Genomic DNA, 72089 nt, shown 5'->3' with positions numbered 1-72089 from the left:
AGGAGGTGAAGACTAAAAAGTGAAGAGATATAGGGCTAATTCAGATATGTTATTCTCTTCACTACTACGCTTTCTTTATGCGGGTATCATCGTTGTGAAGTGATAAGTTAATCAGTCCTTCTATCACTGTTCTCTTTATCCATCTGTCTATCTATCTCTACGTCCATTTACCAAGCTATCTGTTTATCTGGTCTGTCTGTCTGTCCGTCTGTCCATCCATCGATATCTATCCATTCATCTGTCTGTCTCTTTATCTGTGTATCTTGCATTCGTTTCCACCATCACTGTCTACAAACACAATGAAAACCAAAATTCGTGTCATGGTTTTGTCCGAAGTGTAACATGAGAACCATGATAGTTTTACGTCTGTCATATATTCATGGTTGCCTAGCCCGCTGTTCCTCAAGTTTCATAGATGCTACAGACAAGATGACGGTATAAATGAACCCAGGAAATTCCAAAGCCTTAACATCTACCCCCGAGAACTACAGCTACCGCGAGACGAAATCTTATGCAAACGTTATTCAGAAAAGCGATGATCACCTGGCCGTCTCATCTTACACCTTGCCACAAAACGTCAGGCAGACCTAGTATATGCAGTGGTATGGAGAGGACAAACAATATGAATCCAATTACTAGGGAGATGAGAGGTGGCATGATTTACCTTGATTTAGGGGGAGTGGATTAGGAGATTTTGGGAAGAGAGAGAGAGAGAGAGAGAGAGAGAGAGTTATCAGTCCTTTTGGAAAACTCTTAAAACAATGAAGCGAGGAGTTCCAGGTCCTCCTCCTCTTATAAGCCAGTGTTCACATTCCCAACTTTTTTTACTTTCCTTGAAAATTTTGTATTATCTTTATTCTTTCATTTTCTTCTTTTCTGTTTTTGTTTTACTGGGTATGTCGACTTTACGTAACTATATTATCGTAAACTACTGTACTTCTCTGGTTCTTCGCTTAGCTCTTTGTATGATAATAATATTAATAATAATAACAATAATAATAATAACAATAATAATAATAATAATAATAATAATAATAATAACAGCGACAACAATATTAATCATAATAAGAATAAAAATATAAATAAAATAACTAACAATAATAAAGAAAAATGAGCCACAACATTTCACCAAATTTTACTCAAGATCCACAACAAAACACAACTCCCGCGGACGTTAGTAAAAGATGAAGGAGCTATCGGGGAATCGACCAATATCAGTTTTAGATTCCTCGTCACCGGGGGTAGTGACCTGTTACAGGATCGTCATGTCTTTTCATTTCCTTGAAAGCCACGGAGACGGTCATGCCCCTTTCCAAACCAGCGTTTCTCTCATAATGTATATTTTGAGAGGAGGTCAGATAAAAGCAGCCACGATTTTAGTGGGGGGAGAGGGGGTAGGGGACCGAGGATGAGATGGAGGAATTGAGTGGAGACATATATGACAGAGGGGTGAGGGATGGAGCGGAGAGGTATATGACAATGGGGTGTGTGAGCTGGGGGAAGGGCAGCGTAATGGGAGGGGACAGAGCGACATGGAGGCGATTTGTCTGTGGCCACCCATCACGGAATTAAGGAGTCTGGCTAAAGATGGATAAAATGAATGACTAATGAGAAAAAACTAGCACCAAGCCTACAGAGGCAATGTGGCACTAAGGCAGCAAAGAAAGAAGGACAATTTAATTACATGCACAACACGCAAAGCAGAAATAAAAACAGAAATGTTAGAAACAGAAAAAAGTAGGAGAATAACTAGGGAAATCAGTAAGCAACGAGGGGCGAGGTAATAATGAGAGGAAGGGAAAAGCAGAGCGACGAGAAAAAGGTGTTGGATAGTCAAGGGGCAATTACAGCGTGAACAAGTGGCAGGGGGTCACCATCCATTAAGTGACCGTAAGTGAGTCGGGTGTCCCAAGCTTAGGCGAGCAAGGACAGGCACCCATCGACGATTAGGATAATGGAAATAGACGAAGGAAGAACGGAAGGTTCAACAAGATGAAGCTTATTGGTGACCTGGGGGTCCCAGGAAGTTTGCCAAAGGTGGCGGAAGAGGCGAGTAAGAATAGGAAAACAATCAAGAGCAGGAACGGCTCGAGGAGAAAACGCGAGGGAGAGAGCAGCAGAACGAGCCAGCCAGTCTGCGCTTTCATTACCGTCAATTCCAACATGACCAGGGACCCAGCAAAATTGAATCGACATCTTAAGCCCAGAAAAACAAAAGAGCCACTCTTGAATTTGAGTGACATGGGAATGAGAAGAAGAGACCCGTATAAGAAGAAAGCGCACCGTGGGAATCGGAAGATAACAAAAGAGGAGGAAGAGGAACGAAACAGAGATTTCAGAGTGAAAAAAATAGCATGAAGTTCCGCCGTGAGAACCCCCACAAAAGAAGGAAGGGAACTGAAAAAAAAAAAAAAAAATCAGGGGAGACAATAGCAAAGCCAACTCCACGAAGAGATTTTGAACCATAGGTAAAGAGAGGAGTAGCAAAGGAGTGAGAAGACATGTGCTCAAGAAAAAGAGAGCGGAGAGCAACAGGAGAAAGAAGAGAGCTAGAACAGGGAGAAAAGAACGGACCACTGGAGGAAAGATAGATAGACAGACAGATTTTTTATTGCACAATTTCTGTTCTCCCTACGTATCAAGTGGGGTTGGTGGAGGATTAGTGCCCCTCCCTGTAAAGCAATTAACTTTAAGCCCTTGGCCACCCTGTTTGGGATACATGGCGTCTGGCAATGAATGAAAATGAATGAACAATTTCTTTCTGTCTTTCTGACTTGATAAAGATCTCTTACCCCATTTAGCTGAGTTGAAGGCCAAATGTGGTCAGACTGGAGGTTCGATTTAATTAGTAACAAAGTAGATTCTATCGTACGTTGTAACTAAGGCTCATTCACTTTCACACAGCCCACGACATAGGTGCATCAAGTTAAAAAAAAAATCACAACTAGTTTACGAAGCCATGAATTCCCTATCGTATTTATATATCTGTGCTTTCCAAGATGAACAATGAACACACGAAAAGACTCACGCATCTTTCCCTGTCATCCCTAGAAAAGCAAATTAAGATCCAGGCAGGGAATTCATTCTTAAGTTTGTTTATGAATCAAGTCAATGTCAGGGCAGGGAATTCAAGTCTTAAGTCAGTTTATGAATTCGGGGAGGAGGACGTTGAGAAAATCAATTAAACAACTAGGAAACAATGTAATTTCGCTTCACCTCGATGACACCGTTTCTCCCTAAAAAAAAAAAAAAAAAAAAAAAAAAAAAAAAAAAATTCCTCTTCACACCGAGGACGCAGTTTCTGTTATATTTCTTGCCATCTCTTGAAGGTTTTAAACAGGCTTACGATAGACTCTTTTTTGGGGTAATTAACACCTTTACTACATGAGGTTCTTGACGCCTTTACTACATGAGGTAATTAACACCTTTACTACATGAGGTAATTAACTCCTTTACTACATGAGGTACTTAACTCCTTTACTACATGAGGCAGTTAACCTTTACTACATGAGGTAATTAACACCTTTACTACATGAGGTAATTAACACCTTTACTACATGAGGTAATTAACTCCTTTACTACATGAGGCAGTTAACCTTTACTACATGAGGTAATTAGCACCTTTACTACATGAGGTAATTAACTCCTTTACTATCTATCTATCTATCTATCTATAGCCCGACGCCCTAATCCCGCAAAGGGTGGCCGCAGACAAAACGCCTCCAAGTCACTCTGTCACCCACCATTTGACTCCCCTCCCCCCAACTCACCCCCCCCTCCCTCATATACCTCTCAACTCCATCCCTCCACCTCATCCTCGGTCTACCCCTCCCTCTCCCTCCCTCCACCTCACCTACATACACCCTCTTAGTCAGTCTTTCATTCTCCATCCTCTCCACATGTCCAAACCACCTCAGTGTATTTCTCCTAATCTTTTCAACCACATCCACATCTACCCCACAACGTTCCTTCACTTCTTCATTCGTCAACCTGTCCCTCCATGTCACTCCACATGCTCCTCTCAAGTAACTCATTTCCACTGCTCTCACTCTTGACTTGTTCCCCTTTACTACATGAGGTAATTAACTCCTTTACAACACGAGGTAAAACTCCTTTACTTCATGGTATTTTATTCTGGTTTATTCGTATTTCCTCTTAACACTTCTATTCAGCGTAAGAAATATCTCACATGCTAAAAGTATTTTAAAAATCTATGAACGCGTCCATACCAAATACATGCTGGCGCGGGCGTGGGGTGTACATCACTATAATTCATAAACTCGTACCCGCCGGGTAAGGAAGCTCCTAGCACCTCTTTCTTAGCGATTTATTTTAGATATGGCCGGTTAAAATCCTTCTGTATATTTCCCATGAAGAGAATGGAGATATTAGAATAACTTACGTAACACTGAGAGGGACAGTAATGTGTAATAAGCAAAATAAGTCGCTTAAGGAAAGGCGTTAGGGGGCCATCTTAATTGAGTTGAACGGTATGTCTACTGAGGAAGGAGATGGCATGAGAGTACTTGCCATAGACTGAACGTGACCATTAACGCAGACAAGCCATTTTTCTGGGTCCTAATCAACCCCTAGAATAAGACCCGTAATAGTTGATCGCAAAAGCAGAGAGAGAGAGAGAGAGAGAGAGAGAGAGAGAGAGAGAGAGAGAGAGAGAGAATTCTGATGTAAAGGTCATATAAAAAAGAAAAAGTGATAAGGAAGTAAAGGACGAACCAAAGAATAAGTGGATACAGGATTAAAAGGAAAGTTCTCTCTTTCTCTCTCCACACACACACACACACACACACACACACACACACACACACACATATAAGTAATCAGCAGTAAAAGTGAAGCCAATATGGAGGCTGATAAGAAAGATGTAATAAAAATGAAAAGCACAATTCAATAAAAACTTCAGAAATAAAAATCAATTAAAGGCATAAGTAATTGGCAACGAGAAGAAATTTAACAAGAAATTTGAAGTAAAAGTCGGAATAAATAAATAAATAAATAAATAAATCAGAGGACAGATCAACCGAACAGAAAAAACTATGAAAACAGAATGGAACAAAGAAATTAAAATCGAAGATGGTACAGAGACGAGGGTTGGTAAAGAATGATGGAACTTAGAGAAAAAATCATAACAACAGAATAAAGCCACCAAAAGTAGAGGCCAGGCCAATAAAGTAGAGAAATGCGATAAATATAAAAAGTACACTGGAAAGAAGAAAATAAAAACAAAGATACTGCCAACATCAAAGGTGATAGGAAAAGTAAATAAAGAAATAATAAATATGGGTAAGAAATTAGAAGCAAAGGTCGACCAAAAGAATAAAGTTGAATAAATCTTAGGTGATGAAAAAAGAAGAAAATAAAGAAATAAAAATAAAACACTAAATGAAATTAGAGGCAAAAATCGATCAAAAGTTAAAAAAATTAATTAATCTCAGCTAATGGGAAAAGAAGAAAATAAAGACAAAAATAAAACAATAAAGGAAATTAGAAGCAATGGTCGGATGAAAAACAGAGTAGAAAAAAATCAATCACTCAGTACATAAAGAAATTAAAAGCAAAGTTGTTGGGAAGATAAGGGTTGATGAGAAAGGAAAGGGTCTGGGAAGCAATTAGTGAGACTCTGGTCGCCACCGCAGAGCCATCAAAGGAGAGGGAGAGAAGGGGGAAAGGAGGTGGATGGGAGGTGGAGGGGGAAGGGGAGAGGGAAAGAAAGGGAGAGGGAATAGAAGAAGAAGGGAGAGAGAAAGGGCGGAGTGGGACCAGAGAGAAGGGAAAATGGGAGGGGGGGGGGCAAGGCAGTGAAAGAGAGGAAGAGGGGGAAAGAGAGGCTGACTGGGAAAGAGAGGGGGAGAGTGGAAGATAGGGAAAGAGGAGAAAAGCGGTGGACAGGTGGGAGGATAAGAGAGGAGAGAGAAGGGGAGAGCGGGGAAAGAGGCAAGGGAAGAAGAGACAGAGGGACAGGAAGGGGGAAAGTCAGAAGGGAGAGGGAGGGGGATGCTGACCGGGGGCTATTTGGTCACTAGCAACCGCATTTATAAAAACTCTTATCCAATTTCTACCACAAACAAGTCACTCAGGTACTTAACAACTATCACAGATCGATTTGGTTTTCATACTTTGTCACTTAGAGAGATTCACTTCGATTAGACTATGGAGTACATGGTAGGTGTATCTGTGGAGCCAAACGTATATAGGGATATCACAAAGACCACTCAAGCATAAGAGTCTTTATGAATAAGGTTCCAGTTCAGACGGCTCTTGTCCACACTCAATTGTTTTAACTTAAGGACGAGGAAGACGTCTCTCTCTCTCTCTCTCTCTCTCTCTCTCTCTCTCTCTCTTATTTAACCCCTTCACCCCGTGACGATATTTTTTTAATTATTTCTGCCACCAGGGAACTTCATTCAGTTTCTGACAGACACCAAGTAGACAACGGGTTAATGAAGGCTGCATCTTAAGCCTCTTAGTTCGAAAAGTCTCCCCTAATCTTAAGAAAATCGTCTGGAGGGAGGAAGAACTTACACTTTCCATTCTGTGATGTTTGATTAATTTATTTATTTATGCCATCAATAGATAATTTAATTCAACTCTGGCAGAACTCTTGACGTGTATGAAATTAAATACAACTTTTTTTTTTTTATGCAAGGAAGAAGGAACCAAAAGCCAGGAGCACGCAAACCATTCCCTCCAAGAAAATAACAAAAATAAAACAACAGAGAGCCAAATTCAAGATCCATTCATTTCAGAGATGTCTGGACACAATGCGTTTGAAAGACTGGATTAAGAGAATGGCATGGCAGATACAGTGCACAGATGGTGATACAGAAAATAACGCAATAGACAGCGAGTAAGGTAGTCGGTGGATAGCGTACATAGAAGGTACAGACGGTGAAAGAGAAGACACTGTAACAGACCATGATGTGGTGTAGGTTAGGAAAGTGGGAGGATGTAAGGCTCAGGCGGTGAAAGAGGTGTTGGTAATAGGCAATGATGTGGTTTAGGTTAGGAGCGTAAGACAGATGTAAGGCACAAACGGTGAAAGAGAAGGTGCTGATAACAGTGTATGGTGCAAGTTAGGAAGCTAGGACAGATACAAGGCCATAAGTTGAATAAAATCCTCAAGTTAAAGAAAAACTTGCTCGTTAGATGGAATCAAGCATTTACAAGGCGTGAAAATCTCTGAATGAATGCATGATTCATTTCAGGTAATGTGCTGACAGTTCTATTTTTGTGCTTTCCTGTTACTGTTTCATGAGCCTTTCCGCCCTATGTATTGAAGAGAAATAGGGTTTGTATAGACGGACAATGCTATTTCTTGAGTATAGAAACAGTTCAGTACATATACCGGTATATGGGTCTAGATAATCTCAGATCTGCAGCCTCTGTGAGAACCATGTATTTAAGTAAGAGACACATTATAAATACATTAAATAAGGGTCACCATTCGCTTGACCAGTTCTCACAAAAAAATAATGTGCTGTTATTTATGACATCCATCATCCTCATGCAAATGGCTTGATGTAGGCAAAGAAAGTTATATCTAAGGATGTATTTAACAAAAATGACCAAATAGATCAGTTATAAACTTTTGTAATATATCTGTCGTTCTCAGTAGTTTCTATTGTTCCACTATATTTTTCTCCTGCGGCCAGTTGTACCCTGTGATTTGTAATTTCCTGTAGGACATGGCCACTGGACGGTGAGTGGCCTTGTAAAACTAGATCTTAGAAGACAAAGGGATGGGCTGACTCAAAGGAAACAGCCAATTTTTCAAGCTTTTCTCGAAAGATGGATGTAGAATTTTTTTTTGTTGGTCTCTGTTCTTATGCCATTTCATTTTCACGTTTTCCTTGGTTAGCGCTTGTCATCTGTTAATTCTGTTGTATCCTGTTACTTCTGAGGTGTCCCGCAGTCTTTAGTTGTCTCTTGTTTCCTGTGTGTTCTCCTGTTGCCTGTTCTTGTCTCTTGTCCCCTGTGTTTTCTCTTCTTTCTCCTGTTGAGCCCTCTCTTTGTAGTCATGTTTAGGGGCTCAGCTGGCCATACCAATACCTATGATTCGTGGTTCTCTGTACTTCCTTGTGGTGGATGGTTTTCTATAGTTTCCTGTGGTTTGTAGTCTTGTTATTATTCTTTGTGGTTTGTGGTGAATGGTCTTTGTGGTCTGTGGTGTGTTGCATGTGGCGTGTAGTGTTTGGCCTGGTCTCTATGGTGTCGTGTATGGCGAGTGGTGTTTGGTGAGGGCTCTGTGGTGTGCAGTGTGTCTCTGGGGATCGTGTGTGAGTGGCAGTGTAGGACGTGCTAACAGACGCCACCCCATCAATATCCGGCCACCTCACGCCCATTACCACTCCAGTAATGGGATATTGCCGGGCCGGGCGACGCTCCCTGAGGAATTATGAGCACTGAGGGGCGACCACCGTGACCTCGGGTAATTGAACGCTTGGTGAGGCGGCCCTGACCTGACTCCCTTTTATCTCCCAACAAGCCCTCGACTGCACTGGGTTTGTCTCTAAAGAATACACGTTATAAGCAGAAAATATTTTATGTTCCAGAAGCATTATATGACACTGACCTGACTCCTTCTATCCCTCTCAGCAACTCCTTAACTGCACTAGGCTTGTCTCTAATAAATACACATTATATATAGAAAATGTTATATGTACCAGAAGCATTTTACGGCCCCAATCTTACTCCCTTATTCCTACACTGGGTCTGTCCAAGGAATGCACAGTATACATATGGAATACCTTATATACGCAAGAAGCACTGTATGTGGGCGATATTTACTTGCGGGAAATGATAGAAGTGGGAAGGGATAGATACGAGAAATACTGTGTTTGAGAATTGCTAAACGTGAGATGTGTTAGGCTATTATGTGGGAAATATAGTACCTGGAAAATGTTTTATACGGCTTATGTTAACCTTGGGATATATAGAATGTGATATATGTTAAAGGTGACTAATTCTACTAGTGGGATGCTTTTTATGAGATTTTTTTTTTTTTTATGTGAGAAATATCTGGGGGGAAAAGTTACACCTGGTAAATTTTCACTGCAGGATGTGTTAAATGATAAATGTTAAAAGTCTGTTTATCTGTCTATCTATTGCCAAACGTCTCAATCTCGTAAGGAGTGGCCACAAAAAATTCGTCTCCACGTCTCCCTGTCCAATGCCACCTCACTACCTTGCTTCCGTCTCACACACCCGTCTCTCAAATACCTGTCCACTCCATCTCATCCTCGGCCTCCCCCTCACTGTACTCCCCTCCACCTCACTCACATACACTCTCCTCGTTAGTCTCTCGCTCTCCATCCTCTCCACATGGCCAAAAAATAGGTAAGGACAGGTAAAATGAGAAATGTTATAGGCCAGAAATTTTAGCTGTGAGAAATGTTACAGCCTCAGCGGTGAAAGCTAAATCAAAACCCACTAGTGAAGGGCTTGGGGGATGGAGGAAAGGGGGGTGGGGAGAAGGGAGGAGTGGGGGGAGGGGGGAGAGGAGTAGGTGGGGGTGGAGGGGTGCTGGGGGCTGGAGGGTGGGGGTGAAGGTGGTTGAGGAGTGGCAGGCAATACGTGTAGCAAATGATGTCATCGCTCTTGGTGCTGTAAATGACCACATAAACTTCGCCCAAGGAGGTACTCAGGACAGGTGGGTAGGGGGCTTATTCAGAAACCGTCTGAGTATGAGCATCGCATTCTAAGTGGCTCTGGAGATATCGTAAACTTCTCCCTTAGCGATTTATTATGGACATTACTCTTTAAGATCTCCTATATAGGTAAGAGTGGGATTTGAGTTGTAGGGAGGGCAGCGAAATAGCAGAGACTAGGGCAAAATAGAGACGTTTTTTGTGTGTGACTAAAGCTTATGGTTAAAGACACATAGATGTTATTAATGCAAACAGTTTCGATATTAAAACGATATTAAAGTATATTAGGGAATGTTAAGTTGTCATACGCAAAATAATTCGCTAACGAAGAGGTGTTACGAAGCCACCTTTGCCCCTAGAAAACGTACAGCCGCCAAACTTTTTTTTTTTTTTTTTTTTTAAGTAGAGTGAATAATGACGTGAAAAATACAGCACCAACATGATTTTCCACGATATATCCCTGCCGTCGAGATTTCATATAAGAACTAGTTGACCTCCTCAGTCCCATGATATACATTCGCCTACACTTATACGTACTACAGTGGCTGGTGTGTTTCGGGTCACGTGGCGTCAGAGTGTTATACTGTTTTTAAGGTAACTTGGCTCAGATTTTCGTCCTCTGCAGCTTATTTAACGAAGCTCCGTGAATGAAAAAGACAGTGCTACAGCTCTACATATTTTACACAGCACCTCTTGGGACTAACATCATAATCTAGCGTCATTCCTATTCCTGCGACTCAACACTAAAAATGAAAAGATGAGAGTTTTAGGCCAAGTTCAAGTGAAAGAGTACAGTTTCCAACCCATGTCTACTGTGGCCTGACCAATAGGACAGAATTGTTCCTACACAATGGACGTGAGATATAAAGAAAAATATTGATACCGATGCCACAGCAAATCACAAACACACAAAACCCTGTAGGACATGGAGGTGGAGCCGATTATATGGTTGAAAACACAACTCCCATCGCTTCTCCTGCTCTTCTATGGGCTTTGAACAATGATCTAGTGAATCCAAGGCAAACGACGCTGACAGCACTGAGTTATGGCCAAATAAATTAATCGGTATCGGTTGATGCAGATTTCTGATGCTGAGCTTCAAATTCCATGGAGAGAAACGCAACAGAGACGATAGGAGATTTACTGCCGGATACACATCCTTAAAAATATTTTGCACTTTTATTTTATGATACAGTATGACACCCAGACCAAGTATTCCGAATTACCAGCACTGACAAATGATCAGTGTTTCACGTCTGTCAGTTATTTCAAAGCTATCGGACTCAGGGGCCCCTGATAATTTTTGTTAGTGGATGTGTACCTTGCATTTTTTCCTACCGGTGCTGAGACTAATTTACTCAGACTGGGGAGACTTTTTTCATTGTGGGGATTATATAAAAATAGCCTTCATTAACTCACTGCATCACAAAATATCTCCTGAATAAAATCGCCTGGGAATACAGAGGGGTACAAGTGAGTACAAAGCAAAGCAAACAGGAACAGGCCTTGGAGTGCTTTCGTGGCTGTTTGTTCTAGGGAATTATACCAATAAAAAAAAAGAAAAACTTCTCTTAGAGTTAAACGCAAGAATAGAAAAGCAAGAAGAGCAGGACTAAGATAAAAAAAAAAAAAAAGTAACTGGACTGAAGGAGTTGAGATTCTTTCGTGAATAGGGGTTGTGGCTCCTCCCGTCCTCTTCCTCCCGCCTTCATCTCGCTGCTTCAACTACTGCTCTCATTTAGCACCTCTACTTTGGCGATTTATTACGGTATATTACTCCTTGATAACCTTTAATCTATCTGAATCGCTCTGCTATCAACATACAGTGAATCAGGAAAATACACGATATCAAAGTTGCCTATGCAGAAATTAATCGGTAAGGAAGAGATGGCCGTAATTCTCTTATCCCCAGAAAAATAGAGTACCTAAACGCTTCCTGGTAACCTGTCTCTCATTCTCTCCTGCTCCTAAACTCATTCCCACCCATTCTGCTCCTCAGTCTCATTTCACCCCTTCATTTCTTCTCTTCATCGATCTTTCCCTCTCTCAACTCTCCCTCCATCCTTCCATCAATCCCTCCTGCTCTTCAAAATCTTTCCATCCTTCCCCTCCTGTTCCTACGCCTTTCTCTCCCTCAGTCCCCGTTGCTACCTATTTCCTCTCAACCCTCCCTCCTTCCTTCAGTCAGTCCTTCTTGCTCCTCCTTCTCTTCCCATCCCTTCCCTCCTGTTCCTAAGTTTCATTTCTCCATCAATCCCTCCTGCTACCCCTTTCCCATTAACCCTCCCTGCTTCTTTTCCAAAACGTCCCCTGTTCCTAAACTCCTTCTCACCTCTCCTGCACCTCAGTTTCTTCCAACCTCTTCCCTTCTTCCTTCCATTAACTCTTCATTCTCCTTTCCTCGTTTAACTTCACCCTTTTTTCCAAAACCCTTTAACTTCCTCAGTCCTTTCTGTTACCTATTTACTCATTTCTTTCCCTCAATCCTTCCACCATCCTCCCCCTCTATCAACCCCTTTCTACCATCCATCCATTCCCCTTACAACCCTTTTCCTTGTTCCCTTATTCCCGTCTTTACACCCTTTTCTCCTTCCCCACTCCTTTCAGCTCTCCCTTCTTTCTCCTAGGTCCTCCTCTTCCGAAACTCCTTCCTTCCATTCCTCTCTTTCTTCTGCCACCCTTCATTCTCTCTATCCTCCCTCCTTCCCTCCCTTCGACCTTTTCCGTCCATCTTTCCCTCTCCTCCCCTCAACCTTCCCTTCTTTCCTCCCACCAACTCTTTCCATCCTTCCTTCCCTTTCCCAGCAGGGGTCCCTTCTTTAACCCCCTTTTTCCTTTCCTCCTCCCAGTCTCTCTCCGACCTTCTCTTGTCTCCTCTTCCTCCAAAACTCCTTCCTCCCATTCTTTCCCCTCTTCTGTCACTCTTACTTCCCTCAACCTTTCCATCCTTTCATCCCTCAACCCTCTCACTTTTCCTTCCTTCAACCCTTTTCATCATTCCTTCCCTCAATCCTCTCTCTTTTCCTCCCCTCAATCCTCTCTCCTTTCCTCCCTTCAACTCTCCCTTGTTTCCTTCCCTTGTCTCCCTCCTTTTCTCCCATCAACCTCTCCCATCCTTCCTTCCCTTTCCCAGCCAGGGCCCCAACAACCGCCTCTCCGCCTGGCTATCATCTCTCCCTGTAAATGAGCAAGAATTTTCTCCTTGTCCTTAATCCACGTCCTGGTCTGAAATTGCTCTCTTTTACCCCGAGATGCCGCCCCTTGCCCTGATAACACCATTACCATTCTACCTCACCCCTCTCAGCTCCTTTTCTTATCTCCCCAGCCCAGGAAAAAAAGAGGGAAAAAAAGAGGAATAGAAAAGAAACACAATCTCTTCCCTGCATTGGGTTCAGAAAAGACAGGAAGAAAAAGAGAGAAGAAGCGGGGAAACGAAAAGAAAGAAAATCGCATCCTCTTTCTGGGTACATGCATGGGAAAAGGAAGAAAAAGGAAAATGGCCCAAAATGCAGCCTCGTCCTTGCACTGGTTAAATGGTCAAGAAAAAAAAATAGGTAAAAAAGCAAAACAAAGGAAAGGAAAAGAAGTAAAATCTGATCCTTGCACTGGTTACTTGGCCAGAAAAAAAAGAGAAAAACAGAGAAGAGATAACTGAGGTAAGAAAAGAAAAGCTCTCCTCCATGAACTGGGTAGCGTAATCTGGTGTGCACTTTTACCCCCTCCTCCTCTCTTTCCCCTCCTTCCGGCAAGCGATACTCTCTCTTCACCATTCTCCCCTCGATCTTTAGACTCCCGTGCCCCTATGACTCGCCCTCTGCTGAATAAAATCGTCTGGTGTCGGCTGGAATGAACTACTAGAGACGTCCTGACTATGAGAGGGTTTGTTGTATCTTTATCAACACTCTCAGGCTTCCATAACCCACTCACTCTTAGGCTAAAGAGAACAGTAAGGCTTTAGCTGGAGGAGAGACTGGCAGAGTTATCCCCACCGTGAAGGGATTACTATACCCTAGAAGCGCACATAGGGAAAGAAATATGGACATTGTTCTTATTATGCCTTCCCAAATATCCACATAAAAAGAATGTCAGCTTTGTAAAATAAAGTCGCGATTTGTTTGGCACGATATCACAGCTTTATAAAAAAAAAAAACTTTATGAGGAAAGTAAAAAGGGGTGTCCAAAAATATCACAGCTTTATCCCTACATTATTGGTGCTGTAAAGTGGGCGAAGCGGGAAAATCTGCCTTATTAATAGCAGTGAGAGAGAGAGAGAGAGAGAGAGAGAGAGAGAGACGTCATAGTATCGTAGTGTAAGGGTAATATTCCATAACAACACAACTTCATTCTTATATTATTCGCTCTACCGTATATATTTACTGGGCAAAGCGGGGAAATCGGCTTTACAGGCAGCAAAGGAGGGCAGGAATGCGCTCATAAATTATCCATACCACTGGCACTGTAAATTAGAGACGACTGACAAATTAGCTTCCTGAGTAGCAATGGAACTAAAACCCAGGCAATTTTTCTGTAATGCATTGTGGATATAACAGTAAGAAAAGAGCATAAGAAGGATGATTTATGAGGAAGATATTGTGGGCATAACAGTAAAAAAGGAGCATAAGAAAGGCCATTTTAGAACAAGATATTGTGGACATAATGATAAGAAAAAAGCATAAGGAAGTCAGCTTAAGACGAGATATTGTGGATTTAACAGGAAAAAAAGGAGACCATAAGATAGGCGACTTAGAGCAAGATATTGTGGACATGAGAAGAGAGCATAAGAAAGGAGATTTAAAAGGAAAAAAGAGAGCATAAGAAAGGAGATTTAAATGGAAAAAAGAGTGCATAAGAAAGGAGATTTAAAAGCAAAAAAGAGAGCATAAGAAAGAAGATTTAAAAGGAAAAAAAGGAGCATAAGTAAGGAGATTTAAAAGCAAAAAAGAGAGCATAAGAAAGAAGATTTAAAAGGAAAAAAAGGAGCATAAGTAAGGAGATTTAAAAGCAAAAAAGAGAGCATAAGAAAGGAGATTTAAAAGGAAAAAAAAGAGCATAAGAAAGGATATTTAAAAGGAAAAAAGAGAACATAAGAAAGGAGATTTAAAAGGAAGAAAGAGAGCATAAGAAAGGAGATTTAAAAGGAAGAAAGAGAGCATAAGAAAGGAGATTTAAAATGAAAATAGGGAGCATAAGAAAGGAAATGTAAAAGGAAAAAAAGAGCATAAGAAAGGAGATTTAAAAGAAAAAAAAAAGAGAACATAAGAGAGCCAACTTCCAGCCAGGTCTGCCAGTATAACAAACATTGCTTTTAGCGGAACGGTCTAAGGAGTTTCTGACTGGCGATTACACTTGCCCAGGGAACGGTGTCAGCACTTACTTCCCAGACATTTCCCTGGCACTTCGACCACAGCACTTCCAAAAGTTTTTTACTTCGGGTAGGGCTCTGGTCTGCTCTTAACCCTAACATTAGTAAAAGAGGGGGACATTATTTTTTCATGGTCCTCATTTTTTCATGAATTTCCCAAAGACTTGGTGCTATAAAGTTAAAGACTTTTCTCAATGCATAGATAGGGGGAAACAGGAACGGTTAATAATTATAATAATGATGAAGATAATAATAATAATAATAATAATAATAATAATAATAATAATAATAATAATAATAATAACAATAATAATAATAATAATAATGAGTAGTAGTAGAAGTAGTAGTAGTGGTAGCAGTAGTAGTAGTAGTAGTAGTAGTAGCAGTAGCAGTAGTAGTAGTTTTAGTAGTAGTAGTATAAGAAAGTAGAAATAATAACCGAAATATAATTACAAGAGGTCAGGGGGACGAATATTATCAGCTTAAAAATGCGCGATGCAGTGATAAAGTAAAATCTGTTAAGTAGAATTAGTTCACGCTTTATTTGGTGATGTGTTTTTGGCAGAGAACAGCACTTTCCTAGTTCGATATACCGGAGAGAGAGAGAGAGAGAGAGAGAGAGAGAGAGAGAGAGAGAGAGAGAGAGAGAGAGTAGGGGTCATCATCTTTGCTGTCTTATTTTTTGTTTGAGAGCATAGTTCAGGGTCAAAAACTGGGCAGCTGGCATTTTGAATATGGAACTCACGCACACACACACACACACACACACACACACACACACACACAAACGTCAGTGGGCAGAATGTGTAAATCTTCTTTGGTAAACTTATATTTTTTGTCAGGAAGCATCGACGAGGCCAATGTTATGAATATTTGGCAGCAAACAGGGGAATAAAAATAAGTGGAGCAGAGCACGAGAGGAAAGTAAATAAAAAAAAAAAATGGAAATAGGAAAGTAAAATGTTAAGAGCCAGGTTTAAATCTTTGAGAAGTGTTATTTTTCAATTACTGTGGAAACATCAATGCAGCGGCTGTGTGAATATATAGCAAAGAAAATGTAAAAATGAATGGAAGCAGAAAACGGGAGATGAGTGAAAATAAATGGAAACGGAAGTAGGAAGAGATATAATAGTGTCCGTAGGAAGAAGGTGTACCTGTTTGGCAAGATTTCTTCCTTCCTTCCTTTCTTCCTGTCTTTCTGTCTGTCTTTCTTTCTTCCTTTACCACGAAATACCAATAAAGCCAGAGTTATGAATCTATCGGAAAGCAGGCGGTGAGGGTAAGATGTAACAAGCAAGAAGGTGTAAATATGTGTTTGAGTAGGCCTGATTTATATATTCATGCATTTATTTATATATTTATTTTTACCACGAAACACCAGTAAAGGCAGACGTTATGACTATCTAGCAGAAAACAGGAGGATAAAAATGAGTTGGAGGTGGTTCAGTGCAGGGCGGGAGAGAGTGAACCTAAAAGCGGTCCCAGTAAAAAGCAAAGATCCTCGTAGAGAAAAATGCTCTGGCATGCGAGAAGGAGAGGGGAGGGAGGAGGGCGGGAAGTGGAAGAGGAGGAGAGTAGAGGTGGATCTGAATGGGAGGGAGGAAGAGAGAAGAGGCAGACTGGGATGGGAAGGGGAAAGAGGGAAGAGAAAAAGGAAGGAGGGGAGAGAAAAGAAAGGGAGGGGAAGAGGAAGGTAAGGGAGGGGAAGAGGAAGGGGATGGGGAAGGGGAGGGGAGTGAAGGGGAAGAACAAGAGCAGTGGGGGATGAGGAAAGGCAGTGGGAAGAAATTGAGTAAATGAAGAGAAAAATTGGGACAGAGATGGAAGAGAGAACAGAAAAAAAGAGGAGGGGAAAGGAGGATGGCAATGAGTATACAGAAGAGAGGAGGAAGAGGGAAGAAGACAAGGTAAAGGAGGAGGAAAAAGGAAACACTGAAGAGAGGCTGGAAATGGAAAGGAGGAAGAGGGGAAAACGGAAGAGGGGGGAAGGAAATAGGAGACTGTAAGAAGAATTAGGAGTGAGAAAGAAGCAAGAGCGAGGAGAGGAGGAAAAATAGCAAGAGGGTTTTAGAGATAGGGATGAGGAAACATAAGGGAGGAGGGGGGAAGGTGGAGATAAAAATACACGGGGATGGAGAAAGGAAAGAGAAGAGGAGGAGACAGTGAAGAGATGAGGAGGAGGTAGGGAAGGAAGAGGGGACAGGGATGGAGGAGGGAAGGGGAGGGAAGAAGAGAAAAAAATTTGGGATGATCTTTGTGAGTTTTGAGGAAGCGAGTGGGATTCTGGAAAGCAAGATGAGATTAGTGGTGGTTTAGTGAAGGCTGTAGCGAAGAGAAGTAATTGGAGTTTGTGTGTGTGTGTGTGTGTGTGTGTGTGTGTGTGTGTGTGTGTGTGTGTGTGTGTGTGTGTGTGTGTGTGTGTGTGTGTGTGTGTGTGTGTGTGTGTGTGTGTGTGTGTGTGTGTGTGTGTGTGTGTGTGTGTGTGTGTGTATGTGTATGTGTGTGTGTGTGTGTGTGTGTGTGTGTGTGTGTGTGTGTGTGTGTGAGAGAGAGAGAGAGAGAGAGAGAGAGAGAGAGAGAGAGAGCAGCAACAGAAAAGAGAGTAAAGAAGGAATGTGACGGAGGTTGCGTAAAACACGGATAATGGTTCCAGGGCAAAGGAAGGTGTGTGTGTGTGTGTGTGTGTGTGTGTGTGTGTGTGTGTGTGTGTGAGGATCGTGCCAGACTGAAACAAAAACTAGGCCGTGAAGAAATGTGGACGCCGCGTGAATTTTGGATTAGGGTAATTCTTGTTCTTTTTCTGCGACCTCTTTCTTCACATCCCCTGGTGTTTTGCTTAATTATTAGAACACTCAGTATCTTCTGGTGTATCTTAACAGCTTCACTACTGTCTTGTTCCCCTGAGCTGAAGAAAATCACGTGTAGTCAGCCAGAATATGATGTGGTATTTTTAAGAAAGGAAAGGTTAAGTTAGGTATCGGGTAGTCCTTATCCGCCTTACTGTTCCTCTTCTTCCTGAGTCAGTAATACCAGGCGTCCGGTGGTACAGTGATTTAAGAAGTGATCTGCTGTCTGAAAGGATCGGAGTTCGTTCCCAGGCTGATTAAAAGAACATTCAGACGAACTTAATTTCGTTGAAGCAGACTGGACTAATTTTGCACAAGAGTCACAGAAAAGAGTTAAAATGGTGATGGTGTCCCCCAGATTCAGCCTTATCTCAGGCTCTCTACTTAGAATCTGGTACAAAGACATTCCCATGCAAGTCACAGATTACGGCAGCAGCGTAACGAGTTCTTAAAGCTGTAATAGGAGAAAATGTAAAAAAAAAAAAATGCATAAGACGGTGTTCTGAGGACACCCCTATGGCCTACACTAACCCGATTACGTGAAGGAGGTAAATGGCACTGGGGACTGCAAGGGAGAATTATCTGATTCACTTGTTGGTGGTTCAGTGGCAGTGCGTTGGATTAAGTCTGAAAGGACGGGAGATCATCCTAGGCAGGGGTCGACAACCATTTGGGGATTTAATTTCCCTAAAATGCTCTTAAAATACAAATCCCAAGTTCCATAGACATGTCATGCAGACGCTCCCTCGAATATCACCACACCTGCCCTGAATGAGACCGCCCTAGTATGTATTCAGGATGGACGGTGGACATTAGCTCCCTGGAGGTGATATGGGATGGTTTGTCGGGCCATCTTAGTACAATCACTGGGCCTCTAGAAAAGACCGATCTACCTAACTTCGACGAATAATAAAAGAAATTACAGTAAAGGCAAAGCACTGAAGAACCCCTGAATATGAATATCTATGCCATTCCCCCCCCTCCCCCCCACACATTACTAAGGTATGGCACTGCAACGGTGCGTCACCATACATCACTGGGAATGAAGCAGCGAGGACAAGAAGCTCCACATCAAGTGAACACATTATCACTCCTGGGCATAATATCCCTGTGAAGACTTACTTTTTACCGGGCATAAGCACAGTAACACAGATCTCGTAACCCAGGTGTGCAGTTGGAATAATTTATACTTAGAGTCGTCGAGGCGAAGGCCAGACCACTAAGGCAACAATTCTTTCCTTGCCATAGCTCATCTCAGACTCAGTTCGTATTTGTAAACTCTTATATCATTTTTTTTTTTTTACTTTTACAGCTACCTAGCACTTCACAACCAAACTTGTAATGACTGTTTAAGTGAAATATATGATCAAACAAAATTACTTACTGGTATAGATAAGTGTTTAGAGGAAAAATGAGCGAGGATCTTGTTTATGTGCGACCCCTGGCTCATCTAAGTTACCCACATTTCAGTCCTTTAAGTAGCTTGTGATATGAAACCAGCCCTCCCTCTTCACCACACCGCATGAGATTGTTGTGAGGGCAGTCATTAGTTCTTTGGCCTCGCAATGGAATCCCACCATAAGCAAACTGTCTGGACAATTCATATCTTCGAAACACTGGTACACTCCAGGAAAGGGACACACACACACACACACACACACACACACACACACACACACACACACACACACACACACACACACACACACACACACACATTTACAATATCAACTTTTTGCACCCAACACATTTATCTGTTATCCACTATCCCTACACAATACATGCATTTATTCCATCCTCATAACACCTGTACGTAATGGAAGTGCACCACATCGGGTTTGGCGTGGGTACATGTAAAACCATTACTGCTAGGAAATAATTCAAGCAGCCGAGCCTGGTTATTCTTGTACATGCGAATATTCTGTTTCCTCACTTGTCATTTCTATCACTTTCTATCTTTCCTCTGTCTTTGTATATTTATCCATTTTTGTCTGTCTGTCTATCTACCTATCTAGGCTATTAGCAGGGGTACCCGGCGCTGCCCAGTAAAACCCTATGATCGTGCATATCAGCATTGCCTGGGCTATGCCGATATTGCAAAAACGCATACCAGTACATGCGTGGTAGACAAGTCGTGTGAGGAAGATCGCTTCCAAGAAGCCACATTAATGACTGGAAAAACTTCAGTGGAGGCAAGAAGTATTTGAGAGAGGGAACCGCGTCGTGGGAGGAAAAGTCGTTCCTTAGCAGGGACAAAAATATCTGAGGAATATTTTTGGAGGTAATAGAATTGATGTGAGGGTCATGTGCGTGGGAGGAGGATTCTTTATTCACTGGGGATAGAAACTTCGGAGAAATTTCTGCTGAAGTTAGAGGCATTTAAGGGAGGAAGGCAAGTCGAGAGAGAAGGGATTGCGAGTGAGAAAGAACAGAATGCTGGGAGAACTTTTTGTGGTAGGTAATATCAATATAAATGAGAGAGAGAGTCATGTTGTGAGAGAAAGATATCGTTACGTAGGAGGAGAGGAAATATCTGAGGAACATTTTGGAAGGCGAGAGACTAAAATTATGCAGGAAGGAGTTGTGTCTAAGGGATAAAGGTTCGTTACTTAATCGGAACGGAAAGGTTTGGAGAAGTTTCCATAGAATCTGGAAGTATGTGAGGAAGGGAAACATGCTGTACAAGGAAGGCCCATTACATAATAAGAAAGAAGCGGTGCCAGGACACAGCAGACCCGTCCTCGGCAGTCCTTTTAGTTCTTACGTATAAACACAACAGTCAAAGATGTCACATATCAGATTTGGTGTAAATCGGATGAAAATTAACAATTTTATGTCTATTTGAAATTTTAGGCCTGACCCACTTGACACTGACCCCCCTACCTCTAACTGGGGGATGACCCCCCTGATGTAATGAGGCATGCTGTGGGATGCAGATTTGAAAGATGCACCCATAGGTTTTGTTTTCATATCAATATGACGAATTTGAAATGAGTTATGGCAAAAAAAAAAAAATTACCCGTCCCCGTGTCATTTTTTTTTTTTTTTGCCCTACAGCCTGGGCCTTGGCTCAATTTGGCCAAAAATTTAATCAGGTGATGAGAAGGTCATAGCCCATCATTCCTGTAATTTTAGTCAAAATCACACCAGTAGTTTTTGCTTAAAGTTGTTAACAGACAGGCACACAAACAAACAAACAAACACACAGACAGACAAACCGAGTGAAAAAAATACCCATCCTCGAGCCAATCTATGGCGGGGGGTAATGACTGAAGTAAATATGAGAAAGCAGGAGACTAAAATAAATAAACAAATAAATAAATAAACTAGAATGTCACTCAATAGAGAGCATACCTCCGCCAACGCCCTATCTCGCAATGTTAAAGAAAGTGAAAAAGAAAAAAAATCCTGGATCCCCACCTTTATTCAGATCCGCACCAAAATTTAATGGAGTATAATCTGGGCCAAGGCCCATTCTTCTACTAAGTTTCGTGGAAATCCGTTCAGTAGTTTTTGTGTAATCTTGCTTACAGACCAACCAACCAACAAATGGACATGGGTGAAAACATAACCTCCTTGGCGGAGGTAATAACAGACAGTAGGGTATTGAGAATGAATGAGATAATTAGGAATGAGGTCGAAGGGAATGAGATAGTTAGTAATGATGTCCTACGAAGTGTCCTACGCTACCCTAAATACGGCCTTATGGTGTATTAAAGTAATTATCTGTCCTAATGACCCCTGTACAGTCGATGGGCATTAGTCTGCTTTAACCAATTAATTATGTCAGGTGGAGTGATTATGGCAATTAAGGAATGAACTGCACATTAATAGACACATCATTCGGTGCCATCATTCTCTTGGTACACATCTATATTTACATCTAATAAAAATTTGCAGTTATAGTCAAGGCGGAATGGATAGACCTAACCATGCAAACCTTTTCAGCAAGGTCATTTATTTATTTACTTATTCATTTATATATTTAGTTATTTATACTACCTCCACACTACTTCCCTCTCCAGCACCAGTGAAAACTGCAAAATGTGTGTGATGGTGGAGTGAGTAGGAAAACAAAAGGTAAATCAAGAGGGACGTAGTAGATGTGTATATATTGGAGGGTCAATGGCGTATTAAAGATTGTATAGGGGGAGGGGGTCCTTGATAGAGAAAGGTGAATGGGAGGGGAGAAGGGGGGAAGGGAGGAGAGCTGAGATGAGGGGAGGGGAGGGGAAGGGAAGGGAGGAGAAGGGAGGAGAGAGGAGGGTGAGGGGAAAACACACACACAAACACACACACACACACACACACACACACACACACACACACACACACACACACACACACACACACACACACACACACACACACATACACACACAAAATGAGAGAAGGACCGTAAGCAAGATATGTGTCATTAGGGAAGCAGAGGAGTTCGACAAGTTTGGTCCAAGTTACAGACAGCTTGGGAAAACATATAGTTGCTGAGGTGTACAGATAGTCTGCTGATGGGTGTTACTGAGAACAATATTCTACATGGCATTGTTGGCTTCGTACCGTCTTTTTGATAGTGAATTATTTGACATACTACACATTAACATTTTCTTATCCATCTGTCTATCTACTTATTTATCTGTCTACTTACATGCACACACATATACATCCATACATAATATATACATACCTAAAGCACACATGTATTATTTTAGCATCAACATAGTTTGCATTAGGAGCACACAAGACGATATCGAGGTGTCATATGCAGTATTAATCGCTAAGGAAAAGGTGTTACGAAAGCTATATTGCCAGTTAGAATATGAACCACACATCTTCACCATCATCCGATAATCTGTTTGAAATACCGATGTATGGAAATTGATGGGTATATTAAGACAACCATTCGAATAGTGGGTAGTAAAGCTCTCCAGTCAAAATCCCACGATCTAGTGACACTCATACACGTAGGTTCAATCCTATGAGGCGACTGAAGGCTAACTGATGAAGTAATGCCACAAAGGGAAGCAACTTGATCATCCACCCTCAATGTACTAGAGTCCTGTAGCCTAGATTTGTTCCTCAACACTTCAAATGGATAAAAGGACATACACACCAGAATCCGCTTCGTAGCAGGACTCCAACCCGTCACACCTCTATATGCCATTTCTCTGCCACTCATATCCACCATCTGACATATTTACATACAAGGGATGTGTGATTCAGGACTGGTGTGATCGAAGCGCAGATTTTAGTTTGACATTCCTGTGGCTCTTCTGCAAACCCATTAAAGGAAGTTTTAACGAAATTCAAATCTACTAACTTTCAACCCTTCTGTGCCATCCTGCTCGACTACAGCCAGTTTGATAATCTATGAGAAAAATCGTCATCTACAGTCAAGTCAATACAGCAGAATTAACTTTAAAGAAAGGAGGGAAAAATTACGCAAGATGAAACGAAGTACGACCACCTAATGACAATATGTAGAGAGAAAAAATATATTATACTGTCACACCAACAACTCTAAGATAAAATGATATTAAAGGGAGATAAAAGAAAAAAAAATAAGCAAGATGAAACGGAGCACCAAGACCTCATTTAAACTCTGCTAAGAAAAATTATATCCCAAAGTTACACAGAAGACAACTGGATAAAGTGACACACACACACACACACACACACACACACACACACACACACACACACACACACACACACACACACACACACACACACACACACACACACACACACACACACACACACACACACACACACACACACACACACACACACACACACACACACACACACACACACACACACACACACACACACACACACACACACACACACACACACACACACACACACACACACACACACACACACACACACACACACACACACACACACACACACACACACACACACACACACACACACACACACACACACACACACACACACACACACACACACACACACACACACACACACACACACACACACACACACACACACACACACACACACACACACACACACACACACACACACACACACACACACACACACACACACACACACACACACACACACACACACACACACACACACACACACACACACACACACACACACACACACACACACACACACACACACACACACACACACACACACACACACACACACACACACACACACACACACACACACACACACACACACACACACACACACACACACACACACACACACACACACACACACACACACACACACACACACACACACACACACACACACACACACACACACACACACACACACACACACACACACACACACACACACACACACACACACACACACACACACACACACACACACACACACACACACACACACACACACACACACACACACACACACACACACACACACACACACACACACACACACACACACACACACACACACACACACACACATCAAACGTAACACCACCACCTCAATGATAACGTGTGAATAAAAAAACGTATGCTTCAGTAACACCAAAGACGCCCGAATGAAGTCACATGAAAAATATAAAAATGGCAAGATGAAAAGAGCCCCGCTAATTGCCCTCAAACTTACCTTGCACCTGAAAAAAGGAAAAAAAAAAAGAAAAAAAAAAGCACCGGAAGCACACGTCACACCGCGTCTGTGGGAAGTGAAGTTGATGGATTGCCAACACTTGCACTCTTAATACCACTTCGCAACGAGGCTGTCTGTTCCATATCACTCTTTCTTATCTTGCTTACCTTTTACTTATTCAACTTACGGTACGCCATATACAAGGAAATTCAATCTTGTATGCGGAAATATAGTTCAGATTTTTTTATTTATTTTTTTACGTGCACTCGTAATCTCTTTTCTACAGCGACTTTTTATTATCATTCTTGGTACCACTTGATTTGCCACCTAAAAGCTTCAGGGGCAGGAAAATACACACATACTTGCACACACACACACACACACACACACACACACACACACACACACACACACACACACACACACACACACACACACACACACACTCTCTCTCTCTCTCTCTCTCTCTCTCTCTCTCTCTCTCTCTTGCTGTGACGGGCTTTGCAATTGTCAACAAAATCACTCTTAATTTTTTTTATTCCAGGTGACGATGCTTTTTACTTCAATCTTGCTGGTGCCTTACTGTTTAGTCTAATTTAGTTAAGGCCACTCATTAAAAAGGGGTAAATTAACGCTGAAATTAACCCGCCCCCCATGTTTGAAAAATCCCTGTTGAGTAAAAGGACCAGGAAAAGATCCGAAACACACACACACACACACACACACACACACACACACACACACACACACACACACACACACACACACACACACACACACACACACACACACACACACACACACACACACACACACACACACACACACTCCCGGGTTCAGTGGGTTGACAGATTTGCAGTTGATGATTTTATATTTCTTTTGGGTGAGGTTTCATGGCGGAGAGAGAGAGAGAGAGAAACCCCTTCGCAGCAAGAGACCTCTCCATCAGAATAGAAGTATAATCTCCTGACAGTAAAAAAAATAAATAAATAAATAAATAAACAAAACATACTTCATCGGTCCCAAGAAGACGTTTTATATTATCCATTTATAATGATGTTTTCCATTTCATTCACCTGTAACTTTTATTTCGCATTTTCACACCAGTCTTTCCCAAAACTAATATTACTATCGTCAGAAAGCCTCCAGTATATTTTCCTTTCTGAGTTCTCTCGGTTAAATTTTCTTTTCATCGCTAATTTAACGGTGTACCTTTTGTTCTTGACATTTTTAATTCTTTTATCTGAATACAAAGTCCAACACACAAGCACAAAAACATACGCATATTCACAGGCACCCGCACACGCAAGCACGTGCACACACACACACACACACACACACACACACACACACACACACACACACACACACACACACACACACACACACACAAAAGCATTCACGCACACACACATGGGCAAGCAGAAAAACACACACTAGCGGCCACAAAACACAAACACCCACTAACTCTTTGTGTGTGTGTGTGTGTGTGTGTGTGTGTGTGTGTGTGCAGTTTTCTTTATCCTATGTTCCTCTATTCGTCCTCCTTAGCCCATTGTTAGAAAACCCATCAATATTAACAAAAGCTGATTAATATTTCAGGAAGCTTAATTGCACTCGGCTTACCCAAAATAACTTACCAATACATTTTTCATTAATTATAAGCCGCGACTGGGAGTGTGGTGTGGTGTGGTGTGGTGTGGTGTGGTGGGGTGGGGTGGGGTGTGGGGCTCGGTGGTGAGGTGAGGTAGGGAGAGTTGATGTGGTGTGGTATGGCATGGTGTGGTGTGAAATGTGCTATGGTTAGGTGAGGATGGATGTAGCGTGTGATGTGGTGTGGTGCGGTGTGGTGTGGTACGGCATGGTATGTTGTAAGATGTTGAATGGTGAGGTGAGGTTAGGCGAGATGCGGTGTGGTGTAAAATATGCTATGGTGAGGGAGATGTGGTGTGGTGTGATATGGTATGGTGAGGGGTGAGATGTGCTACGGTGAGGTGAAGTAATATGTAGTGTGGTGTGGTGTGAGATGAGCTATAGCGAAGTGAGATGTGGTATGGTGTGGTGTGGTATGGCATGGAGTGGTGTGAGATATGGTATGGTGTGATGAGGTGAGATGTGGTATGGCATGGAGTGGTGTGAGATATGGTATGGTGTGATAAGGTGAGATGTGGTAAGATGTGGTGTGGTACGATGTTGTACCAGATTTAGTGTGAAAAGTGTGGTGAAGTGGTGTGAACTGTGGTGAATAATTAGTGAGTCATTAAGCAGTAATTATGGCTTTCTTCAGAAGCCAGCACAGAAGGGAAATCAACTATAAGATTAAAGCAAAACCTTGTACTCAGAAAATTATTTTAATTTTCTATTGCTTGGAATTATGAATATGGCATTAGTATTTTTATGTCCTATACAGTGCGGGTATAAACCTGTTGGCGAGTGTGTGTGTGTGTGTGTGTATTTTTATTTTGTTAAGTCTCTCTCTCTCTCTCTCTCTCTCTCTCTCTCTCTCTCTCTCTCTCTCTCTCATGACACACCGAACTTCAACTTCATCCATCAGCTTCAGTCTACACTCTTAATATGGAAAGCGCATTTGGGTTTCATGTTATTTTAATGTCACAATTTTATTTACAGTGAATGTAACATGTTATATTCTCTCTCTTTCTCTCACTCATAACAGAAAATACTTTAAAATGAGTGAAGATAGCCAGTGAAATAGGAGAAAACACTTAGAGCTGGGAAGGAGTGCCCCGCCCAGCCTAGTCACCCAGCAAGGTAAAGTCAAGCTTCTCGTAGGCGGCTAAAGAGTGGGTCCTGCCAACTTCAGCTGCTGTTTTCTCGTTTTTTTACCTCCTGTCAGTTACCGCATTTCTCCACGGAACGCCTCAAATATAATCTCCATTAAAACGTTCTACAACGCACCTCTCCTAAGCTTAATAAACTCACCGGGCAGCTATGAGAATCTCTGAGAAGGAAATGTTAAAGATACCCTCGGGGGAAGGATGTTATATCAAGAGGAGGCAGAGGAGGAGAAGAAGGAGGAGGAGAAGGAGGAGGAGGAGAAGGAGGAGGAGAAGAAGAAGACGACGATGAGGACGACGACTACGAAGAAGAAGAAGAAAGGTGATTTTAGGAGCAGGAGGAGGAGAAGAAGGAGGAGATGGAGGCTTAGAATTAATATCTATCGACATGAAAGGTCACTGAGGCAGACAATTAATCAGTTTCTCTTAAGGTCCAATCTTCCCCTGAAATACGACACACAACAATCAGATTTACATCCAGGTCCCCAGTGGTACTGCTGGGGGTACAGGGACAAAGGAGGGAAACAAACTTTGTCCATGAGTCTGACCAACACAAGCGTCGATTCCGAAATCTCCTACTTGCAAACTGGACATAATGCTACTACGTGTCATATACTTCCCTCATTTCAACTTGGTGAGATTATTATTCTTTTGTTGCTATTTCCCGCAGTACAGCACCAGAATTAAACAGTAGTGCGGCTGTATCCCCTTTTCAACGCACTTCTTTGTGACTAGCATTACATTCTAATGAGAATCTTTAGTCACAGCTCAGGATTCACGATAAACAGATCAGAATTTTACGCCTGTTAAAGTGAACAGTACTATGGTTCCTTATTCTTTACGTCGCACTTCTTTGAGATTAGCAGCATACTCCAATGCCAATCTCTTGTTAAATATGGAGAGATTGCAATTTTAGGCCTGGTTAAAGTGAACAGCACTACGGTTCTATACCCTTTACATCCCACTTTCTTGTGACTAGCATCATATTCTAACACTAATCTTTAGTCACAGCTAAGGTATTCAAGATTGAGAGATGGTAAGTTTACGCCAAGTTCATGTGAACAGAGTAGAGTCCCTTTGAAAAACAGTGCTTCCATTGCAAGAGGGTGGCAGGCACTTTCTCTTCGTGGTTAGTGTTTTGCAAATGAATTAAACTGATATACGTTAAAGAGAACAAAATAGGATGTGTGTAATTTTGCGGTGAAAGAATTGTGTTGTTAGTCTTTTCAGCTGTGTACGAAACCAGTTTGAATGACAAAAACATCTGTTAATTCTGGCATGCAAATCAGGTGTATGTACTGCGTATGTATGTATGTATGTATGTATGTATGTACGAGTACGTATGTATGGAAGTTGTGAAAGGGCCAGCTGCATATGAATGGCTTATGTACAGTGCGTCTGAAAATATGTTCACTGACGTGGATGACTGTGTATTCTCATGTAAACAGTATATATTATGTGTGTTGCTAGTGTATGTGTGCAGTATATATTATGTGTGTTGCGAGTGTATGTGTGCATGAGCGTTAATAGTCTGTTTGTTTTAATGAACTGCATTTGTGAATTTGTTATCCCGTGTGTACATGCGCTTGTGTTAATGCATGTGATTGTCCTTATGTGTGTGCTCTTCTGTGGATTTTGTTAGTGAATTTATGGCATTTTTTTTTTCTGTCCATCTATATTTATCTACGTACACGCTTTGAATATTGCGCCGAGAGAGAGAGAGAGAGAGAGAGAGAGAGAGAGAGAGAGAGAGAGAGAGAGTAAAACCTAGTGAGGGTGAATGTCATGAGCTGAACCTGGACATACTTTCAATAATTATGTCACTGTGGTATATTAACACCAGACTACTGAGCTTAGTGATGCGTATGATGAAAATATGTGTAGTATGATGAATATATTTATGACCTAATTTTCATAATGGTGGAACTAGTTACTACTGATAAATCACTTTAACAGGAGGCCGGCCTTCATCTGACAACGCTGATCTGCCTTTTATTATCATACTTCATTCTAACACCAGTGCATATTTGACTAACTTTTTTGGGCTCCTACACTTCTGGATTCCTGCGCCTTTGGACTCAACCCCCTTTGGACTCAGCCTACTTTAGATTCAGCCCTCTTTGGACTCAGCCTCCTTTGGACGCATTATGCTCTTTGGACTCAGCCAGCTTTCGATTCAAACTCCTTAGGACTCAACCCTTTTTGGACTAAAATCCTCTTTGGATTCGATCCCCTTTGAATTCAACCCACTTTGGACTCAACCCTATTTGAACTCATTCCCCTCTGGAATCAATCCCCTTTGGACTTAACACCCTTTAGGTTATGATGATGATGATGATGATGATGATGATGATGATGATGATGATGATGATGATGGCGACTGTTATAGCAAGAATCAGAGCTAGAATTTGGAGAGATGATATTGGCATTACAGAGTGAGAGGGATTGGGCTTTGCGGTTAGGAACATAACGATGATATTAATGACAACGATGGTGATGATGACGAAAACCACGATGATGAAGCCGCGATGCCCAGAGTAGTAATCTATGTGGCTTTGGATATTTAGTACTTTCTTGAGGATATAGTCAACAAATTACGCATCAATATCCTCTTCTATGACCCTGATGCAAACTGTGTCGATAATGAAACGATACAGATAACATACATGAAGGTGTCAGGTTATAATGCGCAAAATGAATCGCTAGGGAAGAGGTGTTAAGAAGTCTCCTATCGCACCTGATGTAAGGAGGAAGCCAGGGAGTGGAGATGATAACGGTGCCATGGAGAATATGAGGAAGGACGTGAGGAAGGAGATGGCGGAGTGAGTGGAAAGGCGTGTCGTGTGAGGTGATTACGGGGTCAGGTGAAGTGCAGTGCCGTTGGTGGTGTGAAATGCAGTGGTAAAGAAAATATTAGCGTTGTAAGAAGGAGGCTGAGACGCACCCTAAGAAAAAAGAGGAAAAAAAAAAGAAATAACACAAAACACGATCTCTCCCTCCTTCTCTCTCTCTCTCTCTCTCTCTCTCTCTCTCTCTCCCTTTAGCCCACATCCCTCTCCCTCAGTTGGACAAACAAATGACAACGAGATCTCAAATACACGTCACGCAAGTATGAAATCATGGACTAGAAGAATATCAGAAAAGATGTTGGTAATTTCCTCCATATATGTTAATCTTAGAACACTCTGGGATAAAAATTCGTTAACTCTTCCTTTGCATATACTTCAGACTTAGCGACATTTTCATCACTTTCCTCCTTGACGCAGCATATCCAGGAGAATCATCTATGGGGAGAGATGCAAATCAAGCTTCTCTTTTCTTGGGAATGTTAGCCAGCAGGGGAAAGTGAGAAATAAAAAACGGTAAAATATTATCATTCAAGCTTCTCTCAGCTAAGAAATATTAGCCAGTAGAGGAAAGTTTTATAAAAGGCAAATTGTATTATCCAGGCCTCTCTCAGCTTAGAAATATTAGCCAGTGAAGAAAGGCAGGAAGTAATAAAGGAAAAAAATTGATCCAAGCCTCTCTCAGCTTAGGAATATTAGCTAGCAGAGAGGTTACAATAGTGAAATAACATCCAAGCCTCTCTCAGCTCAAGAATATTAGCCAGCAGGGAAAAGTGAAAAATAAAAATGGTGACATACTATTCATTTCTCTCTCAGCTTAGGAATTTTAGCCAGCAGAGGAAAATGGGAAGTAGAAAAGATGAAACACAATCACAACTCTTGCTCTTGAACCAACATCTCTACTTTAGTACTACTTAAATAACCCGTCGCCTAGTCCCTGTGGGTGGTGAGAGGGGCATGTGTCTCCGTCAACATAATCTATTTTAATCCAAACCAACATCGCTTTCCCTCAAACCCGCTTTCCTCCTCATTTCACACTCCTTTTTCTCTTCAGGTAGGCAAGTGGACAGCGAGATAGATAAGTCAAAAATATAGATAAACAGGCACTAGACTGTTACAAGGATACAAGATGTCCCCGGGAGGAATGGGCATACCTTTGGGAAATGAGAGATCTGGGTATTCTAAGCAAAATATTCTGTATCAAGAAAGAGTTACGATATCCATGTGTTAATTATGAGGGACTCTATTTTCGTCCATAGGGTCATCAGTAACTGCAGCTCCATAACGGTTCAGATTTGGATCAATGTTGAGAGAGCATTTTTTACGTGGCACCAGAAGAAGCCTGCAACCAAGATACATCACTAGTGAAAATTTCAAGTCTCAGTCTTGAACAGTCCTGGAATGCCAGCCTTCTAGATCTCCCGCCCCTACCCCCAGTACAATATTTTCAAGATCTCCACAGAATGTGGAGTTATTAACAGTAATAATAATGATCCATCCATTCATCCATCATCCAATCTTACGTTGCCCCATGAGGAGCGTAGGAGCCCGGGGCTAGGCAGTTGGACCTGACATTTAAAATGAGTGAAAAAATAATAATTATAATAATAATAATGATAACAGTAGCAGTAGTAGCAGTAGTAGTAGCAGTAGTAGTAGCAGTAGTAGTAGTAGTAGCAGTAGTAGTAGCAGTAGTAGCAGCAGTATATTAAAGAAAAACTAAAGACGTCTGCAGGCTGAAGAAATTTTGATACGGGCGTAAGATCCAAACAAACGCAAAGCAAGACCATTCCCGCAACACCAGGGCCCCATCTAGGTGCGTGTTAGGTAATGGTGGTTTATAACTACACTTGGTGTCCTCTGGGGAGTGATCACTACACATAACACCCAACACGACCCTCCACGGATAGTTCGTTTTCCTTGTTTTCTTTTTCTTTCCTTTTTTTGTTGTGTTTACATGACCCTCCACGGATAGTTCGTTTTCCTTCTGTTTTCTTTTTCTTTCCTTTGTTTTGTTTTGTTTTGTTTTTTGCTCGTTATTTCTCCCATGTTGCTGGGAGGAGATTTATGGAGGAATATCCCCGTCAGCTATCAAAGTACTCTCTTACTGCGTGAAGAAATTAATGACATGGGGTAAATATCGGTTTCAGTAGGGCTGGGTCGCAGTTGCAGGCTTCACGGTTAGGTTAAGCACGGTTGAGGACATTCATCCACCTCATTACGAATTATAGCGAGTCTATGAGCAAAAATAGAACAAACATGTGATCTTATGGAATCCTGCTAACTTTTATAGAATATTGGGTAAGAGTTTCACAACTGCTCGACAAAAAAATGAATCAATATTAATGTCTGCAATTGTACACTCGCTCCAAAAAGTATCGATGTACAGTTGGCACGAGACAGTCCGACACACACGCGATGGCTGTTGAAAAATGTTGCATGATTCCACCTGGCAGTGATAAATCTGCCTTCATAACACTGTATTAGATAGTCTGTTTGTGATATCTGCTAGCCAGGATTGTTATCAGCTAATTATTCATACGACAATAGATGAATTACCTTGAGACATCATGAATTACACGGATCATTTAGGACATCATCGCCTCCCTCTTGCACGATACTTTTTTTTTTTTTTTTTTTTTTTTTTTTTTTGAGATGTTGTACAGTCATGAGCAAAAATCTCTCTGATACTTCTCCAGCAACAGCCGCTATGAATTATTTTTTTTTGTGTGTGACTGCAATATGACGAACACAGCCAAAGAGTATGAGAAGGAAGGATGATTTCTGTCGTTTGAGGAAGTCTGAGAAGTTGTTCTAGTTTAGGTGATACGTGGACGCAAGGATGAATTTCCCGGATCCCCATAACGTAACTACATAAGCCACTCAGACCTATCCTAATGGCTGAGGATTATCGACTAGCTTCTACTCATGACTGTACATTTGGCTGATTTTGAGTGGCTTCTCTGGCTTAGGAGATATGTGGACGCAACGATGAATTTCCCATATCACAAAAGCGTAACTACATAAGCCAGTCAGACCTAACCTGGCGGACCTAACCTATGTGCGAAGCAATGTAACTGTAACCCAACCCCAGTGAGACTAATATATACCGCGGTGTTTGCTATTGTACTGCCTCACTTTATGAAGGGATCATGGAGAAATGGCAGAGATATATTCCTGCATAATAACACCTCACACCACTCCCACGGGAAACATGTAATTTTCTGAGTCGTTACTTCTCACACACATTACTGAGGGGAGATTCGCGGGGGGACAACAGAGCCCTCGTTGCCCTTCCTTTGTGGTATAAATAGTTGCTGGATCAGTATAGAGCTTAACTGATAAGGAAAGGATGGTGTGGTGGGTGGGGGAGAGCCTTCCTCTTTTATATCCTTTTCTTTTACAAGTTGGTTACATCTTAGCAGAATTAGCATTTTTTCCCAACGAACACCTATTCATGGACCAATAAACTTCTATGTTATCTGCACCTCCTATGTACCCCTATGCATTCCTATGAAAGCATCCACCAAACATTTCCCACAGACTAAGACACGCAACCGTAAAATATTGAGGTTCCTATTTCGCTTCCGAGTGAGAAAAGAGTAGGGTAAAGAGAACATAACCAGAAGAAGAAGGCTCTGATTAATGCCTATCAACTTAAAGGGGTTACGAAGGCACAGTCAAGCTTACTAAGCCACAGTCTAACCCTACAATACGACCGTCGGCAGTCGACGTTACACCCAGCAACTCAGTTGTAATCCAGGGTGTACAACGAGAATGGGGAAACAAACTTTGCCTAGGAGTCTAACCGGTCCAATAGTCGGATTGCAGACTTCCCCCGTTTTGTGGTACTAGTGTCCCCTCTAGCACATGGACATCTTTTCTGATTACTTTTGACTTCATTCCTTTTTTTTTTACTTGGCCAAAAATTGCAACCTCTCCATCTTGAATGTTGTTATCAAAGTAGACTAAAACTAGAATAAGGTTCTAGTCACGAAGAAGCGCTATGAAAGGATGCAGATGTGTAGCAATGTCTTTTTCTATTGGTGAACTGCGAGGAAATTAGTTACATAAGGATGAAAGTCTAAGCCAAGTTTAGGCGAAAGAAGTATAGTGCCACAAACTTATATTCAGTTTGGTAGAGAATCCTTACACTGAGAAGGTTACGGAAAAAAATAATAAATACTTGCTTAACTACGACCAAACGTCCACCGATAAAGAAACCACAGAAGAGCTTATCGTGGCTATATAAAAAACACAAATTCCCTTAAAATATCTAAATGAAATACTAGGATACTCTTAGACACTGGAACACATCCCGTCCACTTGCTAGCTTGGCCTCCTAAACCCATGTTATTAATTCTTATAATGGGGTAAATAAAATTGTACTAGTCTTATTTTCTTCTCAGGACATTTTACGAGCCATGAAAGCCCCAGCAAGGGAGAGTTATGGTTGGGGCCGGGAACCGTACAGGGCTGGGGGTCCATAAAGAAAGGAGGAAGAGGGACAATGTTGGTACCGAGGACATGCTGCCTTGGAATAAAAGACAGGCTCAAACAAATACTCAAAAACACACACAAACACTCAAACACACACATACACACACCTCACGCACACACACACACACACACACGGGCACTTCCACTCGTAAATTTTTATTACTCAGTTTAAACTAATTTTATACATGCAAGCATATAATAAAATTCGTTAAGTACATGACATTATATTTCTCGACCATTGTAAAGCTTCAGACTGAGTTCCTCACGAAGAGTCAGTGAGCGGAGTGAGTGGTCTTGGCATGGGAAGTTATGACCTAATATAACAACATTTTGACTGGCTGAGGGAAACGAAAATGTTATCATGAATTAAGTCTGATTAGGGATTATTAATACGTAGGGTTCTGTACCTTAGGGGTTCAGCTTTTTCATCCCTTGTCCTTTAATAAATGCACTGTCAAAATATTCCCAATTACAGAAACATAGACGAATCCTTGAAAGCAAATGCCTGTAACATCCAACAGAAGAATCCCGATGTCCACTGCTAATGCCATTTACAAATAATTCTACTTGTTTGCTTGGAGTAGTAAAATCAAATAAATGTCACTCAAAAGATAATATCGTCAATCTTTTATCTGATTATTTTACCCATTCAGTCCAATGAGGTTAATCTTTATTTTATCCATGCTTTCACCAGACGAATTTATTCAGCTTTAGAGTGTTATTTTTCTTTCTATCTTTCACTCATTTTCTTTTTTTCATTCATTCATTTTTTTTTTTTTACTGGAGGGCGATGCATGCAAACCTAGCCAATCTCTTCAATATGAGAGGTCTTTCCTGGGTTGAATAAAATCGTCAGAAGGCAGCAAGATCCAACGAAAATACCATAGTATCACAGAAAATGGGTTAAATACTTGTAAGAAATATACCTGCATTATATTTTTTTTATATATACAGTATATAAAGAGCATTACTACTTCAAAATTCATTCTCCACGCTGAAATCATACTACAATTAACTTCTTCAATCCGATGCTTTTTAGTTTTTTCTATCTGGAGACGATTAAATTTAGCATAGGAAAAATCTCTCGCATTGAAAAGGATAATGAAATTTGTCTCTAACCCATCTAGTTCGAAAAGTTTTCCTAAGCTGAATAAACTAATCTATATATACTAATACTGAAGAAAAAACTACACCATTGAATTGAAGGTATTATGTGGGTCCATGTGTAGAGAATATTCCTTTTTAATACATAATGACACTCACGACATCTGCACACTGACGGTTCCAGGCCTTGACATTGAAATTATATATATAAAAAAATTATTCAGTATGGTGTCACATAATGCAAAATGTAGGATGTTAGCTATGAAAATTAATTTATTACACTCGCGCTCCATTTCACTAATAAAGTCCTTGCAAATGAAAGACATAACGTTTGACGTGGAAAATGAAAGCTATACTTTATTGTTATACAGTCTGGTTATGAAATCTGACAACCTAATTTTGGAACTGAAAAAGATACAGAAAATCCCTGCTTCCTGCAAATAAAAATAATAAATCTGGCAATTCACAAAAGCTGACCTAATATTTTATCTTCTTCCTATTATGCACTGCATGAATGCATGTATGAATATATGTCTATCTTTATCTATCTCTATATATCTATGCACCTATCTATCTATCTATCTATCCATCTATCTTGGAGTTTATACAGTATATATACATACATACTTGCTAAGAGCTGTTGTATAAATTTATGAGAGCTTGAACAGCAATATCATAAATTTCACTTAAAACTTCCACAGTGAGGTGCAGTAAAATCTCAACAACAGGCGAAATGGAGAAATACGTGCAGTTTAGGCGGCTGCTATAAAAGTAAGGTAAGGTAAGGTAGGTAAGGTAAGGTATGGTAAAGGAAGGTAAGGTCAGGAAAGGTAAGACAAGGCAGTGAAATATAAGGTAAAGTAAGGTAAGATCAGGTAAAGTAAGGTAAGGTAAGGCATTCTGAGGTAAGGTATGGATGGTGTGGTATGGTAAAGTAAGGTAAGGCAAATTAGGGTAAAGTTAGGTATTCTGAGATAAGGTAAGGTCAGGTAAGGTAGTGTAAAGTAAGGTAAGGTATTCTGAGGTAAGGTAGAGCAGCTGTAAGGTACGATAAGGTAAGGTAAGGTAATATAGAGTAAACTTTAGCACTATCACTGTGAACGTAGGATGAGCTGAAAAAAAATAGTAAAATCGATTGGTACAGTGTAACAAGACTGATATGGAGTTGAAATAAAGTTACAGGAATAATAAACCGTATGCCTTTAGCAAGAATGGGCTGTGGCAAAGGGATGGAGAGTGGCAGCAATAACAGAGAGAGAGAGAGAGAGAGAGAGAGAGAGAGAGAGAGAGAGAGAGAGAGAATCATACATACCCCTAAACCGCATCACTCGCCCCGGTCAAGAGCAATATTCCTCCTAGCAATATCCCTCCACAGAGACAGCGCTGAACCGAGACACACAGACAAGCTTATGACCTATTTTCCTATCTCATATTTGTTGCTCCAGGAAGAACAAGGGACATGCGGAGATATTGCACCCTCCTATTTTCGAAACTCCTGCAGAGCAAAATACCTGTAACATCGAACAGTTTTTCTTTTATATATGATGTTTTTCTTTTTTTTTCTTTTTTTTCAGGATAGAACACAAAGTATAGATGACAGCAGACAGCAACACACCTACTGATCCTTTCGAAGCTGTCATACGATAAGCCTGAACTAACTAAACTGTCCTGTAAATCGATGACAAGGATAACAAAGAAGGAAGGCTATTCAGAAAGACAGGGAGATTTCTGCTCTCTGTTTTCTTACAGCAAAAAATAAATCAGTTACGAAAGGCAGTTTATCGTAAGTCTGTTTGTAAATCTGGACCCTAGGATGTCAATGTGTCCGTCGTGTTGCTGATCTCCCTGGTAACCTGTCCTCGCGGCTCATAACAACACCGCCACCATGATGCCTTTGACTCAGTTTACCCTCGTTACGGCTTCTTTGATGGAAAACGGAGGGAGGAGGTAGAGGGTTTGGAGATATCATAGCTCGTTTTCTTTATAGATGTATTCTTGCCTGTTGTCATCTTTCTTTTCAGCATTATTTTTTGCATGTGAACTCCATCATATTGCATTTTTATATTTCATTTCGTTTTTGCTTCCGTCTGATATCTTCATTATCGATTCTCGCTTGTTAGCATTTTCTTTAACGTTATTTGTGCATGTTAACCCTTTTAATACGATGGCGTCCTTTTTTTTTCATGTTCCATTCTATATATGCTATTGTCCGACTACATCTTTTACCTGTTTATTCATGCCTATTATTTTTTAGCATTATTTTTACCTGTTATTCCCTTCTCTGGAATGATTTTTTTTTTTTTTTTCATTACTCATTCTTGCTACCGTCAGACGACTTTGTTCATCAAGGGGAATCGGAAATCAGTGGTACGCAGTGTTGTAGGTCTGTTGGTGGGTCGTCCCCGTGAACAACACATCCCTTTGACTCAGTTAGCCCTCGTCTGGCTAAGTATACCCCTGTCTGGTTCAGTTTACCCTCGTCTGGCTTCTTCAATGGAAAACGGGGAAGGCGATGATAAGCCTTGTTGCCAGCACTTCTCTAGCAATATATTTTGCCTCTTTGACCTTATTCCTCTACCAATAACCGGCTGGAATGTGTGTATGTCAGGAGCGTCTTTTAAAGCTGGTGAGGTATGGTATCGCTCAAACTTAGACGCCTCTATGAGCTAGTAAGAGTAGGCCGGTACGCTAAGGTCCATATTCTCGTCGGTTAAGAGGGCAAATATATTCTACTATAGACACAGAAAATAAAGAATAACAAATAAAGCAAACAAATAGCAAGTGAAACGAATAAAACTGACAATATAATGGAAATAAATGACAAAATATTAATATAAAGAGGTAATACGAACGGATGTAAGAAAATAGCGAACAAAAGTAAAAATAGGCCTATGATTTTGACAAAAGGAAAAAAAAGCGACAATATGGCAAAATTTCGGCAAAAGTTTGGTTACATGACAAAATAAAGCAACAGAATAGTAAAACATGCAACAGGAAAAAATTACTGCATGGCCAATTTAAGGCAGGTATATAACAAAACGAAACCATAATCTACAATAAAATGAAAATAAAGTATAGGGCAAAATAAAGAAATGACGGAGTAATAGGACATGCGCGAGGATGAGAAAAATTGACACACACACACACACACACACACACACACACACACACACACACACACACACACACACACACACACACACACAAATATCTCTCCCTCCCCCTCCTCTCTCTCTCTCTCTCTCTCGTAAGAAAAGTGGCCAGCAAAATTAACATCTGCTTCTTGCAAAAACTCCGGCAGAACAGTTTAGGATTAGCATGAAAATTGCCTCCCCTAAGTTATTCCTAACTCGACTGCCCTTGAATAGTGGCGCATTCATTTTCAGAGAGAGAGAGAGAGAGAGAGAGAGAGAGAGAGAGAGAGAGAGACGTATTCACAGTACATTCTGCATTGTATATCATCATTATTCGTCATCATCATCATCATCATCATCATCATCATCATCATCACAGTATCATCATTTCCCTAACTTCCATTGCTACTTCATCTCCATCATCATAATCAGATCATTCCAATATACTTCCAATATCATCATCATCATCATCATCATTATCATCACCAGCAACAACAACACCACTACCATTTCCTTAACTTCCATTTTTAAGTCATCACCATCAAAATCCTATAATCCCAGTCTACTTCCATCATGATTTTAGACCATTATCATTATCATCATCATTACCTTAACCTCATTTCCTACTAGTGTACTTACTTGGAAAACTTAAATACATACTGACAACCAAAATCACATAAAAATACAAAAAATACCCACAATCAACCAACCAGTTACAAGGAAAACGGAGAACCATACACATACACAAGCAAAATATACACAGCAATTACGCACAGACAATGACAAATACACAGAAACCGGTAATACACAACGAAAGCACACACAAAAAAATACACACAACCAAAACACACACACACACACACACACACACACACAAACGGAGAACAAAACTAACCATAAACGCACACAATCAAAAACACACGACCAAAGCACACGCAGCGAAAGACACACTCTCAACTTAAACACACATGCAAAACTCGCAAACGTACACACACACACACACACACACACATACACACACACACACACACACACACAAACATTCAAAATAAAAAAAACGAAAATACACTGAACCAAACACACTCAGAACCCAAAAGAACTGAACTTAAAAAAAAAACAACGTAACTAAAACAAACAACCAAATATAACAAAAGAACCACTACCAAAAACACACACGACCGAAGACACACAAGCAAACACACGTAACCAAAAGCATACACTACCAAAACACACACACACACACACACACACACACACACACACACACACACACACACACACACACACACACACACCAACAACAACAACAACAACCATACCAACCTACACGAACAAGAGCGGTCGCAAGAACAACTGCCGTCAACAACAAATAACAACCAATATCAACAGAGATACCAGCATATCACCACTAACCAGGACCTCCACTACCACATACCTAGATAACAACAACCACAACAACGATAACAATCACAACAGTATCAGCACTAGCAGCACCAGGAGCACCAGCACCACCAAGAAGAATAACAGCCATTTAAGCAACAAGATACTAATAATAAAGACATATTATAGTTGCACGCGATTTCTTCAGCAAAAACCAACAATATCATCATCAACAACAACAATAACAAAAACAGGTAAAAGAACGTAATTACGTAGACTAGTTGCACGCGATTTCTTCAGCAAAAACCAACAATATCATCATCAACAACAACAATAACAAAAACAGGTAAAAGAACGTAATTACGTAGACACGAAACTACATCATCATGCAGGCAACAAAAACGTATTACAGCAAAAACAAGGACAACGGTATCAAAATCAATAATGACACCTTGGGCTGTGACGCAGTTCCACCAATGCATTACAGTGAGAAATGGCAAAATAGAATCCACTTCAGAAACACAACCATCAGCAACACACTATACTGAGACCCAAAACAGCAGCACAAAACACACACACACACACACACACACACGCCGAACAACGCATCTAGCTCGAAACTGCCTTGGCCTTTTCACCGGGCTATATTCTCGGCAAGTTCAGTTACATCAAAACAATATGATAGTCACACCACGCCCACACATACACCCCATAACCTCCTTCGTTCCTCCTCCCGTACTCACATCTCTCTCTCACACAGTTACCAGACTAGGGATTCGGTGGCAGTTGTTTCGAATCTACAAGGTTCACATTCAATGCTTCGAATTCATAGCCAGAATCTAGCTCAAAAATGTCCTCAAGTGCTTCAGTATTAACGTTCAAGTTGCTATGATTCACGCTCAGCTGCATTCAATCCTTAGGTGTTAACTGGAATAGTAGATACACAACGAAGCAATATAGTACTGACGATACACAAGCAAGCGAGTTGATACTTTATGGCTACGAACTGGCAGAGTATTGCGTGACGAGTTTTCTCTGGAAATGTTGGCTGCTACGGCGTTACATAACTAATGAGCTAGGCTGCGGATGTGGAGTGACGTGTGGCGTGTGTGCGTCTCATTACATCCGCTACTAAAGGCCATGGCTCAGTGACAGGGTTAGACAGGGACGAGGACGGAGTGCATCACGCTAGTCATGTACTCCTTTAACACTGTAATTTTTCACACGCACACGCCCACACGAACTGGCACACACACACACACACACACACACACACACACACACACACACACACACACACACAAAACCAAGCCCGAGGGAGAGAAAGAGAGAGAGAGAGGGGGGGGGGAGGGAGGGAGGAAAGGGCGAGTGGTGTGTGTTGTCAGTCCCTGTCGACAATGGGATGCCAACACTTACCAACGGGGATGTTGTGGTGCCTCAGCTGACAGCACCGACCAGAAAGGAGCCTTGTCGCCATACCTGTCTATGCAAATCGGAGTTAAAGACAGTTTTATGATTTTAATAGCTTTTCATTATTTCTTTTTCGTTTCTTTTCTCCTTTCCCTCTTTTATGAAAAATTTATGCTTAAACAGTCATAATCAGGGGTAACTAATTAAATACTTAAGGAGTCAACAATAAATAATCAAAACCACGAATTTCCTTTAAACATGTTGGCTAGTATGGAAAATAATCAAATCCACAAATGTTATTTTCTGGTGGCAGTCACTTCCACTGAAAATTTCATAACCATGTACAGCAAATACAGATTAAAAGATGAATTACAGGAGTCAGATGGGTTTCAGTCAACAATCCATCTTTATCACCAGGGTTTGTAAGTATGACTCTATGCTAGTTGTCAAACAGAATTACTGTAGATTTATACAGTGGAGAAAAGTGAATACAGCGAAGGTATGTTTAATATCGTGTGATTTTTCATTTAGTACTACTCGTTGGGATACCGAGTCATTGGCAAGTCATTTTCTTTTATACTGCATGCAGCTCAAATTCCTTTCGAGACATGGATACTGTACATCACGGACCAATGCTGTCATACGGTTGGGTATTAGATCTGCTAAATAATATCAGCATCAAAACCATCTTTCTGAGAGATGTCACAACATGGTTTCACCAATCATAGCATGGTGGCGGGTGGTGTCGATCATCATCCACTCACTTGTTGAACTGCTGCCTACTTCTTCCATTGCCTTTATCTTTCTCTGTGACTGCCTCCCTCTCTTCCTATTTCTCTCTTTCCTTCCTGTCACTTTTTATTAGTTTTCTTTCCATTTCAGGTGGCTCTTCACTGAGTGACAAGCTTAATGACTTCCTGTAACACCGGAAACCATTTACAACGCTGGGTGATAACCATATAACCAGATAACGAGTTGGCGTGGAATCTACTGTCATACCTATGCTAACTGAGTGGAGAGCAGCAAATGCTGCATTCATCCAGAATCAACAACTACCCATAACATAATGATATTATAGTGCAATAACGCTGATCTAATTATGTTTACGACTAGGGGAAATTATACACAGAAGCCCGAGAAGGTTTCGCTGTACATTAATGTGTGTTCCTACTGCCAGTGGTGCTAGTAAAAAGATAACCAAAATGAACAATGCTTTCAGGCAACGCATAAAGAAGTTATAACTATGAAGGTGATTGGGAGCGCGCGCGCGCGCGCGCGCGTGTGTGTGTGTGTGTGTGTGTGTGTGTGTGTGTGTGTGTGTGTGTGTGTGTGTGTGTGTGTGTGTGTGTGTGTGTGTGTGTGTGTGTGAAGGACTAAGGCAAGAAGGGATTGTGTTTGTACGAGTTTGGACTGCGGCCAAAAGGGACTGTGTATGTTTATATGGATGTATGTATGGGAGCATGGGTGTAAGTAGTGAGGGCGTTTATAAATGAGGTAAGCGCAACTCATTCTTTACCAGCGTTAACACAGTAACATATGTAGTATCTCACCTTCGCTGCGGCGACGAGAAGTAGGTTGCAGGATGCGGTGAACTTCGAAAAGCAGACAGCAGGCAGCGCAGGACACTGGTCTTGTGGTGAGAGCTTTTTCAACACACACGCGCGCGCGCGCTTACACACACACACACACACACACACACACACACACACACACACACACACACATACACACACACACAATTCCTTCCTGACCTAGTTCTCTCTCTCTCTCTCTCTCTCTCTCTCTCTCACACACACACACACACACACACACACACATACAGTTCCTTCTTGGCGTAGCTCTTACTCACACACAGACACACACACGCACAGTTCCTTTTTGGCGTAGCTCTTGCGCGCGCGCGCGCGCACACACACACACACACACACACACACACACACACACACACACACACATAATTCCTTCTTGGCGTCGTTCTAACACACACACACACACACACACACACACACACACACACACACACACACAATTCCTTCCTGACCTAGTTCTCTCTCTCTCTCTCTCACACACACACACACACACACACATACGGTTCCTTCTTGGCGTAGCTCTTGCTCACACACAGACACACGCACACACACACAGTTCCTTTTTGGCGTAACTCTTGCGCGCGCGCACACACACACACACACACACACACACACACACACACACAATTCCTTCTTGGCGTTGTTCTAACACACACACACACACACAGACGCACACACACACACACACACACACACACACACACACACACACACAATTCCTTCTTGGCTTAGTTCTAACACACACACACACACACACACACACAGACACAGACACAGCCACACACACACACACACACACACACACACACACACACACACACACACACACACACACACACACACACACACACACACACACACACACACAAACTCAACCATCTAAACGTCCGTGAAGGGGCACTTTTTCGTTAAGTTCAGAAACACTTTCAATTAAGCGTCCATGAAAGAACATTTTATTTCCTACACACAACTTTTTTAAAACGATCACGAAGGGGGGAATGTTCTGTTTTGAAAGAAAGCAAGATTTTTCGCCGCAGTTATTTTCTTTTATACACTGATGAACTTACTTTTTTCTTTCTTTTTTTTTTTTAATTTAAAATTTTCACCGAGGAGTTCCTTTTCCTTTTAACACAACGGGGGAAGTGTTTCACTCTAAAACACTCTCATTTAAAAGTTCATAATGGGACATTTTTTACAAACACTTCTAAGCGTCACGAAAGTCTAGCAAATGTAACAGTTCACAGATTTTTCAGATACTATCAGTCTTATGAACAAACTTAGCCTCTTAAAAACGATGATGGCTTTCCGTAGCTTGTTTTATTTTCGCAAGTTACAATCTTCCCTCAGTCCAAGGTACGCACCAAACAAATTTACTAAGTCACTATTTCAGCACTAGGTTCGGTCAGGCTTGGGCGAACATCTTGTCCAAAGTCCTTACAGCCATCCCGGTGGAGAGAATATGAGATACTGGTCGTCACAGCTTCCACTCATCCCCTACCTTGCGCTTGAGTCGAAAGGAGGAAAGAATGAGACTCCGAAGCCCGGTTGGACGCTTCATATTCCCGTTAAGTTAGATGCTTGTTTCCCCTTTTGTCTATGTTTACCCAGCAGTACAATTACAGCTCTAAATATAACGTCAACGGGTCGTATTGTATTATAGAAAACACTGAAAATCAACAAAAACTGGTGGTCTGTCAATGATCCTAGCCTTGTCGGGAGTATTAACCGAAGCTTTTTGTTCTCGATCACCCCGAAGCCTCGACGAGTCAAGCTGCTGGATGAATGAGACTCTGAAGTCCTACATGGAACTTTGACTTAGCCTATCTGACTATCATTTAAGTCATATCATCAGTAACACACCATCAGTATATCGATTTCCCCGCAAAGTATACCCTTGGCATACGTTAGAAGTCTTATATGAAAGTGAAAGGCCTGATTTGATTAATTACGGTGAAGGGACGTGACTAGGTTGGCCCACCCAGCGAAAGGAATAACAAAAAGACCACATGATAATAACTGACGATCACAATTAACTGTATCATTATCTTTTACGTACACGGGATATTTCATAGACTAAAAATGCAAACTGATGCAAGACAGCCATTTCTACCATAATATTCCATCCATATTATATTCAGAGTGTGAAGCTTTTTGAAACCGGGCGAACCACTCAAACATTCCCTAAGATGCAAACCTCCAGCTGCCAGCCACACAGACAAAAAGGGATGCCAATGTTATGATTCTGTCACTTGCTCTGGACACATTTATTTCTATCTACCGTCAGGCTTTTAAGATGACTATACATTTTGTCCATGCTTTAGCAATTGTGTCGATCTTTTAGCGTTATTTTTAGCGAGTTGTAGTTTATTGCGGCTAGCGGGATAATAGCGCATTCTGGCAACTTCAAGGTCCAGAGATGCAGGTCGTTGAGAACGGGGAACACACACACACACACACACACACGTTTTCCTTGGGCCGTATTCTAGGTGGCATACGAGGCTTTAGTAATTTATTTTTCATATTGCTCATTCATCTTCTCTTGTATGCTATTTACTCCATTTTAATATTGATTCAGTGTGCATCAATAATGTACTGCACAAGAGGGTACTGAGACGCAAGAGGAGTAAATCGCTAAGGAAGAGGTGGTACGAAATGTAAAAAAGCCACTTACAATACGATTAACTCCTTTCACTACAACCACGTCTTTCTTATCTGGTTCTAGCTACCACCGGGCGATTTTATTCAGCTTAGGAGTGACCTCTAATAGTAATGGACAAATGAAGGCAATATCTCATCTCTCCAAATCGAAATCTTCCGTGCTTAGAGTTAAATCGTCTGGATATAGCAAGAATACACAGAAATGCGTCACGAGTTGAAAAGGGTAATATCTGAGTGCGTGAAGAAGAGTTCCCGAATGTTTGGCGACTATTTATGGAATAGTGGTAGTAGTAGTAGTAGAAGTAGTAGTAGTAATGAAGAAGAAGAAGAAAAGATGAGGAAGGAAAATAAATAATAATGGATCATCTGCAATGTCCATTTAACTAAATTGTAAGAAGCTGGGAAAGGCATAATACTAAGGATCGCCATTATGTCATTTATTTCATTCATTATTTATGCAGTGTGCGTGTAAATAAGTAGACACACACACGCACACACACACACACACACACACACACACACACACACACACACACACACACAGAGCGAGCGAGCGAGCGAGAGAGAGAGAGAGAGAGAGAGAGAGAGAGAAATTGGTTCATTTAAAAATCACGAAGAAAGGTCCATTCTCAACATTTTAACATAAGTCATTTGGACTGATGTTAAGACTCTTGAATAAGCAGTCTGCACTGGAGTCTTTCTTGGTATTAAGTGATATAGGTGAAAGTTTTAACATTACACATGAATAGAAACATACATGGAATTTAATTAATCCTAAAAACCAAAGGAATCAATAACATCGTTCACAGAGAAAATAACGGAGCATTGCACACACACACACACACACACACACACACACACACACACACACACACACACACACACACACACACACACACACACATTTCTTGGGTTGTATTCTAGGTGGCATATGAAGTATTGTCGCACCTCCTATAAATTACCAGATATGTGCAGGAGGATATATCTTTAATGTGTTGCAGCAGTACCCGGTGTTGCAATATTCATAATAATTACTCAGAGCCATTTTTTTTTTCACGTCAACAGACAACACGTCTAATAATTACGTTACCCTTGGGCGGACTGAAACAGCTTTTATGTGTAATACAAGTGATTTAAGTAATTTGTTTCCCGCAACATAACATTTTTTAGCTACATACATTTCACTGTGATTTATAAGTACCTACTTGAATGATACCAAGAAGCTTCACTCAGTATGATTAAGGTGTGTTTAAACAGCATACAGGAAAGGAAAGGTATCGATGGGTCATTTATTCACCCTTTCGTTGCCTTATACTCACTTGGACATTTATTAAGGCTCAGTCCAAATCAGTTTAATACTTTAGGACTTTTTCTAGCTGTCTAAACGGTTTATCCATTTTCTTTTCATCCGTCTGAATATTAGAATATCCGTCATCACAACGAATTTGTGTTGCGGTGGCCTGAACAAAATGACTTTCTGCTTCAATAAAAGGTTAAGAGTTAATTACTTTCCTCAGATAACGGTTGAAAGTTCTTGCAGCAAGTAGTCGACTCTTCAAACGTACTAACCACCTCATATCTTTGGGCATTAATAGAACCTCAGATCATTTAACTTGGGTTACATCTTAGGGATCGTGTGCTTACTTTGAGACTCGTTTCGAAAGTTAATTAAGAATGTGGAAGAGCTGGAAACATCGTACGACAGAGAGGCTTTGTGACAGGTGTTACAAATAAATGAGGGTGGAGAGAAACATTGAAGTGCAGTGATGAGTTTTTATCATATGAGATGGTCATTTGTGCAAGTGGAAAGTGATGAGGGTGAACGAATGAAAACTTGTGTAAGGGATGTGTTATGTCTCATGGCTTACCAGTTTGTTTACTGATTGGCTGGAATTGAAGATAGACTCAGGGCACTGGGAACAGAAGCAAGTTCAAGGGATGCAAAGAGAGAGGAGGAAATCGTAAAATGAAACACAGGCCGTTATTTGCTGACGATACTACACTTGTCGCAGACTTTGGAGCTAAAGTTTAGCAGCTGATATCTGAGTTTCGAAAGATTTATGAGAGAAGGAAACTGAGAGTGAGCTTAAAGAAAAGGAAAGTGACAAGATGTATACGAGGGTCAGTGCAAACCGACATGATACTTAGCTAAATATGGAAAGATTCTGAGTAAGTAACATAGTAATGTACTTAATATTACACGTACCAGGAGACGAAACTCAATTGGCATGAAATAATCTATAGGGCGGCAAATGGGACACAAGTTTTGACTGTGTTGATATGTGTGAGAAACGAGAAATCTGCATTTGTTCTGGCGAAATGAATAAGTTTGAAGGCACACTGATGCAGATTTTGTCTTATGGAAGATAGAGAGAGAGAGAGAGAGAGAGAGAGAGAGAGAGAGAGAGAGAGAGAGAGAGAGAGAGAGAGAGAGAGAGAGAGAGAGAGAGAGAGAGAGAGAGAGAGAGAGAGAGAGAGAGAGAGAGAGAGAGAGAGAGAGAGAGAGAGAGAGAGAGAGAGAAGGTGGAACTGTCAGAAATAAAGAGCCCTTACTAAGTCCTGTATATGGTGAGAAACTTTAACAGAGAGAACTCGTACACCAGGATGAGCAGCAGTTGAATCAATGAAATGGAAAGGGCTGACCATGGTGTGTTAAAGTGATATAGCCATATGGACAAAAATGGGTGAGGAAAGATTGGCGAGGAGGATATATAGATGAAAAATTAAAGGAATGAAATAAGAGCGGAAGTCAAGAAGGAGGAAGAATTGTAGTGTAAAGGAAGTCATGAATAACAAACGCCTGACCATTGAGAATGGCGGGAAGCTTGGTTATGAGATGCGCGTTTAGAACGGGATAAATTGGTGTTAGTGTGGTATATAGAGCACTTTGTCGTTGGTGATCTGATAGAAGCAAGAAGTAACGTGATCGAGGTAAACTGCAGAGTGATCATTTTTATTTTTTATGTTCAAGTTGGTGCAAAATTTTAGGGCCAGGATTCTAAGAAGCAGTGGAGGCTTCGTTGCACTCATTCCGCAGCGATTTATTTTGGTGATTGCACTTAACATCACCTTGTATGCTATTTATTTCGTTTTATTACAGGCATGCTTTACATCAGCAGTATAAAATAGGACACTGATGGATAATGTGTAGAATGAATTGCTAAAGAAGAGGTGTTACGAATCGGTCAAGCCACTCAGGATTCGGGCCCATCTAAGACAGCTGAGAAAATAAATGAACTTGCTTTATTCTGCTGTCGGCGTCTCTTCTCTGCAGCAGGTTAAGGCCATTGTGTTCAAGATAATGTGTAAGTCTGTACAACACTGAGAAATATTACCTCATACTTCATTTCAAAGATATTCTCCATCACATATCTATGAGTTATTAGTCTGTACATTACTGAAGTACATTAGTGAGTGTTGTACATTGGCCTGAAATATTGCACTGTACATTGCTGCAAAATATTACTTGTGATATTATCTTGAAATATTAGCTTGTACTGCACATAACTGCGGCAATAATCCATTCACCTGTACAAATTTATCCCTCTGTCATTCACTGAATTACATGTATTTGCGATGGAGCCACAATGACTCAGTGTTTATTGACCCAGTGTTTATTGAATTCACCTCCTGATTTGCGGTGCACTACTTCAGGGGTCGAGAAAAGTAAAATGATTCTCTCTCTCTCTCTCTCTCTCTCTCTCTCTCTCTCTCTCACACACACACACACACACACACACACAATATATATAGATATATATATATATATATATATATATATATATATATATATATATATATATATATATTTAATAAATTGTCAATTTTAAACATCAGTGTTTGATTTACTGTATAATTTTTGTTTTATAAGCTCTGATCAAGGGTCAGATCATTAACTTCGTACGTATTCATTATGTTCCTCTGAATCACTATAATTATGCAGAGGATCATAAAACTGTAATGAGTTCCACGTATAGAACCTGCGGCCTCCACCCGAGCTCTGCTTGTAATTATCGGTCAATGCATTATAGGGCTTATGTACATGTGCTACCAACGTTTTTCCCTTATAAGGGTATTTGTATTTGGTTCCTGGCCTCCTGGTAAGAATGATGACGGTCACGAGAGGTTGTATTTTCGTCAGCTAATGGAATTTCGTCCTTAATGTCATTTTTACCTGCGGCGAAGCCGACATTTATGCAAGTAGTACACCTGGGGATATTTTTTTTTCTCCTTCAAAGCGAGTTCGAATATCTGGTCTTGAAGAGCTGTGAGCTATTTCCTTATGAAATACAAAGTTGTTAATCTTGAATTTTTTTAGTTGATTCAGTATATCAGCTCTTGATTCAGTTGACGCATCAGTTGACTGCTAGATGTTTGTCAATTTCGACTATAAGGAGGAATTTTAGTGACTTCCTTGTGAAGTACAAGTTGCTCAGCTTGAAACTTTGAGTTGATCTGACATGTTAGCTGTTGCATCATCTGATTATTAAGCAATTTTCAGTTATGACCATTAGGACGCATTTTATTGAAACAATTCCAAGTAGTCTATGAATTTCAAAGAAAGAGATTTAAAAATTGGCTGCATGTTTATGATGATGTCTCTTTTTGTTGGATGTGATATATTAACCCTTCCAGCACATTGACGTCATTTATATTATGTCGTTACTATCTCCAAACTATTTTTTGGTGACTGCAAGACTTCAGAGCAAAAGACATCATCGTACAAATAAAGGAGATTGTGTCATCGTCAGGTGCCTGGCTAAATAGAAAGACAGATAGATAGACAGACAGATAGATAGATAAATTCTCCCTGCTTTCGCCACGAGAGGTGTAGTGCGTCCACTTCAAGTCTGCAGAGATTTGTCATTTTGCCACACTTTCTGGTAGTCCAGCTGAAGAAGAACAAAAAATACTTCTGGCCTACATCCCTTCTAGAGCATTTAGTTTTCTTTTTCCTTCCTTCTTTCTTATATGTTTCTTTTTTCCATGACCAAAACTATATTTTACTTGAATCCCTTGTTCAAGTTTAGCACTCAGGAAGGAGAGATGGTAATTTTAGCTCAGGTACAAGTGGACAGAGTATAAACAAAGCATCAACACCTAAAACTGGTGTGTTCTCCCCACGTCCCTCTCTCCCGCAACACGCGAGGATGAGTTACCTGCCAGTGTGTCGGCTGATTGATACGTCAGGGGCTCACCTCTTGCTGGATGTGTCGTGAGTAAACGGACCCTCAGCCTTGACAGTGTAAAGGCAAACAACGCCCTCACCCTCACTTTCTCCTTCAGGCTTACCCTCATCTTCACCTTCGCCTTCTCGTACACACTCCCTAACCCTCGCTATTACATTTACCCTCACCCTCCTACTTACACACCGTCGATCTCACCCTTCCTCACACACGCTCTCACCCTCATCCTCACCTTCACCCTCACCTTTCCGCACTCACCCTTAATCTTACCCTCACGAACACACACCCTCACCCTCACCCTCACCCTTCTGGACACACACCCTCACCCTCACCTTAATCCTCCCGCACACCCACCCTCTCTTTGGAATATTCATGAACACTTCACTTCTGGTCGCGTTTTCTCTTACAAACCAGATTTTCTACTCTAGTCTCCCCTTGTATTTACTAGTTATGTTTCAGTTTCTTACAAAGGGACCCAGACATATTTATGACCCATTCCCTGTCGTATATCGTAACTTATAATTGATTCTAAAGGCGGAACAAAGGGCAGTGAAGAATTTTGAACGCTTTTCCTTGTCCCCGCTGGGGAAAAAAAAAAAAAAAAAAAGTCTTTTCTGTCATAACTAAGTCTTGTTTCTATAACGGGGACAAAAAACACGTCCTTCCTGCAAAAGCATAATCCTAGTTAAGGCAAGGAATTGATTTTAGGTTCATGTCCTGCACAGTTCTGTCACAAACAAGCCTTTCAATCCGATGACGCCCCTCTCTCTCTCTCTCTCTCTCTCATGAATGCCTTATCTAATCCCTCCAGTTCAGAAAGTCGCCGCTAAGCTGAATAAAATTGTTTGGTGGTAGCAAGAATTAAGAGAAAGTGAGTCACAGGACAGAAGGGGTTAAGTCTCAAGGGAGAAGTAATTCATTTCACTCGAGATGATTTTCCTCCTACTAAGAGAGAGAGAGAGAGAGAGAGAGAGAGAGAGAGAGAGAGAGAGAGAGAAGAAAAAGTGACACCCCAAGCGATTTCTTCTTTACCAGTTTAGGAAGGACCTCGCGCACCCAGGATTAGGAACAGTATCAAGCAATATCCTTTATCCTTCAGTCCCTTCACTATGGCGCGTTTGTTTGAACCTTGTGCAATCTCCGACCCAGTTTTCAGAGGTTTGGCTAGACTATAGTACTTTCATCTTAACTTGGCCCAACTTTTTGTCCTTTTACAGCCTATATCATGTAACTTAGTGGGGGAAAAGACAATACGAAGGCTTTACAGTTTTTCCATAGCACTTCTTCCTTGCTAACAGTGGAGATATAATGAAGAACACTGAGATAATGAAAAGAAACACTAAGAAATTCATGAACAACAGGTAACACGTGAAATATACGAGCAATTAAGAACGCAGAAGACCCAGGAACAAAGAGGAGCCCAAAAGATACCTGGACGACAAAGGGCAAAGAGAAATACACAATGCTTTAAGCAACACTGAATAAGGTATGAAGCAGCCCCCAAGTACCTGAGGAAAGCAAAGCAAGCCTGGAATGTGGTGGCCATTATCGAGTCAATGAATGAAGCGATATTGAGAGGTGGCTATAATGCGTCGCGTGAAAAAGCATGAAAGATTTATAGAAACTGTCAGAATTCCCACGGAAATGCAGGATGGTCTCCACACAGCTGCAATATAGTAACATCCTTTTGTGTAAACTGCCATGAAGATTAATAAACATACAGGAGCAGTGTGGAGACTGTAAGCGTAAAACACAAAATACTCCACAGACAAATAATTTCCTTTAAGAGTACTGAGAAAAGCTACTTAGCAACCAAAGTTAATCCTACTAAGATTAATAATGTAAGAAGAAAGTAAATGCTATAAAAAGTATAAATAATCTCCACACAGATTTACCAACAGGAAGCAACAAAAGGATTCAGCAAAATGAAAGATATTTTTGTTATGCTAATGAGGCTTCCAACATACATCACCTTATGTGACAGGAATAGCAACGTTTCCGGGTATAATTTCCCAGTGACGTCAAGAATGGAGTCCATATATACTTCCTGTTCGCTGTTGTGTGGTGGGTTAAGAATAAAAACTGTGCACGTTAAAAATAAAACTGTGAGCTTTACTATCGCAATCATAGGTCATCAGCGAAATTGAAGAAATTGGGCAAAATAAGCTGTGGAAAATGCATGCGAAGCTCACTACCAGGAAGAGTTGTATTCACGTTTGAGAGCCGTGGATAAGCGTGATTGACTGGATGATTGAGGATAATAATCTCATGGGCGTAACGGCGGAGGTCATTGCTTTGGGGGAAAGAAGTGAAAGTGAAGTCAGATCGAGGGACATTTTCTAGATGACAGAGGAGACTTCGAAGCACCTATTCCTAAACTATTTATTTTGTGTATTACACTTTAACGTTCTATTTCATGCTGTTTATATGATATCGACACAGTATGCACTTTATCGTTGTTATTCCTTCCTGGGACTTGGACAGAGTAAACACAGTGGCAGTCTCCTTGGCATTCTGATTTTGTGGACTGCTGGATTTAGAATTCACGGATTAAATTTTTCGGTATGTTGTATAGTGGTAGTGACTGAAATTAGGACTCACAAGCAAATCTACTTCCGATTTAATCCTAACCTAACCTAACCTAATTTAATGCCTCCCCCATAAAACATTTCGAAAAACTGAATCCGTCAAATCACAATGCCACAGTCCTCTTACTTTAATAAACAAATCCCGACTTTCGCGTTTAAATACCGATATATCTCCTAGTGAACAATGAGAATATATTATGCACTAACACTTTCCCAGGGTCATTCAATTTTTATATATTTTGATCCTGTTAACGTCACTTTTATGCAACTCAGGGAAAATTACCGCTTCGTAAAGGTTCCGAAATATCTCGATGATCATTCTCACTGAAAAATAAAGCCCCTCTATTTTTATTACCTTTAACGCCAAATGATTGTATTCAGCTCAATGAAAGATGCAGGATTCTAGAGGTAAAACTGTCGTGCTGGTGATCTCTTAAAACCGATGTGTGTGTGTGTGTGTGTGTGTGTGTGTGTGTGTGTGTGTGTGTGTGTGTGTGTGATAGTCTGAACAATGGCTAAATAAGTCAAGGCTCCGTTCAAGGTTTTGGAGCATCATTTGTCGTGTATGGAGGCTTCATTGCACGTAAAGTGGCGGCCACACCGGTTGTGAATGTTTTGTGGCCTTTTCCATCAGTGCTAAGTGCTTCTCACCGCTTGCATATCCTGATATATCGGTGAGTCATTTAATTGTCTTGACTCTATGGACGTGAAATCTGAAGTGCCTTTGAACTGGAAAACTTGACCCTCAGTGTGAAAGACGGTATGATGTTACTTGAGAATTAAGTGAACTATTTAGTCCTCTTGGTTTGCTAGGTGTTTAGACTGAAGTGTGTGAGATGAATTACTGCTCCGAAGCCTCATAAATCGAGTAACCTTTTTTTTTTAATGGTTTCTCCTTCGTACTTACACACGGATTTAATAATCTTATGGAAAACCCTTTGTAGTGAAGAGATCAATGAAAAGTAAATAAAATCAACGAAGGAAGCTGGAATTAAATAAAGTGCGTTATTGAAGTGAGGGGAATAATGTGAGATATTCAGTCATTTTATCTAAGGGGCTTTGGAGATTCGTAATATTTTATCCTTGGTGATTTATTCTATACCTTACACATCGACATTCTATTGAATATTATTGATGCAAGCTTTCCGATATTAATGGGACATAAATATCATACAAAAGAAAACTGTGGTGTAATATGCATGATAAATCGCAAAGGAGGAGATGTAACGAAGCTTCCTATGTCCCCTAAAATATTCACTGTGTCCTGCCCGGGCTACGTTCATCCCCTGAGGTTCGTCTTTCTCTCCCACGCCCACCTCGTCGCATCGGTAAAGGTGAGATTATATTTTGTATTGAATTTGATTGCTTTTATTTCCGCCCTTGTGTGTGTGTGTGTGTGTGTGTGTATGTGTGTGTGTGTGTGTGTGTGTGTGTGTGTGTGTGTGTGTGTATGATGTATTTTTACCGTATAGTTGCATAATATCTTGTGCTCTTGCAGTTATACATATTGATAAATCTCAAGGAATTTTATGCAATAAATTGACATGTAATGAAGGCACACATACACACACACACACACACACACACACACACACACACACACACACACACACGTTCCCTAGTGACTAATTATTCATATCCTTAAAAAATGAGAGTGGCAACCTTTAGCAGATTAATATGCATATTTCACTGGCTAATAAATGAACACGGCACATGCAGCGAGAAGCCTGGATAATAATTGATGCTATTCATTTATTTTAATTACCCCTCATATCAGTGTTTCTGTGTGTGTATGTGTGTGTGTGTGTGTGTGTGTGTGTGTGTGTGTGTGTGTGTGTGTGTGTGTGTGTGTGTGTTTTGCCCTGAGAACTGATGGTGTTGCGACGTGCCTTAAATGAGAAGGATCAGTCAATGGTGAGAGGGATCAGTGAGGCGCGGGACTGACGGAATTTAAGTCTTATATTAAGAGGCACAGAATTTTTCGTAGCACCTCTTCTCTAGCGATTTATTTTGCATGTTACATCTCAACACCCTCTTGTATCTTGTTTATATCTTTTTAACATCGACATAGTTTGCATTATTAGCATTCAAGGGGATACTAAGGTGTAATAGACATTATAAATCGCTAAGGAAGAGGTTTTACGGAATCTCAAGAGCCACTTAAATACGATCTTTACTGGCACACAAGGCCGGCATTTCCAGTTCTGTCCAAGTACTGCTGCGGACAAAAATATCGTTACACTTTCAGTCGAATAGTTTTGGAACTGTTGGGTAATGTTCTTTAAAATTCGTTGGATTTGGCGGATTGCAATACTGGGTTTCTAAAGTTTTAACTCACTGTCTTATTAATTATCGTTCTGCAGTGGATCAGTATATAAATAACGGTACACCTCCTCCACCACCATCGAAGACATCTCCTGTATCCTTCCCCTTCCCCCTTTTGCTACAATCCTCCCTCTTCCTTTCCTCTCCCACGTCCTTCGTCCCTATCCCTATGCCTCCCTCCTTTGTTCTTCATCCCTCCCCCTTCTCCCTTCTTTGTACCTCTCCCAACGATTCTCTCCCCTTTCTGTCTCCTTCGTTCCTCTCGTTGTCTCCCTCCCATCCTCAGTCCCTCGCTGATCTCCTCCCCTCCCTCCGTTCCCCATCTCTCCTGTCCCTTCCCAGCTTCCCCTTATTGTTCTCATTTTCTCCCTCCCCCTCTCTTCTCATCCTCATGCCCCATAGATTAAGCAATAAATCCATCAGTACCCATATTACCCTCATGAATATATATCTGGTTTGGTCCTAAGTAGCGACACAGTAACAAAGAAAGTATCGGGCCCATGGGGTGAGATGAATATTCCTGGCTTTTCCACACAGATGAATCATATTCCACGTTGACATATTCATTGTTGTTCCTCTGTATTTATCGATTGCTATAAAATATCAAGGGTAATATAAATTCTGAACTTATATAACCGGGTGGCCAATATATTAAAACCTTGCTTTGTCTACGTTGCTGCAGAATGTTCAGTGTGGGATTCTAATGTCCACCAGGTAAATCAGTTTCAGTTTTAAAAAATGCTTAGTGCATGAAGTCCGCGTAACCTCATAAAGGACAGGGAATCACTTAGTTCTTTTCCTAATTAACGCCAGATGATGTAGGTTTGGTGGGACTGGGGAGAGCGAAGCAAGCGGAGTCACCCACAATAACCTAGTCAAAGTTTATATGGATAGAAGGGAAATAGGAACACAAAATAAATCCTCTTGACAAGATATTCGAAATCTGTAATCGCTGTGCTGCAGATACAGTGATTTTTAGTAAGAGATCGTAACTTTCCCTCTAAAGCCCATTCAGTATGTTGACGTTGCATGACACAGGCAGCAAGATAGGTGGATGAGGTTGTAATAGTAGCAAAGTGTGATGAGTGAAGTTGGAGTGGGGTGGAGTGGGGTGGAGTGGTGTAAAGTGATGTGGGATGCTGTGGGGTGATGTAGGGTGAGGTTGGGTGGTATGGGATGGTACAGAGTAGTGTATAATGGGGTGAGGTGTGAGTAGTGTGTTGTAGGTTAATGTAGGGTAAGGTGGGATGGGATGGAGGACATGTTAAGGTAGTGTGCGGTGGCGTAGTGTGGGGGAGAATGGGTTGGGAGGAAGTGTTGGGGTTGTGTAGGGTAGTGTGAAATGGGGTAGGGAACGTGTTAGGTAGTGTGAAATGGAGTTGGGTACATGTAAGGTTGTGTAGGGTGGGGTAGAGAGGGTTGAGAAATTGTGGGATGGTTTAGGATAATGTGGGATGGGGTAGGGAAAGTGTAAAATAGCGTGAGATGGACCAGGGTGGGTTGGAGAGGTGTCGTGTAGGTTGGATGGCTGGATAGGGTAGCTTGGCCCGGTACGTCTCCAATGTGTACTGGGAAGCCTAGTAAGCTGCCTCCCCTCCCGTCTCCTGGAGGTGACGCCTTTGATCATCGCCAGGAGGCCACACCTTCTCGGCACGGCCCTGGCGGCTCCCTAATTACCTGCCTCCTCCCGCTTCCTCAGCCTCGGCTTTGGAGTGTTGGAGCTTCATCATGCTACCTCACCACCACCTGCCTGCACCTACTTAATACATTAAAGCATACACGCACTCAGGCAGAGCGCGGCTGATTGCTGTGTAAACCAACATAATTGTGGCATAAGAGGTTTCGCAGCACCTCTGTCTCAGCGATTTATCTTGCATATTACACATCACCATACTCATAATGCAATATATTTATCGATATGATGTCAATATATTTCTCATGAGGAATATGTAAGAGTATAGAGAGGTGTAAAAAGTAGAATGAATCACTAAGGAAAGGTGCTACGAAATCCCCAAAGCCACTTAAAATACATCCCATATTTCCTCCCTTTGATCACCTAACACATTAAATTCTTGAGTAAAACACAGTCAAGGATCAGAATTATAAAATCGTTCAAATTATTTACCTAATTATAAGTACGAACCGGCCACTATATACATTAAAGTTGATACTCTTAAAATACATAAATAAATTCTATTTTACTAAGCGACATTAATTCAACGTAGAAGAGAAGTCTTATAGTCAAAGGGGTTAGCTGAATCCATATTTTACACTACTAGTTAAAAGTTTCTCCTGAGGTAATGAAATGGCATGGATATAGCAAGAATAAGCCAATAAAAATAAATAAATTAATAATGACGACACCGGATTCAAGAGATTTATCTATTTACAAAGATTTAATAAAGCCTACAGTACGTGGAGGCCTCTGTATAACTGACTAAACAGTTATTATGGCGGGTGAGGAGAGGGTACAGTTAAGGTTCTGAATTCTATTAAGGTATATGTGGGCAATATTCTTTGCTTCTATGGCTTTAGCTTGGACACATATTCAGACATATGCATCATTCATCTCTCTCTCTCTCTCTCTCTCTCTCTCACAGCAGTTCCCCCCCTCCCCACCTCACTTCTATTACTAATCTGGTCACTGCTTTTCTGAACAGTGTCTTTGCATCCCTCACCCACCAGCACAGGCACATACCATCCATCTACTTACATAGTCCCACTCATTCCTGTCCAGCTCTCAAGACATAGCCATATACAACCTCACGCGGGCGGTATCAGTTAACTATCCTATATTTGCCTGGATAAACCCCTTCATTGCTTTGACGTAAGTTTTATTGTGTTTTCTTGTTGCCATCAAGTTATCTTATTCCGCTTAAGAGAATCATCCGTTAGTGAAATCAATGAAGTCAGTATCAGACCCCTCCAGTTAGAAAAGTGTATTATAAAGTCGAGCATAGATGGGAAACATAAAGCTGAAAAAATGGTTCTATAGTACTGTGGTAAACGTCGAAGAGTACATGAAGGATAGTGGTGTGGGCTGGACCGAGGGAGGGGAGATGAATGGTGATGGCAGGAGTTCAGAGACATTTTGATAGTGGGAACACTGAGCCGGGCGTCAGGCGACAGATAGACACAGGTAGACACAGAATGATAAATAAATGATAGGTAATCATTTTCTTTTTTTATTATGATACTGATGCTGTGTGTGTGTGTGTGTGTGTGTGTGAGAGAGAGAGAGAGAGAGAGAGAGAGAGAGAGAGAGAGAGATACTACATACATACATACATACACAAAGGGATATAGACTAATAGACTTCATCATATGACGCCTCTGTAATTTGCAAGTCCACCACACTGAAATTCTATAATACGTAACCCTGCATAGTTCTCGGGTCGCCATGCGTTGTGAAGTGGTGCATAGTGACGTTGTGTGAAGCTCAAACGGCGTGCAATCGTTGACAAAAGTCCCTCTATTGCAAGGTGGTTCATATATTCATCCCAGTTCTCGTGTGTTGAGAGAATGGCTCACTGTGCTGGTGTGAGGAAGGGCAAAGAGTTTTGTTGCTTCGTGAATTGCTAGTCAACTACACGTATGCAGTAAATAGACGTATAAATGTAGACAATGTTAAGTGTGAGTCGGGCTGCGTTTCTGTCTGTGTTGGTGTGTGGTGTGTATGTGTGAGGTATATTTATTTGTGTCTGTGTCTCTGTCTTTGTGTTGATGCTTGCGTGTGTGTGTGTGTGTGTGTGAGTCTGTGTCCGTGCCATTAACGATTAGATGGCGTACCTTTTCCTCAACGATTCCCTTTTCCCATACTAGTTTTTAATAATTTTTTTGCATATTGTTTGTGTCCGATTAATATCGACAGAGTTTGTAATGGTAACATACAAGTGTAATATGTGTAATTTGCAAGATAAATATTTGACGTAGAGGAGCTACCGAGTTTCCTAAGTCAATAAGAATACGGCGCAATGGCCGGAGAAACAATGCTTAGTGTTTATGCTCCTCTGGTCATGAAGAAGTCGACACTTGGCCAACATATTCTCTATCAGGTCCTCAGTTACACATCTGAGTGGATAGGGAGGGAAACAAACTTTATCTACTAGTGTATTCGGCCACAGAACGGAACTTGAGGATTTTAAGGTGGGAGCTGGACGTTCTACCACTGCACCACTGCCCCCCTCCCCAATGAAAGGATTGACACAGAGCGGTACCACACTTAGCTATTTCTGAACTAAGGTAACTATGGCGATGATAAGTACACGTCTAGCTTTTTTTCTTCCTTTCCTCCCTTTTAGCCTGAGTAGCCGAACAGTCGCAGTTGGCACGCTGAGCTCATTCGTACCGATGACGTCTTTATAATATTCTTGATACACCTTGATATATGCCTTAGAAGAGACTGTTTGAACTTGAAGAAACAGAGCCTTCATTAATCCCTTCAGCTTTTTAATGTTCATTTGAGCCCAATAGAGTTACAGAAAATTTGCGAGATTAAAGAAAAAATACCTTATTGGATTTAATGGGCTAGTCTCAGGGCCCGGATTCACCAACACACGTACGATCAATTCTTTCTCGTAACTTAGATTTTTTTTTTTTTTTCATGAAGAACAAGAGATATGGAAAGACAATGTTTTTTCCTTTCCGTTTTTCACTCTGTAATACAAAACTGAACGTGACAATTTTAACTTTGTAACTTGGATTTAATTTTGCAGGACAGACATGAGACATGGAAAGATCTGATTTTCTACTGTTCCATCCTACATAAATCACAGTTTCGACAAGGAATTCACCATAAATTTGGTTGTTAATTCTTACCTTGGGCACAGGCAGTCAGCGGCCAAGTTCATTCTTACGTGATAAAGGGATATTGATGAAAACCAGCCAACAGCGGCATGCAGGAAATACCTATGAATTACGTTAGAGAGAGAGAGAGAGAGAGAGAGAGAGAGGTCGCCCCGCCACCACCCCGGAGATATCTCATCATTAGCACCAGCACTTTCTCACAGTTTTGTAGCCTCGTGATTTATGGCACAGAACTGAGCCGCCATGAATCACGGGTTTGGAGTGGTTGCCCGGCCCTGTTCAACTTTCTCTGATTACTTGCTCGTATTCAGCCTTTTTGTTCCATTGTTTAAGGTTATTCGCTCGTGCTAAACTTTTTCGTGTTCACCTGACTCTGATTACTCCCTCGTGTTTTACCACTACGCTTTATTCCTTTGCGTTTTAAACTGTGTCTCAATACTCGTTCGTGCTTATGTGGTTATACTCTTGTGTTAGCTGTGTTTTCAGTACCCGCACTACTTACGTCTACAGCGGATTACTTGTACTTGTTCAACTGCCGCATTGCCTATGTTCAGCGGATTATTTGTTCCTGTTCAACTGCGTCACATTACTCGTTCGTGTTCAGCTGATTACTCACTCGTATTCATCTCATTATTCGCTCGCCTTCTACATGCTCTCATGCTCGTTTTCTGCCTGTTCTCATTACTCGTTCGTGTTCAGCTTCTCTACACGTGTTCTGAACTTGTCAGCCTCTAATGAGCGATGTGTTGGTTTATTTAATACTGTTATTTTATTTTTCTTGCCTGCAGCACTGAATCCGTAATGTAAAATAAATATAACTTTTTTGGCTAAATTGAGTCTAATTATTGTATCATATATAATACTTTACCGCGTTTGATACAGAAATCTTTAGTTATACCATAAGTAAGGATATAACCAGAAAGATCATAGTTGCTGGTGCGTGTTATATTTTCCTTTGGCATATTTTTTTCGGAATAGACTTACCGTAAAAATTATAACAGTGCAAAAATTCATGTATGTTGTGCAAAGTGAGATGGTGCCTGAGTTCCCCTCCCGACACCCCCTTGATTGACCCAATTTGTGCGGAAGGCCACAGGTGAGACGGACTGAGGCTGCGACACGGCATACAAGGACCTCACATGATTTAACCACCACCATCACCGCCACACCACACCACAACATTACTACGACAACCACATCACATGGTACCACATTACACCTCGCCACACGACAGCATCAACACCACACCACACTATCTGACATCACACTACACCACACCACACCACCTCACAGCATCACTACCACACCACACCACACCGCACCACACCACACCGCACCACATCACATCACACTGCAACACTGCATCACATTACACCTCACCGCAGGAACACATCACACCACATGCCACTGCACCCAGCATAACTACCACCACCACACCATACCACACCGTAACACCAAACTTCAGCATCACCACACCACCACACCGCACCACTATCCCAACACACACGTCGGATTTTTTTTTATTCTGGGGCATTGATAAGTGAATTTTGTCTAGTATGATCATTGCTATCATTATTATTTTCAGATTTAAGCCATGAAAAAATTGTGTCCCAGTAGCTGAACGTAAAAAATGGAATTATATAATGAACTAGTACTGCTCACCTATTAATCAACCAAAACAGATGGGTATTAGAAGTCGAAATAAAACATTTTTCTTTTTACCCTTCGCCTATAGACATGAATTCGAAAGTTTGTTCCCTGCATCTATCCCTCTACGTGCCACACACCTGTCCATGTCACCACCTGGGCACATATAGCCACACAACACGCTCTTCTTGGCTTAACTCTTTGCCTGCGCAAGGAATTGGTAAAAATTTTCAGTGGGGTTGGCACCTTGCCCTGACACGTGGGTTTGATCTTAAGATGTGACCACAGATTTTTTTCCATTATACAGTATAGCGGCACGATGCAGACGATTGTTCATGTCTTCATTTAATATCCTGGATTAAGGTAGCCTAGCCTGCGGTCACACACCTTGAAGGAGTAATACTGGATTGCTTGCAAGCACTGTATCTTATTGTCTGTCTATCTATCTATCTAACTATCTGCCTGTCTATCTATCTATCTATCTATGGGAGTGGGAGTTTGTAGGACTGGAAATGAGAGAGAGAGAGGGAGTAATTAGGTGTGGAAGTGGCTGTGGGTGATTGTGTTGGCATGGTAGGGAGAGAGAGGAAGGAGGAGGAAAATGGGGCAGGTTAGTGAACATACCAACGAAGACAAAGAAGCTAAGGCTAATTAGAAATAAGAATTAAAAACTATGATATTTTGTCTCTCCAGCCACAGTCACTTCTTTCTGGCTCGACCCTCCCGTCACCGGTAACTCGTCCGGCTCACGTTATCTTAACAATGTCCGTTCCTCGTCCGTTTCATTCCTCTCTCTCCCTCCCTCTCTCCCTCTCTCCTTCCCTCCCTCTCTCCCTCCCTCCCAACCATCCCTCTCTCTCTTGTTTTTCCTCCCTCCGTTATTTCCTTTCTTATCGTAACTCGTCCTTATCTCTCCTCTCATTCTCTTTCTGGTTTTCCTGTTTTTTTCTTATTTTTACCTCTTCTGGAACTTCCTCTTTCCTTTTTATCTGCTTGGTTTTCATACTTTTTAAAAAATTTACGCTGTTTTTAGTTTTCCCCTCTGTCAATTTTTCTCTCTACCTTTCTTTTTTTTTTTTTTTTTTACATATTTCGATTCTTCTCACCTTTCTTTGTCAGCTTTTCCTGTTCTGTTCCCCAGTGTTTTGTCTCTGTTTCTGTTTCCCTTACTCGTTTTATATTAACTCTCTCTCTCTCTCTCTCTCTCTCTCCCACCTTTCCAGCTCCCTCTACTTTTTTTGTCTTTTTCCAGTTTCCCTACCTATTTTACCTTCTTTTCTACTCTCTTTATTTCCTTTCTTCTCTCTCTTTTCCTCGCTTGCATTCCCCTTTTTATAGTTATCATCCACCACCTCTTATATCAGTTCCTCCTTCTCTTCCCCTTTACAGTTTTCCTTCCTCCTCTCCCATTTTTGTTACTGTATCTTTAGTCTTGTCTTTTTTTTGTGCACTTAAATTCTATCCTTCCTTTCCCTTCTTGTATTCCTCCCTTACCAGTATCACCCATAACCTCTTATCTCTTGTCCCCTCCTTCAGTTATCTCTCCCATCTTTTTTTTATCGTCTTTATTTTCGGTCTTTTTGTGGTTCAGTTCTAGCCTTTCTTTTTCTGTCCTTTATTTACAATTGATCATTTGTCTCCATCGCCTCCTTCCTCATTTCCTACTTCTCTTCCGCTTCAGTTATCTCCTCCCTTACCTATTTATCGTCTTTATTTTAGGTCTTTTCTAAGTTCTAACCTCTCTTTTCCCTTCCTACATTTTCCATTTATCATTAGCCTTCATCGCTCCCTCTCTCAGTTCCTCTTTTCATTCTCTGTTCCTCCAAGTTCTTGCATGATTTTTCCTTTTTCAAGACTTTTTCCCGCACTATTTTACCTTCATTTTTACAAGCGCTTTTTTCTTTCCTTTTTTCTCCATTTATCATTCGCTTCCACCGCCTCTGCCTCTTCTGAGTTCCGTTTTTTCTCTTTTTCTGTTCCTCTCTCACACTTTTATTTTTCTTTCCTCTTCCCTTGTAGTCTCATTTGCGTTCATTACCATCCTCGCTAATCCCATCTTGGATTTCCTATTTATTATTCGTCTTACCTCTCTTTCTTACCTTTCTCTCAGTTAATCCTTTCTTTCTGTTCCTCAAGTTTCATCATCATCATTTTCATTATCATCATTATCATCCTCACCCTACTTTCTCCTCCTCTCCCTCCTCCTCCTCTTTATCCTCCTCCCTCTCCTCCTCCTCCTTCTCATTATCATCATCATTATCATCATCATAGGATACAAAAACCCACACTGGCAGACGAAAAAAGATGTATTCCAAACAGTTTCGGCGACAGCTGTCGCCCTCTTCAGTAGATCCACTGAAGAGGGCGACAGCTGTCGCCGAAACTGTTTGGAATACATCTTTTTTCGTCTGCCAGTGTGGGTTTTTGTATCCTATTTCATTGTCACGATAGTGTGACTCTTCAGCCATCATCATCATAATTATCATCATCATCATTGTTATCTTCATCCAGATCTCCAAAAGGTGGTCATGTAGGGAGAGCCAGAAAGAAATAGACAGAATGAAATACTAACCATATTTACCGTAGGTACACTTGCTTTTCTTCTTCCTATATATTCTGCCTCCTTTACCTGTTGTCAGTTCTTCACATTCAATTTCTGTTCTTCCTTCCCCCTCTTTTTCTTTTCTGGTTTTATTTCTTATCTCTCTATTCATCTTCATATACTCCCAAGCGATTTCTTTTCTGGATTCTTCTCCACTTTTGTTTTTGCTTGTCATTTCTCTTTTACTCTCTTTTTGATCCTCTAGTTCTCTTTTCTCTATTTTTTGCTTTCTTCATTATCTTCTGATTTTACTCGCTTCTGTCCTAGCTGATTTCTTTCCTGTGTTCCTCATTAACATTCGCTTTTATTTTTTCTTTCCCTCTTCCTGTAAGTCTCTCTTTCTCTCCTCCAGTTTATTCTTGTCTTCTATTGTTTTCTATTCTTTCAGAGTTCATTTTACTATTATGTATTTTTCGTTTGTTATTCGTCGCTCATTCCTTGTCTTATTTTCTGGTCTTCCTTTTACATTTTTCTGCATTTCCCACTCCCCTTCTCTCCTTTTCCTTGTTTTCTTTAGAATTTGCCTACTCTTTTTGTGTTAATTCAGTCTTACGTTTTTTCTATATTCACCCTCCTCTTTTCTCTACATTCTCTCCCCTGTCCCCTCCCACTCCTCATCTTCTTCTTCCGCCACCTCTTCTCTGCCTTCCCCACCTCCTCCTCTTCGCTCATCTCTCTTCCCTCACATCTCCTCTATCTTCTCCCCCTCCTCTCTCAGTTCCTCCCTTTTTTCTTCGCATCACTCTCTCTCTCTCTCCCCCTCTTCCTCCCTCCCTTCCACCCTCCGTGTATTTTTCCCATTAACATTCACCTCCTCCCCTCATCTCTTCTCTCGCCATTATACTTCCACTCTCATTTCCAGTCCACCTCTCTCCCTCAGTCCCACCCTGATCTTTCTCCCTCTCTCTCCCTCCCTCCCTAGCTGTCTCATACTTGCTCCTCCCTCCCCCTCCCTCCCACCCTCTTCCTCCCACCTTCCATCACTCTCTCTCTCTCTCTCTCTCTCTCTCTCTCTCTCTCTCTCTCTCTCCTCTTACCTGCCTGCTTTTTTCTTCTTCGTTCGCCTCTTCCCCTCCCTTCTCTCCTACTTTCCCACTCTCCTCTCTCCTTCCTTCGCTTCCCATCCTCTCCTTCTCTCTGTCTCCCTCCCCTCCTCCTTCTCCATCCCTTCCTTCCTTTTCCCTTCCCCTCCCTGTCTCTTTTTCCTTTCCCCTTCCCTATCTTGCTTCCACTCACCCTGAATTGTTCCTCCCTACATTTCTTCCTCCCTTAATTCCTTTCCTCCCACCCCCTTCCCCTTGATCCTCCCACTCTCTCTCTCTCTCTCTCTCTCTCTCTCTCTCTCTCTCTCTCTCTTCCTCTTACCTTTTCTCTTCCGTCTCCCCTGCTTTTCTTTCCCATTCTGTTTTATTTTCATTTTGCCCTCCCCCCTCCTCCCCTTCCCTCTCTCCCTTCCCTGCCTCTCACACTCCCTCCCCTCTCTTACTTTCCACTGCTTCACTTCCTCCCTTTTCTCTTTCCTCCCCTCTCTTCCCTCCTTCCCCATCCCTCTCTCCAATTTCCTTCCTTACTCCTTCCCATTCTTTCGCTTTTCTCTTTACTCTTCCATCCTTCCTCTGTTCTCTCTCTCTCTCTCTCTCTCTCTCTCTCTCTCTCTCTCTCTCTCTCTCTCCTGCCTCTCTTCCTTCCCTCTCTACAATCCTCCTCTCTCCCCACTCACTCCCTCCCCTTCCCTCCATCTCCACCCTGGTTCTCACCTTCCTTCTCTTGCTTTTTCTCTTTCCTCTCCCCTCATTCTCTCCCCTCCCACTCCCTCCTTCCCTCCATCCCCTCCTTTCCTCCCTCATTAAAGTGAAGACCTCCATTCCAATTTGCGCAAGATCTCACACACTCAATACTTACACCGAAATTATGTTACACTTTTCCATTGCATCTTTGTGGAGGAGGCGCCGTTATGGTGGATGTGGGGAGGAGGCTGAAAGGAGAGTGAGTGGAGGAGGAGAGGTATGGAGATGGAGGAGAGAGAGAGAGAGAGAGAGAGAGAGAGAGAGAGAGAGAGAGAGAGAGAGAGAGAGAGAGAGAGAGAGAGAGAGGAAGGGAGGCTGAAAAAATTAGACCACAGCATTTCTATCGAGACAGTCCCACTAAAATCAATAATCTCTGAGGTAGGTGCGAGGATTCCTAATGTAGCAGGTACTCTATATATTTCATATTATATTAACAGGGAAAAAATATCCAGAACAGGAACATTCACTGATGGGAATATGGTAAAGAAGACGAGTAAATTATTAGGTGAGTGAGGACTGGAGTGTAGAGTGTTCCCTGAATGGAATGTGAACAAGTTTATATGGATATGGACAAAAGATCACTGAATATTAACACGAGCCGAGAAAAGTGAAATGAGAGAATCCTACTGCCAGTCATAGAGATGCTAATCCTCAAATTAGTTGGAATAAGTTGTAAATATGCGTACGTGAATTGAAGATGCGTTTCTTTTGACTAGAAACATTTTCTTTTTTTTGTCAGCCAAGCCCCTACCAAACCAATTAACTAACCGGGAACCTGGTGATTTTCATCTGGCTTGAAGATTACCACACTAAAGCCTTATTGTATCTACCGTATCTACCGTATATTATTCCTGAACAAGCAGCATCAAAGGAAGCAGTGAATAAATTTGGGTTCATTCACGGTGTGTGGCATTTTTTCTCTAAGCTGTACATTCAGGGACACAGGAAGACATTACGACTGCACGACATCTACTTCAGCACTACCCATGCCCATTGTATTCCTCCGGTCCTCATACGTAAGGGTCATTTATATGCAGACAAACACTCCCAAGCTCTTTTAAATCAGTAATTCACGATAACAAGGGAAGGGGTACACGGAACTGAGTGGAATAACAGAGAACTTATGTCCTTGACGCCACCTACACTACCCCACTCACACAATTAGGAGTGTTCTTGAAAACTTGAGAATACAGAGAGCATCAGCAAACAATTGAGACGTACTTCACACCTCATCGGCAATTCCACAACAACCACCCATACAACATCCGGCATCACCACCTTCATCAAATTTCGTGAAAGTGTTGACGGATAGCCTAGGATTAAGATTTTTTTTTTTTTTTATAATAATGGATGAAAGGTTAAGGTCATACGGCAAGGTGTACTTAAAGTTTTTATCAAATTTAGACCAAACTTTGTAGAAGGGTTGGTAATTAGGTAACATTGAACGGATTCGACTTAGAGGACGATTAGTTATAGGAGAAGGTCACAAGAAAAGGTCAAATGCCACAGTGACAGGACAAGGTCAGCTCAAACAGGTTTTGTTTGATTTGAAGAAATCGTAGTGGAAAGGCTAAAGATCAGGAAGGAACGAAGGGTCAAAATTTTGAGGGCAATCAGTCAAAAATCAAGGTCATGGACAAGGTCAGGTTCGAGTCATTGGTGTGTGTGTGAACAAAGTAACTATAATGGTTTAATGTGTTTAAGATAAAACTTGTTGGATGGGTTAAGGCTCACCAAAAGCGTTGATCTATTGCTCCTGAGGGTAGGCCAAAGGTCAAGGTTACTTGGTAAGGTCAACTTTAACAGTTTTTATCCGACTGAGACTAAACATTGCAGACGGGTTCATGTCAAAGCAAGGATGATGAGACTTGAGCTGCACAACAATCTGTCAAAGGTCAAGGTCACAGGGAAAGGTCAGGGGTTGAAATCACAGGGCAAAGTCAGTTTAAACAGTTTGGGTCATAATAGTTTGTGGAAATGTTAAGGGTCAGGCAAAAATGCGTTAATTTGATTGAAAGAATCAGAAGTCAAGGTAACAGGGAAAAATCAAGTAAGCAGCTCATAAACCAAATAGTGGGCATGGGTATTACTCTCTCTGATTGCCCTTATTGTTTATTTTATTCTTCCCATGTGCTGAGCACTTTTTTGTGGCCTGGGATAGACTTTTTGAGCTGGAGAGGTACGATATAGCAAAATACTCGTACACCACATCAGTACAAGAATAGCTTTCCTTAAGTTAAATAAATCCTTCTAGTAGCTTCAGTCTACTATACCGTTATTCTAGCCATGTGTCTGTCTGTCTGTCTTTGTGTGTAGTGTAGCCGAAACTGGAAAAACAGTTGCGATGCAACTTGACAGGATGGTTGCGATTGGGTCACAGATGGGCCCATTTCAATTTCACGTCGGTTGAAGTTTTCTAAGGGAATTGCTTTGCCCTCTAACAGTAGTCCCCATTGGCTATGTGGAACGCTTTGGGGGTTGTCCAGCATCGAAGCACCTATTCCTCGGTTTCGAGCAAAAGGATTTCGAGCAGTAGGAGGCGCGGTTGGAAAACGGCCATTATTTGAACAATCAAATATAGCACAAAATCATGTTTTCCTCAACAGAATTTTTATCACTGGCATCGACATATAATTCTGCGTACAGTGGTGAAAAAACTATTACAATCAGATTCATAGTTTTTGAGCCAGTCATGTGTAACTGAATCAACTCCGGGCGCGAAGCGGAAAGCATGAATCGCTGAACATTGAACATTTTCAACACACAGTTACGATACTTGAAATTTATATAAGAAAATCTGGCACCGATGGTACCGTTGTCATGTTGGCCAGTCTGACGTGTAAAGATTCCCCATTCATTCAGCCATGCTGTTGCAATTGAAACCGAAGCTGTGTAGCGGAAAGGTCAATCCAAATCAGTCTTTACTGCTCAGTCGATGCCATGTTACCCACGACTGCGATTTGAAAGTGAAGCCCGAGAGCCCTCCGCAAGAGCAAGTGCTTTGGGGCCCGATAAGGCCGCGAGGCACTTGCTGTTAAGTAAGGAGTATTCGCGTTCCAGGGAATAAAATCCTCATTATCCTGGCAGAACATCAAGGTTAATGAGTAATCAAAACACTGTGCTCTGTGTAATTTAACAAGCTGAAAGGAGTAATTGAACTCTCCGCCTCCGTACTGTAACAACCCACGAGGTAACTTAACGCGCCCCTGCAAGCTTTCCTGTGTAATTAAGTGCAGCCAAAGAGAAGCGAGTGAAAGTGTAATCTGATAGAAAGGGAGGAGAGCGAAGCAGCAACAGGGCCGCACCACTCAGCCACATTTGTTTACTACACGACTTTCAGTAAATAATAAAATGTTAACTTTCTCTCCTAAAATTCTGTAAATAATAAACTAAATAATGTAATACGAAAGCTTCTTGAATATGAAAGAGAAGTTAGAGCTCCCCCCAAAAAAGAATATGGAAAACAAATTAGGATGATGAGAGCACAACAGTGACAAACACATACGAGAGTGGTGGTGCGCAAGGATTTTTTAAAAGATCCACTAACCTATTGATCCAGTCATGTCGACGTGTCATAAAGTAAGCTAGTTTAAGGTATCCCGGCTAAGAATAAGATGAGTAAAAAAAAAAAAAAATGTCCTTCCCTCCACAAACTCCGTAGACCTCAGAGTATTGTCTCCCGATTAATTTGGCGCTAGTCACAAAAATGATATGAAAAGATTATAAAGGTCTGATATTTCTTATTTCACCACCGAGCTAAAGGAAGTAAGCTTTAAAATGACGATAATTTCCATTAAGGTAAACGAACTATAACGGCAGTGACACTGGCTAGAAACTCAGCTGATACAGTAATCATGATGTAGTTATTGTGATTCATCTCATTACCCGGCACTGCTCTCTCTCTCTCTCTCTCTCTCTCTCTCTCTCTCTCTCTCTCTCTCTATATATATATATATATATATATATATATTTAACCATTCTACTGCTTTCCACATCGACAAATATTTTGAGAATTTTCGTCCTCATTCAGCGTAAAATCCAGGGATGGGGTAAAATTCAGGCCGGGACGAGGTTTTGGAGGTGTAAGCGACTCGGGGGGGGGGGGGACAGGGCTATTCCTGGAGTGTTGAGTGAAAAGCTCAGATCAACGATATGAAACTTGTCTTTCTGTTTGTCTGTCTGTCTGTCTCTTCTCGCCATCATCACATTCATCATTAGTGTCATCATTATCATTATCGTCATTGTCATCGTCGTCATTGCTATCGTCATCGACTTCGTCATCGTCATCGTTATCCAGACCTCTTTTCTCACGTAGTCAGTGTCATTGTCATCATTACATACACCTCTTTTTTCACGTAAGTCGGTAGGGTCCAGAGAGCAAGAGATGAACCTGGTAGAGGGAGAACTAGCAAAAGTCTGCCTATTAATGTGACATACTCTCATCCACTTGCCATTCAGACCCCATTCAGAACCTCATATTCTACACACACACACACACACACACACACACACACACACACATACACACACACACACACACACACACACACACACAAACACACACATTATGTACACTGGTTCTACTGCACACACCACATTTATAATTGTCGCTGTTTGTTTCCGTTAGCAGTTAAGAGAAAAACTATATGGAGTAATTAGAAAAATAATCAGTTCTGTACCAAAATTTGAGGCATTAAAGGAGTGTTTGCACCTTCAAATGTTTGCCTAGTTAATTTCACGTATGTTATTATTATTATTATTATTATTATTATTATTATTATTACTTAGTTAACAGCACACTATTTGCACATCCCACCACTTTAGCCTACAGTGTACAGGCCTAACATATCGGTATTACATTTACTCTCCTATAATTTCTTCACCTTAAACTTGCCCAGGTTATCGACCTTTTGCAACCTGATGTAGTTCAGTGGCATAATAAGGCAATACTACGATTCGATATATATAAATTTTTTCAGTAGCACCTCCTCATGACTAGTGTCATTTTCTAGTATTAATCTGTTATTAAAACACAGCCTACATGATGGGAAATGGCAATCATAGGCCAGATTATAGTAAAAGGAGTATAGTTGTTATTACTGTACATGTGTGATAGCCCAAGTGCCCATTTGTCTGTGATGCCGTCTGATGTGTACTATACTGATACGTGTTCGACTTTGAACGTAGACTTGACTGCATTTTCCCTGAGGCTCTGTAGTCTTC

Source organism: Coenobita brevimanus, chromosome 28 (genome assembly GCF_032717465.1).
Source record: "Coenobita brevimanus isolate Jiangsu-jjx chromosome 28, ASM3271746v2, whole genome shotgun sequence".
Lineage (NCBI taxonomy): Eukaryota > Metazoa > Arthropoda > Malacostraca > Decapoda > Coenobitidae > Coenobita > Coenobita brevimanus.
This window is presented reverse-complemented; position numbering follows the sequence as displayed.